Raw genomic sequence first — 71398 nt, forward strand, 5'->3', positions numbered from 1 at the left:
ACCTGCGGTCTGCCTGTGAGGAAGTTGTGGATCCAGGCGCACAGGTGGCTGTGCAGTTCTAGCTCCCGCAGCTTAGTAAACAGTCTGTGAGGGACTATGGTGTTGAACGCTGAGCTGTAGTCAATGAACAACAGTCTTATATAGTGTCACGGGAACGCTCGCGATCGCGGGCAGAGCGGCGATCATGCGAGGCGAACGGGCAGAAAGCAGGCGGAAGTCGGGGTAAACTGTGGTTAATTAAACTGACGGGGAGCAGGAAACATGAAACGCCGACTTACATCAAGAACATCAATGACGGACAAGGGAAACCGGGGAGACCAGGACTTAAATACACAGGACTAATCAAAGTAACTAGACAAAGCTGGAGACGATCAGGGAAATACACGTGGGTAATCAGGGGGCGTGGCACACACGAGGAGCGGACGAGCCGGGTATGACAGAACCCCCCCCCAAAGGCGCGCTTCTCCGGGCGCGCCAAGGAAGGGGGCGACGGACGGGACGAGGCAAAACAGGACCTGAAAAACAAAACCAGAAATCAACGAGGGACAGGGAACAAGACAGACAGGCAAAACTGACAGAGGCAGAAGCCAGGACAAGACATGACACAGGACAGGAAAGGCAGACAGACAGACAAGAAACGGGGACACGGAGGGAACAGGCGGAACAAAAGGGCCAGGAGTGAACAGAGGGAACCCAGAAGGACGAGGAGCAGAGACGGGAGGAACAAAGCAAGGGGGAGCAAAAAACGAAGGGGCAGAGACAGGCGGGACAAAGGCAGGGGCGTAGGGAGACAAGGAGGAGGAACAAAGGGGAGCCCGAGGGAGACCCAGCGGGCGACGGGCGGCAGCCGGAGGGGCCGCAGACGGCCGGGAGGCCGGAGCCGGAGGGGACCTCGGAGGGGCCGAGGAGGCAGGGCGAGGGACCCGCGGAGGGGCCAGGGAGGAAGCAGGAGGGAGCACCGGGGAAGGGGACGAGGGAGCAGGAGGGGCCCACGGCGAAGGCCCGGAGGAGGGGGGAGCCGCAGCAGGCGGCGACGTCCGGTGGAGGGCCGGAGGTAGGGGCCCCGCAGGCAACCGAGGAGCCGCCGTCGGGGAGCCCGCAGGCGACCGACCAGGCTCTGGAGAGGGGAGCGAGGCGGGGCGACGAGGCACTGGAGGGGGACCCGCAGGCGACAGCCGACCCGGAGGGCCAGGACCCGCAGGCGCCAACCGAGCCAGAGCGCAGGCGAGGGAGGGCGAGCCAGGGGGCAGGGCGGGCGGGACCCCAGCCCTGCGTCTGTGTCCCCTTCCCCTGCGGGACACAGACAGGCCGACCCTAGTTCGGGGTCGATGTCGCCGGGGCGAGGGATAAGGGGTTGCAAGTTCTGTCCCCGAGGGGTCCCATTCCAGCTCCTCCACCTCCGAAGAGGGAGGAGCCAAGATGGAGTTGTCCGGGACCACCTCGGGGACTAGGACAGGGACTGGAGCTGCTGCAGGCGGAGGGGGCGCCTCTGGAGCTGCTGCAGGCGGAGGGGGCGCCTCTGGAGCTGCTGCAGCAGGGCGGTCAGGGACAGGAGCGCAGTCAGGGACAGGAGCGCAGTCAGGGACAGGAGCGCAGTCAGGGACAGGAGCTGCAGGTGGCTGCAGTGGGGGCGCCTGCCCGGGAGCTGCAGCAGGCGGCTGCAGTGGGGGTGCCTTTGCAGGAACTGGAGTGTGGTAAGGAACTGGAGGCAGTGGGGGCGCCTGCCCGGAAGCTGCAGGCTGCTGCAGTGGGGGCGCCTGCCCTGGAGCTGCAGCAGGCGGCTGCAGTGGGGGCGCCTGCCCTGGAGCTGCAGCAGGCGGCTGCAGTGGGGGCGCCTGCCCTGGAGCTGCAGCAGGCGGCTGCAGTGGGGGCGCCTGCCCTGGAGCTGCAGGCGGCTGCAGTGGGGGCGCCTGCCCTGGAGCTGCAGCAGGCGGCTGCAGTGGGGGCGCCTGCCCTGGAGCTGCAGGCTGCTGCAGTGGGGGTACCTGCCCTGGAGCTGCAGGTTGCTGCAGTGGGGGCGCCTGCCCTGGAGCTGCAGGTTGCTGCAGTGGGGGCGCCTGCCCTGGAGCTGCAGGCAGGGGGAGCTGCGCAGGCGATAGCTGCGCAGGCGGCTGCGAAGGCGGCTGCAGTGGGGGCACCTGCCCGGGTGCTGCAGGCGTTCTCCGGAGTTGGATTAGCCTCCGGAGGTCCTCAGCCATTCTCTCCAGGTCGGAATACGGGGAGTCTGGAGAGAAGGCGGCGAAGTCCTGCCCCAGCTGTGCAGCAAGCCTTTCCCCCTCCGGGGGGCCCTGTGGGGCCGGTTCTCCCATCACCCTCCAATACAGTCCCTGGAGGGTGAAGTACCTGTCAGCGAGGGCCGCGGGCGAAACGGGCGTGGCCCCTTTAAGAGGGCGGGGAACCCGCGGGATGGCGTCCCTCACTGCTCTGGCCCCCCCATTGGCCAGCCGCTCGGGCCGGTTATCGCACCGCTTGGGGGGCGGTAGCTGTTCTGCAGGGAGGGGCTCTGGGTCCGGGAAGACGAAGGGCTCGTCCTCTTCATCCTCGCTCGGAGCCCAGAGCCTCGCCAGGGAGCAGGGTCCCAGACCGTACGGTCCCAGGTCGGGACCCAGGACGAGCTCCTCCTCCTGAGGGAGCCAGGGGCTGGAGAGCGAGCAGGCGCCCAGACTGATCGGCTCTTCTGGGAGCTTCTTCCTCCTTCTCCGCTTCTTCTTTTGGTCCGTCATTCTGTCACGGGAACGCTCGCGATCGCGGGCAGAGCGGCGATCATGCGAGGCGAACGGGCAGAAAGCAGGCGGAAGTCGGGGTAAACTGGGGTTTATTAAACTGACGGGGAGCAGGAAACATGAAACGCCGACTTACATCAAGAACATCAATGACGGACAAGGGAAACCGGGGAGACCAGGACTTAAATACACAGGACTAATCAAAGTAACTAGACAAAGCTGGAGACGATCAGGGAAATACACGTGGGTAATCAGGGGGCGTGGCACACACGAGGAGCGGACGAGCCGGGTATGACATATAGTTCCCTTGCTTCTTGTCCACGTGGCTGAGGGTGGTGTGCAGGAGGTGAGAGATGGCATCGTCTGTGGATCGATTGGGGCGATAGGCAAACTGGAGTGGGTCTGTGGAGAGTGGGAGGGAGGCAATAATAAAGTCTCTCAAAAACCTTCATGACCACTGATGTAAGTGCACTGGCCGGTAATCATTTAGGCATGAGGACTTGCTGTTCTTGGGGACTGGAACAATGGTGGATCCTTTAAAGCAGGTTGGGACCATAGTGTCCCAACTCATTGTGTCAGAGACTCATTGAAGATGGAGGTAAAGACTCTGGTCAGCTGGTCGACACAGCAGCACAGCAGGAGTCCAGAGATGCCGTCCGGTCCCGGTGCTTTCCTGATGTTGATGCACTGCCACGCCCTCTGCACGTCGAGCTCCGCTATCGCTAGCATGATTAGCCTCGAACTGGTTGTAGAACGCGCTATGTTCGTTGGCAAAAGCAGAGATGACGCTTGGAGCCGTGGTGGTTTTGCCTTTAAAATCCATGACTGTTCGCAGTCCATGTCACAGAATGCGCATGTTGCCCTGATAAAAGTGTTTATGAATGCGTTCGCTGTAGTGTTGTTTTGCTAATCTCACTGCGTGCCATACTCCATACGATGCCACTTTGTAAGCGCTCATACCACCGGTGGTGAGTCCTGCGTTGTACGTAGTGGTACGGACGTTCACAGCCTCGGGATGGTTGCATCTACCTACGGTTTCTGGTTAGCGAACGTCTTTACTGTTGCCGTGGGGACGATGTGGTTAGCAAGCGTGCTAATAAAGCTTAATGCTACGCCCGCAAACTTGTCGACGTCAGCTGCAGCGTGGCTTCTGATTGGGTGGACCAGCGCTTTACCTCCCTCAAGGCCGCGGCTTACTGGAGGAGTTTTTGTTTACATTCCATTATGAGAAAAATGGCAGAGTGATCGGATTTACCGAATGTGAGCTGTAACACGGCTTTATAAGCTAGTTTAAACGGAGTGTAGCAGTGGTTTAGAAAGTTAGCACCCCTAGTCGGACACGCGACATGTTGGTAAAAGTTCCGCATGACTTGTCTGAGTTGTGCTTTATTAAAGTCCCCCACTACAATGAGGACTGCATCCCGGTGTTTGTTTTGAGTCACACTAAGCACATCATGTAGTTGAGACAAAGCCATGTCTGTTTGACGTGGGATGTACACTGCCATTGTAATGACCGAGCTGAACTCTCAGGGGAGATAAAATGAACGACATTTGATGGTCAAATATTCCAGATGCGGCGAGCAGGAGCGCGATAGAATGGAGACACCACGTAGTGTTCACCATGAAACAGACTCCTCCACCCTTACATTTGTTTGCCTCCACCGTTCTGTCCATGCGAAACACAGAGGAGTCCGACGGAGTAGCCGCTAGGTCCAGTACCAGGGGGGTCAGCCACGTTGTGGTGAAACATAAAATGTTGCAGTGCCTTGAGTCGCCCTGGAACTTCAACCTCGCTCTGGCATCATCTAGTTTATTTCCCAGAAATTGGACGTTGGCAAGCAAGACACTGGGCAGTGGAGGGCGATGTGCATGTTTCCTCAGTCAGTTCTGGACGTCGCTGTGTGACCTGTGGTGTTTCTTTGTTCTGCATCTCAGGGGGTTGTGTATCTGACTATTGTTTTCTTTCGTACCTTGCAGGGTTTCAGTCGGGCACGACAGATCGAGTTTAAAAACTTCTAAAATAAACTTTGGAACCTGATTTCCGATGTCAACTAAACTAGTTATTTCAATTGCGTGAAAAACGATAAAAAAACTAGGTAAAACACTAAATAAAAGTACAGTCTAAGCGAAGCAATCAGTAAGGCATCTGGACATGGCCGCGCCATGGTGGACAGACTATTTGATAGATATTTGAAAGGATATCATTGTAGTCAAGCGATCCCTGTAGTCACAGGATCTGTGTAATACAGTGATTTTCAGATACTGCAGTCTAAATAGTCTGTCTCTGCATGGTGGATATTATCAATAGAAGCCATGGAGTCAGTTTGCTAGGCAATAATATAACAACAATTCAAACATACATCCCCAGTTTATTTATAAGTATTTTTACACTCAGATACACTGAACCTGTATGAGAAATGGTGAATGTAAATTAATACGTTATATATTTGTTACTTACACAGCAAAAGCCATGGATTTTATCATCTGGATGAAGGGATCCAGTCCTCTCCTGCTGCCCCTTCTTCTGATATCTTTAGTGGGCAGCATTCATGCCGAGCTCCCCTATCCTCCTACCGCCACCCCCGCTGTTTGAGGGATACCCTTACGGCGTCATATGGAACATGCCAACTCCTGTTTGCAAGCAGAACAACATCCCGCTGGACACCTCGCCATTCCAGGCCGTTACCACCCCAGAGGCTGTTCCTGACCAGTTCCTCTTCCTGTTCTACACCAACCGCCTAGGCTTGTACCCATTTGTGGACGAAGCCACCAATAAGGAGATCAATGGAGGCATCCCACAGAAGGGCAACCTGACAGCCAGCTTGGATATCGCCCAGTGGGACGTTGCCCACTATATGCCTTCAGAAACTTCTCCTGGTCTGGCTGTCATTGACTGGGAGGCCTGGCGCCCCCTGTGGGACAGAAACTGGAACTCTAAGACTATCTACCGCACGTTGTCTATTGACTATGCCCATCAGCTTGACCCCTCACTTTCCCCATCTCAAGCTGAGCCTGTGGCCAAGGAGCAATTCCAGACAGCTGCTAGAAACTTCATGGAGGACACAATGAGTCTAGGGATCAGTATGAGGCCCAATTACCTCTGGGGCTTCTATCTCTTCCCTGAATGTTACAATGATGTGTGGGAAGAGGCTGAATACACAGGTATGTGCCCAACATGGGCACAGGCAGAGAACGACCAGCTCCTGTGGCTGTGGCAGACGAGCACGGCCCTCTACCCATCCGTCTACCTAGCGACCAGTCTGGCCAACACCCACAAGGCCGCTCTGTACGTCCGCAACCAAGTTCATGAGGCCATGAGGGTGGCCAGCCTGCCTAAGCACCCCTTCAATGTCCCCATCTACGTCTACACCCGTCCTGTCTTTACCAATCAAGCTAGCAAATTCTTGAGTGTGGTGAGTACATCACATCCTGGATCATCGTATAAACTGGATATAATTAAGCTCCCGTGTGCTACCTTTCCTCTCCTTCTATTTCCACCTTATCGTAGTGGAGGGCTTTGAGTGCCTTTGCATGCCTAGCTATTGTGGGGGCTAGGTTGTCGGGGGCAACTGTGCCTGGTAGGGTCTCCCAAGGCAAAAAGGTCCCAGGTAAGGGGCCAGATGAAGAGCAATCCAAAACACCCCTGAAGAAAGAGAATTATAGCTCTCACAATTATAGTCTCGTTACCCTAGCCTGGACTAGGATCACTGGGGCCCCACCCTGGAGCTAGGCCTGGGGGAAGGGCCCGTTGGAGAATGCCTGGTGGCCGGGCTTTGGCCTATGGGACCTGGCCGGGTCCAGCCCGAAGGAGTCACACAGGACCATCCCCAGGTGGGCCCACCACCCGCAAGGGGAATGTCAGGGGTTCAGTGCTTTGTGGATTGGGTGGCACCCAAGGGAGGCCCTGGCGAACTGCTCCCCAGCTGACAAAACTGGCTTTTGGGACATGGAACGTCACCTCTCTGGTGGGGAAGGAACCTCAGCTTGTGCTGAGATACTGCCTAGATGCGCAGCAGATGCGTGACACTGGGCTGCGGTAGGGCTACTGGTGGCCCCACAGCTTGGTGCATTAACATCGGAGTTTACCCCAGTGAACGAGAGGGCTGCCTCCCTGCGCCTTCAGGTCGGGGAGAAGTCTCTGACTGTCATCTGCGCCTATGCATCAAATGATAGTTTGAAGTACCGAGCCTTCTTGGACCACAGATTTCATCGTTTTCTTGGGGGACTTCAACACTCACATGGGCAATGACAGTGTAGCCTGGAGGGGGGCGATTGGGAGGAATGTACTCCTTGATCGGAACCCAAGTGGTGTTCTGTGCCATGCATAGTTTGTCAATAACGAACACCATGTTCAAGCATAAGGTTTATATAAGGTGACATGTACAAACATACCCAGGTCTGCAGGTCAATGATCGATTTTATATTCGTATCAGCTGATCGGTGGCCTTCTGTCTTGGACACTCTGGTGAAGAGGGGGCAGAGCTGTCAACTGATCACCACCTGGTAGTGAGCTGGTTAAGATGGCAGGGGAGGAAGCCGGTCAGACCTGGCAGCGCCAAGTGCATAGTGAGGGTCTGCTGGGAACATCTAGTAGAGGCTCCAGTTCACCACATCTTCAACTCACACCTCCGGGAGAACTCCAACTGCACACCGGGGTAGGTTGGGGACATTTAGTCTAAATGGACATTGTTGCAGACCTCCAATGTGAAATGTATGGAGCTGTGGCTGCAGGGTGGTCGGTACCAGTCGTGGAGGTAACCCCTGCACCTGATAGTGGACACCAGAGGTGAGGGGGCTGTCAAGCTGAATAAGGAGGCCTACGGGGAATTATTAGCCTAGGGGTCTCCAGAGGCAGCTAGCAGGTACAGGCAAGCCAGGTGGAATGCAGCTCAGGCAGCTACGGAAGCAAAAACCCGGCATGGGAGGAGTTTAGTGAGACCATGGAAAGTGCTTTCAGTCGGCCTCAAAAAGGTTCTGGCAAACCGTCTGGAGTATTAGGAAGGGGAAGCAGCTCCTGGCTCCTACTGTTTACGATGGGGGGGTGCTGTTGACCTCATCCGAAGGTGGAAGGAATACTTTGAGGACCTTCTGAACCCTGCTTCAGATACATCTATGCATATTGCCTGCGAGACACGGGGCCCGAGAGGGCTGGGGTGGACTTGCCCATCACTGAAGCTGAGGTTGCTAGGGTGGTTAAAGAGTGGCCGGGCCCCAGGAGCGGATGAGATTCGTCCGGACTACCTGAAGGCTCTGGATGTTGTGGGGCTGTCATGGCTGACATGCCATCTCAACAGGGCGTGGAGGTCAGGGACAGTACCGGTGGATTAGCAGACTGGGGTAGTGGTCCCCTTATTTAAAAAAGGGGACTGGAAAATGTGTTCCAACTACAGGGGAATCACACTTCTCAGCCTTCCTGGGAAAGTCTATTCCGGGGTACTGGAGAGGAGGGTGAGATTGATAGTAGAATCTTGGATTCAGGAGGAACAATGTGGTTTTCGTCCTGACCGTGGAACACTGGACCAGCTTTATACCTTTGTGAGGGTACTGGAGGGAGCCTGGGAGGTTGCTCATCCAGTCTACATGTTTTTTGTGGACTTGGAGAAGATTTATGACCGGGTTCCCCAAAGTGCTCTGTGGGGGATGCTTTGGGAGTATGGGGTTTGGGCCCGCAACTCCGGGTGATTCGGTCCCTATATGACCGGAGCAGAAGCTTGATCTGCATTGTCGGTAGTAAGTTGTTCCCAGTGCGTGTTGGGCTCTGCCAGGGCGGCCCTTTGTCACCGGTCCTGTTTATAATATTTATGGACAGGATTTCTAGGTGCAGCCAGGGTGTTGCGGGTGTCCAGTTTGGTGGCATCAGGATTGCTTTGTTGCTTTTTGCGGATGACATGGTCCTGTTGGCTTCATCTGCTGGGGACCTCCAGAGTGCTCTAGGGCAGTTCGCAGCCGAGTGCAAAGTGGTGGGATGAGGATTAGCATCTCCAAGTCTGAGACCACGGTTCTCAGCTAGAAATGGGTGGATTGCCCTCTTCAGGTCAGGGAGGAGGTACTGCCTCAAGTGGAGGAGTTTAAGTATCTCAGGGTCTCATTCACAAGTGAGGGTAGAAGACATCAAGAGCTGGACAGATGGATCGGTGTGGTGTCTGCAGTTTTGCAAGCGCTTAACTGGTTCATCATGGCCAAAAACAAACTGAGCCTGAAAGCAAGGCTCTCGATCTATTGGTCCATCTTCATTCCTACCCTCGCCTATGGTCATGAGCTGTGGGTAGTGACCGAAAGAATCACGGATACAGGCAGCCAAAATGAGGTTTCTCCGCAGGATATCTGGGCTCTCCCTTAGAGATAGGATGGGAAGTTCAGATATCCGGGAGAGTGTAGAACAGCTGAGGTATTCCGTGAATGTACTCCAGAGTGTTATGAACTGCGGGTAAGGACGGGTAGACAGGCGGGCAGGATGCAGGGAAGGACGAGGCAGGCAGGAAAAATACGGGGAAAACTGGGGATTTATTAAAGGGGAGACGGCTACGGGTATAACAAGACATCACAATGTTAATGACAGACACTCGACTGAGGAAGACGCGGCCTGATATACACAAGACAGGGCGAAATAATAGGAAACAGCTGGGCATGATCGGGGAGGCACACGTGGATAATCAGGGGGCCGGGCATGACACAGAGAGAAGGCCCTGGGGCAGACCCAGGACGCGCTGGAGGGATTATATCTCTCGGCTGGCCTGGGAACGCCGCGGCATCCCCCCTGAAGAGCTGCTAGAGGCAGCTGGGGAGAGGGAGGTCTGGGTATCAAGGCACAGGGATTTCAGGTGCTGTCTTACTCCCCTGTCTGTGTCACCATCTCCAGGAGGACCTGGTCCACACCCTGGGGGAGAATGCAGCTGTAGGGGCCTCGGGTTCAGTGCTCTGGGGGGGCACTACGGACTTTGAAGACAAGGTATATTGCCATGCAACACATGTCATCTGCATGTTTGCGGCAGGGACACACTAAATGATTAAGGTTAAAAAATTGACTGCTATGCACAAAATGTGCAACTGACATTTTAAATTCCGTCTTTCCTACGAAATGAGAAATCTGTAGTAAAACAGTAATGAGAATGAAGCGTCTGCCATAACAGTGCTTAAAGGTGCCATAGAATGAAAATGTGGCTTAACCTCAGCATAGCTAAAAAAGAGTTCGGTACAAGGAAATGACATACCATGAATCTCAAACATAGTCATTCACTCTTTCAAATATAATTCCTGAACATGTAAAAGACAGGATTGAAATGGGCTATTTTAAAATTCCTAATCTGTTACGTAACACCCCCAAACGTAACATATGCCAGCCCCTTTTTAAGCTCAATGTACATGCGCGTTCGGACTCCAGCAGTTGTGCAGGTATCCTGGTGGATGAAGCGAGCAACAACAAAAATGTCAGGCTGTATGTATAAGTGTGCTGTTTGAGGCTATGATGGGGATGTCGGCAATAGCCCTTCCCAAGGAATCAAACTGTCATCAGGCATGGCTGATGTTCATCTTTAACAGCTCAGGGGTACCATTCCCAGAAGCTCCCCTTAGCAACTTACATAGCTGGAACCGTTCACTTACATGGTTCTAACTATGGAAGTTGCTAATGCTGCTAGCAACTATGGCTTTGGGAAAATGTACCCTGGTTTAGTAGGGGAATATTAAACAACATTATGAAGTCTATGATACTGACATTGAACAGACACTTCTGTGCTTCTCGTAGCCTACGTTTGATTAGCTAAACAAATATCTAACCAATAGTGCAGTAAAAGAAAAGCAGAATTCCAAATTCATTACACATAACACATTTACAAGCTGATTATCTTGCTGTTTAGAGTATTTGATGAAACTTGCATGTATAAAGCTAGCATTATATAATCATTTGCTGCGTCAAATACAAAAAAAAAAAAAAAACAATATTCTTGTTACAACATTGAAAACAAAGTTATGATTATGCTAAAATTCTACCAAGTCTGAAGCGGCGCTATTACAGTTACACACAGTAAATTGTTCCAGGAAACATTAATGACAAAACATACCACTCAGAAGTGTTCATTTGCTACCTCTGGGCAACTGGCTGTTCATCGGCATCTGATTCCTCCTCCATTACAAGCCCAAACATATACGCTTAGATGCATAAGTGCTCCATGTTTCACCTCACCATTAGCAATGGTGAATCTGTGTGAAGCGTCGCAATGCCACTCTATAAACCAGCCAGAGCAGAGCTCAATAATCTATTAATGAGCCCACAAAATAAGGTAAAACAGCTTGTTTTATTCTAGGGCCAGGGATGTACATGGGCATGTAAAATCACTTTTGGACATTTTTCAACCATTTTTCTGCTGTGGGTAGCTGCCCTTCACAGCCAGTAGTTTGTGGGAGGCATGAAGAGAATTTCCTCTCAGGGATAAATATAGTATTAATTATTATTTGGAAAAAAACATTCTATGGCCCCTTTAAGCCCTCCTTCATATCTGAGATCTTCACACTCAGTCACAGATCATTTGTCTATATCACACAAGCACGTTCCATCCTTGTAGGCGTCATGTGAGGCCTTATCCTCCTACCTGACCTCCACCCTGAACCCCTACATCGCCAATGTGACGGCAGCTTCCAGGCTCTGCAGCGAGTCACTCTGCCAGGGTAATGGGCGCTGCATCCGGAAGGACTACAACTCTGACGTCTACTTGCACCTGAATCCTGCCAGCTTCTCTGTCCGAAAATCCAACGGGAAGTACGTGGCGGTGGGCATTCCCACCCTCTCTGACCTCACCTACTTCTCCGATCACTTCACCTGCCAGTGCTACGCTGGGCTGAGCTGCTCGCCCCGGATAGCGAGTGAGCTCCCCAACACACCCGTGGTCATTCCTGTGTAACACAGCCCTTCAGTATGCTGTAGGCTGACTACCCTTTAAAAATCTTTGATCATTTTTCTGATTTATTTGCTATTCTCTGATGCATTTATTTCCAATTTGCAAATGAAGTACAGTCAGTTCAGCTTTCACTTCCAACTTCATCATTCAGCATCAAGGAATTTCAAAATCTTTAGCCTGGAGGACCAATGTTCAATAATGCTCATTAAAAGTATAGTTTCATCTGGTCTAAGTTTGCTGAGTAATTCAGCCATGTGGTTTTAAATCTATTTTAAAAAGTTTGTTTTATATGTCAGCTGGAAGATCCATTAAACCATTTTTTTCAGTACTTGTAAACAGATCTCTTTTGAGATCTCCTTGAAACTCTTGAGGCACACGTCAGAGGAAAGTCACTGTAGACCTGCCTTTGACTAACTATGCTTATACTTAGGAGATAAAGCTGTTGGCCACTCATTTGGATTCTCGTTGAATAATTATGTAACTCATTTAGTCAACCGCACATCGCCCTTCCCTATATCTCCTGTGCTCATGTTCTGCACAATAATTCCACATGTTCAGATGTTCTTTGGCACACTAGTTCTGCTATGCAAGAACCATTCTCTCTCCCAGGGTGACCCACCACAAATGTAGCATCTACAGTCATTGTGAAGCATAATATCAACTTCAAAACCTGAGTACTGTAAGACATGCAAAACTGTGAGAAGCTGTTTCCAGAAGCAGCTCCAAGGTATAATGGAGAATTCTTCCACTAGATCTTGAAAAGCATAATTACCGTCATGATTAAATGGAGATGTTGTCAAGAACAACTGGGTGCAGCTGTCATTGTCATTGAGTCTGATCTTAATTTCAAATTTCAATTCCTCTATAGTGAGTTTCTACCCTTTCTAAACACACTCTGCCATAGCCAAGGGTTTGCGATGAATTCAGAAGTCATCAGAGAATTGCTGATCAATTTTTGCATAATTCTTCATTCACTAAGAAGACTAGATTTCAGACTGCAGGAAGACAGTCAAATCCATAGGGATCCTCATGCGTCGCATTACCTGCACCCGAGCAGTGAGAGCCACAGTACTGCATCAATAGAACCGGTGATGGGAGGCTCCCCGTCATGGGATGGCCCACTGATCAGGAACTCCAGCAGCTCTCGGAGCGGTTCTGCTCTCACTTTTACCAAGATAATTTTCTGTCACAAGCTATACATATTATCAGTTACTTATGTTGAATAAATGAATGAATGAATGAATGAATGAATGAATGAATGAATGAATGTTGCATTTATACAGTACTATGCAAAAGTCTTAGGCAGTCCAAAGAAATTTTTAAAGCTGGGTAGCAAGTGTACTTTAGTTTAGAACAAAAAACACAATTTAACATTAGAACATGTGCAAATTTAGAGTAATACAATAAAAACTAGTAATAATTTCTAAAAAGTTACTGAAACCTAGTTGGATGGCTAGATGATCACTGCTTCAGTTCCCAAACTTCTCCTCAGGGGCACCTCAACCGTTCCATAATTTGTTAAATTTCACCAACAGCTCAATTAAATAATTAAATATATTGGTTCAAAAAGTCTGCGATGGGCTGGCCCCCCATCCTGGGTTGTTGCCTGCCTCGTGCCCATTGCTTCCAGGATAGGCTCCGGACCCCCCGCGACCCAGTAGGATAAGCGGTTTGGAAAATGGATGGATGGATGGATGGTTCAAAAAGTCTGCGATGGGCTGGCCCCCCATCCTGGGTTGTTGCCTGCCTCGTGCCCATTGCTTCCGGGATAGGCTCCGGACCCCCCGCGACCCAGTAGGATAAGCGGTTTGGAAAATGGATAGTTCAAAAAGTCAGTGAGAGATTGACTAGCTCTATGAGGTGTGCTAGTGGCCAAGTCAAAAAATATATGGCTGCAGTGGACGGTCGCTGCAAATACTAGGATGATTTTAGCAGAGGTTCTGAAATGGCTAAACTGACACACTTTGACAGGCATAAAATCATAGTTTTACACCAACACGAGGATAATCCAAACATAATTTTCTTTGCCTGCCTAAGACTGACTAAGACATGTGCACAAGCCTTGCAAACGCTGTGTGATGATATTGTAATAGGGTAGCTGCCATACACTGCAAATTGATGTCTTTTCTTTCACTGTAACTTGCAACACTGGGTCATACAGGTTGCAGTGCTAAACCCAGACCAACCTCCAGGACAGGGGCCAAAAAAGAGGACGTATCAGGAGAAACCCAGATGCATGGTAACTCTATCCAGGGATCATTCATGATCTCCAAAAGTCGGGACCTCAGTTTCACATCACACCTAAACTGTGGCACCAGTGTCCCCATCACTGCACTGGGACCCACACAGACCACAGGATGGGCTAACCTGCCATCCACACCAACACCTCCGCCAGCAACAACCCAGCTATCTTACTTGGTCTCCTATCCAAGTTCTAGCCTGGCCTAAAGCTACGTAGCTGCAGATGGATTACCATGGAGTTTAAACAGAAGGTGGGTATGGCCGCTTTGCATGGTATTACGTTAATCTAGTATAATACCACCCTTTGTATGTTAGGCTTTGTATACTTCTACAGTAATCTAGTATAATAGCACTTACTAGGGGTGTGGTCTAGTGATGCCCTGTATGACACTTGTTGTGATACCATTGGCTCTGCAGCAGGAGTGTGGATTCTTATAAAACTGGAAATGCACGTTGTCAATAGTACACTGAAACGAGTCTGTGTGGAGACATTGAGTAATAAAACTGCATTAGGCAAAGTGCAACCTCTTCTTTTGTTACTTGAGTTATTCTTTTTACGGTCCAGCACTCTGATAAAATCATTAGGAGTGAGGCCCATTCTTCTTTATTTCATTTATACAGGAGCTGCCATGGATTTGACCATCTGGATGAAGGGATCCAGTCCTCTCCTGCTGCCCCTTCTTCTCTTATCTTTAGTGGGCAGCATTCATGCCGCGCTCCCCTATCCTCCTACCGCCACCCCGCTGTTTGAGGGATACCCTTACGGCGTCATATGGAACATGCCAACTCCTGTTTGCAAGAAGAACAACATCCCGCTGGACACCTCGCCATTCCAGGCCGTTACCACCCCAGAGGCTGTTCCTGACCAGTTCCTCTTCCTGTTCTACACCAGCCGCCTGGGGTTGTACCCATTTGTGGATGAGGCCACCAAGAAGGAGATCAATGGAGGCATCCCACAGAAGGGCAACCTGAAGGCCAGCTTGGAAGTTGCCAATTGGAACATCACTCAAAATATACATTCAAGAACCTCCACTGGTCTGGCTGTCATTGACTGGGAGGCCTGGCGCCCCATCTGGGACACAAACTGGGACTCTAAGAGTATCTACCGCACATTGTCCATTGACTATGCCCGACAACTTGACCCCTCACTTTCCCCATCTCAAGCTGAGTCTGTGGCCAAGGAGCAGTTCCAGACGGCTGCTAGAAACTTCATGAAGGACACAATGAGTCTAGGAATCAGTATGAGGCCCAGTTACCTCTGGGGCTTCTATCTCTTCCCTGAATGCTATAACTATGGTTGGGATGGCCCTAACTACACAGGAGAGTGTCCCACAAATGCACAGACTAGAAACGACCAGCTCCTGTGGCTGTGGCAGACGAGCACGGCCCTCTACCCATCCGTCTACCTAGCGACCAGTCAGGCCAACACCCACAAGGCCGCTCTGTACGTCCGCAACCAAGTTCATGAGGCCATGAGGGTGGCCAGCCAGCCTAAGCACCCCTTCAATGTCCCCATCTACGTCTACACCCGTCCTGTCTTTACTGACCAAACCAGCAAATTCTTAAGTGTGGTGAGTACATCAGGCTAGGGATGAAACGGTTACTGGCTTCACAGTAAACCACGCTTTCAATTCTTAATTATCCTTTAGACAGTGCTTGATTAGTACACTTTGAAAAACTCACGTTAAATACTGTCCAGCATCAACCAAAGCCAGTGACAGTCTCTCAGACGCAGGCACGCACACACAACATGCAGTGTGGGTTTGTTTGTGTCAGTGAAAACATGGCAGAATGAGTTACCGTGTTCTGGAGATTTTTAATGCACATTGAATATGGTTTTCATATGTTTACATGAGGCAACATCTACGATTTGACTTGTTTATGCAAGCAAAAAAGTGCATTGTGCTGCTCATTTTGTCACTTTAAATATAAAACTTAGTGATATGATTTCAGTTTGTGTCTCGGTAATTTTTTAAATAAAAACGATAATAAATTATAATGTATACTTTATGAATCGCTGTGGGGAAATTCTCTTTAGTCCTCCCCCAACCTGCTCTCTGAAGGTGAGAGCTGGCTGTAAAAGTGACTGTAATGTCCGATGCGAGAGCGAACGAGCAGGGAAGTAAAATCCATCCAAAAGTGCATAGTACTGCTCATTTTGTCTGTCGCTTTAAATATAAAACTTAGTGATAGGACTTCAGTTTGTGTCTTGCTTAGGCATGTAACGATGAATCGATGTAAATGTATGACGATTTAAACCGTCTGATGTGGAAAATGAATCGCTTTTTAGGAATACTTGACAGTACTTTAACAAAAAATCTGGTGTAATATTTAATTTGATTTCACAACATCAGTTCGACCTCGATGTCACTGCGTATTCAGGTCGACATCGTGCGTCAGTTTTTTGTTTTGACCTAACGTGAGATGGCGAGCGAATTTGAAATTGAGGATACATGGCCGGGCGGCGCGGTGGCGCAGTGGTTAGCGCTGCTGCCTCACAGCAAGAAGATCCTGCCTTCTGTCCGAGGTCCTTCCTCGCGGAGTTCGCACGCTCTCCGCCTTTTCGACGGGGGCTCCGGTTTCCTCCCACAGTCCAAAAGCATGCAGGATAGGTTGATCGGTGAGTCTAAATCGGCTCTGTAGTTGTGTGAGTGTGTGCGGCCTGTGGTGTAGGCAACTGCCCGGGGTTGGTTCCTGTCTGCCCCCTTTGTTCCCGTGATAAACTCTGGTCCCCCCTACAACCCCAGCTGGGATTAAGCGGGTTCAGAAAATGGACGGACGCACTGCGCAATCTTAAATCGATGGTGTGCCAGTATTTTCGCTTTCTGGTAATCACAAACAAAAATGACGAGAAAAGCACAGACAAAACAAAAACTGCGTGCAAACACTGTAAAAGACTGAAAACATACACAAATAGCACAACGAATATGGTTCAGCATGTCCACTGGCACCACAGTGAGCTCAATTCACCACCGCCAGAGCGAAGATTATTAAAGAGGCAAACCACGCTAAAAAGCTGCACAAGCAAGCCTTACTTTATTTATTTGAAGATTTTTATGTACTTATTTTGATTTGGGATTTTTTAAAACAGTATTTTATTCAATTTGAGTTGCACTGTTAAGAAGAGGACATGTTTGCATTTTAGAAATATTTTTTTTATAATAATATTTGTAATAGGGGCGGCATGGTGGTGCAGTGGTTAGCACTGTTGCCTCACACCACTGGGAACCGGGTTCGAGTCTCCGCCTGGGTCACATGTGTGTGGAGTTTGCATGTTCTCCCCATGTCATCGTGGGGTTTCCTCCGGGTACTCCGGTTTCCCCCCACAGTCCAAAAACATGCTGAGGCTAATTGGAGTCGCTAAATTGCCCGTAGGTGTGCATGTGTGAGTGAATGGTGTGTGAGTGTGCCCTGCGATGGGCTGGCCCCCCATCCTGGGTTGTTCCCTGCCTCATGCCCATTGCATCCGGCTACTAATAGTACTTGTGATGATAATGGATACTTTATGAATCGCTGTGGGGAAATTCTCTTTGCTCCTCCCCCAACCTGCTCTCTGAAGGTGAAGCTGGCAGTAAAGGTGGCACCCATAGCAGTACCCAGGGTTTTACTCAAGGACCTGCTAATGTGCTGAGGCTGGGCTTGAACCGGCGACCTTCTGACCACAAGCCCACTGAGCCACATGCTCTTTCATCTCTAATCAGACTCTGGATCATCTCACTCTTATATAGAGGATATGATCAAGCTCCACTGTGCTGGCTTTGCTTCAGACCTTCATATTCTCATTTAAGTCATCAAGGTACGGAGCCCAGAGCTTCTGTCTCACTGCTCTGTGTCTGTTCTCGTCTCCAGGAGGACCTGGTCCACACTCTGGGTGAGAATGCAGCTGTGGGGGCCTCGGGTTCGGTGCTCTGGGGGGCCAGTGCAGATTTTCATGACAAGGTATGAAACACAAACACTCTTGGTCACATGCTGCAGGCTGAAACAGAGCACGGCTGAAAGAGATCACTATGTTGACAATGTTCATAACGACTGCAATTCTGTGACAATCAAGTAACACAAAACTGCAGTAAAACAGTGAAGGAAATGAAGTATCTGTGTTATAATAATGCCAAAGTCGTCCTTCATGTCTCAGGAGATAATTTCTTCACACTCAGTCACAGATTAGCCGTCTATATTACCTGTCACCATGCACTTTATTGGAGCTATGAGACACATATTTGGTCTTCTCTTATTACCAGGATAACCTTACCGTTCCTTATTTAATACATATTAATTATAATTTAACTTTGTCTAACTGCCTTCAGTACTCTTATGGCGGAGCTGACCGCCTTGCATTTCTTACAGTTGGACTGTATACCTTGCATGTGATAAATAATACCCTTGGATCCTTGAAGGAACCCTATATGTCACACAAACATGTTCCATCCTTTTAGGCGTCATGTGAGGCCTTATCCTCCTACCTGACCTCCACCCTGAACCCCTACATCGCCAATGTGACGGCAGCTTCCAGGCTCTGCAGCGAGTCACTCTGCCAGGGTAATGGGCGCTGCATCCGGAAGGACTACAACTCTGACGTCTACCTGCACCTGAATCCTGCCGGCTTCTCTGTCCGAAAATCCAACGGGAAGTACGTGGCGGTGGGCATTCCCACCCTCTCTGACCTCACCTACTTCTCCGATCACTTCACCTGCCAGTGCTACGCTGGGCTGAGCTGCTCGCCCCGGATAGCGAGCAAGCTCCCCAACACACCCGTGGTCATTCCTGTGTAACACAGCCCTTCAACATGCTGTAGACTCACCATGCTTTAATAATGTTTCATCATCTTGCTGATTCATTTGCTGTTTTCTGATGCATTTATTTCTCCTTTGCAAATAAATTTCAGTCGTGCTTTGTTGAGTTTAAACATCATCACTCTGCATCATGGAAATTCAAGGAAGTACTATTCTACCCGGCACAGTGATAGCAATAAGCCTTCTATGATTAAAACCAATTTTATCTTTAATATCGCAAAGAATTTGGGTGTCTGAAATCGCATACTTGTTTGCTATGTAGCAAAAAGACATGCATATGAAAAACTACGTTAATGACCTTACTGGGGAAACAGATTTGAATGCGGAGTAAATACACAAGACTGAAGGCAGGAAACGTAGAACAGCTGGTGAACGTAGGGATTCCACACAGGGTTAATGAGGGGGCGTGGCACACAGGAGGATCGTACGAGCAGGTCATGACACAAACAACCCGCCTCTATCTTAGCTCCAAATAGAAAAATAACTAAATCCGAACCTCAGAATTGGCAGGTGAAACCTTCTATATTTGTGTTGATGCAAATTAGCATGACAGAGTGCTCCTTCTTCAACACGATTGGTTACCATATAGTATGTCCAAATTTGACCTCCAATCTTCTTACTGAGTACATTCAAACATTACATGATTGATTTATCACCTACTGTTCTATTGTTACATGCTGTTTCTTCTGACAGTGGCTATGCAGTTGTACCTGTGATTTCCTATAATGACAGTAAGTGTCAGTAAACTATCACAGACCAGATGATAGCAGGAATCTCCCCTCCCAGCTGCTCATCTGCTGTTCACCATTATCATGACATCCTTCCCTCACAAGCCTGACAGATGCACCCCCTCTTCCCAATTAGGACAGTTCCTCGATTGAAAAGGAATCCCACAATGCAACATCCTCTTCTTGCCTAAGGCCGAAGACAAAACAACATTCCCACAATCCGCCCATCCCACATAACCTTTCATTATTCTCACGCATAATCAACATCTCTAGTCATGTGTCACATAACATTTTGGTTAACAATGTGCCGCATTTACAACAGCGGTGAAAAATTCCTACAGTATCTCCTATTGACATCATCCTGCAAACGCATTATTCAGGTTTGTGGCGTAAACAAGCCTACTGCACTGCCAGTCGTGTAAACGTTTAGTGCATACAATTATGTATAGTACATAATACTTGATAATGATTAAACAACCAAGTTACTGGTTTATGTATATACTACAGTATATGCTGTACTTTTTATCGTTATGTTAGTGTACTCTTTCTACTTTACCACATGTAGCTGTAATACTCCCACTCCTACGTAGGCACAATATTAGCTAAGTCATAACTTTCTTTTTAGCATTGGAACAACAACACCGTAATTTTTTGCATCTCAGTCAACATGCAATTTTTATCATGAACTACAGTATAAACAGCAAGCTGAGGAACTTAGAGATGTCTTGTTTGCAAATAATTTGGACTTTTGGTTTTCTTTGTATTTAATTAGATAGGACTATATATTTGTTTAGCTAACCAAAAGCAGACGACAGTAAGAAGCCTCATCTCACTGTCAGTATCACAGTAACTGTTCTTTACTACTCCTGTGTTAAACTGGGGTACTTTTTGAAAAGCATAGTTGCAAGGTTCCAGGTATGTAAGTTGCTAAAAGGACTTACCTTCTTAGTGTACTGGTCATAAATAACCTTACATCAATGGCTGTCAGTATATATATTTTTCCTTGCCTGGTGCACTTGTGGAAACTGTACACATGTCTCTCTAGAGTGATAATATACGTTGCAGGTGTGCAGGTTCATTGAGCTTGAAAGTGCTGGTGTATGTTAAATTTGAGGGGGTAGTTAAGACTGTTCTGTAACAGCGCAGGATTTTTGAATCAGCCTGTTTTACCACCTTCTTTGTCAAATATGGGATTTATATTTGAAAGAGGGAACATCAGTGTTTGAGAATGACGTATCAGTTCCATGTACAAAACTCTCCTCATTCAGCTGTATCTGAGGTAAAGTCACCTTTAAGGAAACTTAAAGTATAAAATAATCAGTTACATGAGGAGACTCCAACATGTATTTTTTTGATAGTTTTTAACAGTAACTTTCCTGGGGTTCAAGCTACAGTATGTCATTTGTACACATCCAGGTCAGGTAACGCGTGAGATGGTGACCGCAGCATGTCCAAGTGCATTCATGTTGTTCTCATGCTTACATACTGTAAAGTGCATACAACATTAACGGCCGAGTAGTAGGCTTCTAACAATATTTAGTATGTACTATGCGATATCTAATTTTGGAAACACGCAAAGACTTTCACACACTATAGTGACAAAAATCATGATTGGGAATTACATTAGAGAATAAAGACAAATCACTAACAGATGGGCAAAGTCCGTAACTGCACAGTTCCAAACTTCCTCTGACTTTAACTCGAGCACAAAAACTAGCTTCATGGAATGGGGTTTCATGGCGAGTGGCTGCATACAAGCCTCACATCACCAAGCATGATGCCAAGTGTTGGTTGGAGTGGTGTAAAGCATGCCACCACTAGACTCTGGAGCTTTGGAAACATATTCTGTCGCATGACAAATCACGCTTCTCTGTCTGGCAGTCTGATGCATGAGCCTGGGTTTGGTTGATGCCAGGAGAACGTTACCTGCCTGACTGCACTGTGCCAACTGTAAAGTTTGCTGGAGCAGGGATAATAGTCTCAGGTTGTTTTTCAGGAGTTAGGCTAGGCCCCTTAGTTCCAGTGAAGGAAATCTCTAATGCTTCAACATACCAAGACATTTTGGATAAGTCTATGCTTCCAACTGCCTGGGAGCAGTTTGGGGAAGGCCCTTTCCTGTTCCAGCATGTCCGTGGCCAAGTGCACAAAGCAAGACCCATAAAGACATGGTTTGGTCTGGAAAAACTAGTCTTGCCCACACAGAGCCCTGACCTCAACCCCATTGAACAACTTTGGGGTAAACTAGAATGGAGGCTGTGAGCCAGGCCTTCACATCCAACATCAGTGTCTGACCTCACAAATGCTCTTCTGGATGAATTGGCAAAAATTCCCGCAAACACACTCCAAAATCCTGTGGACAGCCTTCCCAGGAGACTGATAGCTGTTATAGCTGCAAAAGGGAAACCAACAATATATTGATGTCTATGGATTTAGGGACGTCATAACAGATGGGCGTAATGGTCAGGTGTCCCAAAACGTTCATCCATTTTTTCTCGGTCTGCGTGAGTACTTGTCCGTCCTTGTTAATAGACAGCACGAGTGTCATCGATAGCTGTGGGTGTCGCGTGAGCAACGTTTCTCTCCGCGTACCTTTGCTAAAACACCCGCGAGGTAATATTATCCATAACTTTGGTAATATTAACTCGGAAAAGGACAGTTGTTCCTGAGCTTTGCTTGGTCACCAGGCGGGGCTGGGAGGACATTTTCCACTTTTTTTCCAGTAACCTGCTTTGAGGGTCTTTTTGTGGTTTTTCAGCCTCCCTAGAGCAACTTCGCTTTAATTTAGTTAAACGTGGTTCAGCAGGAAGTTAGGGTTAGGATTAGGTAATTTCTCATTTGGTTATTTCTAAGAAAGCTCATTTCTAAGGTTGTTATCTCTGACCCTATCGGATACTTTAAAAATTTCCGTTTTAACGCAAGTTTTTAGTGTTTTATTGTACAGTACTTGGCACTTTACTATATTAACGTTAATTACATATATATACGTTAATTAAATCAAGTCAAAGTTAAGTACGCTATATAAATCTACTTGTCTGGGAGTAAAAGACGGGGTCATACTGAGCTAGTTAATTATGGGGCCAGTGTTGTGTTTGCAAGATGTTTGCCCTTCTGGATGTTTGCGTCCAGTCGGACTTCTTCTGTGAGTGTTATAAGTTAGTGGACTCACTCATGGTCAAGGTTCGGGACCTCGAGGAGCAACTGGCTCTCATCCAGCACAACAATGAGTTAAAGAAGAGAGATAATACGCCGTTTAGGGAGACGGTGTGTACGTCACAAGGGGGGAGGGGGGAGAATGAAGAACAGGTAGCTTGAGAGAGCTGGGTGAACGTAGGTCGTAGACGTAGAACAGGGTGTACACAGTTCACAGAGACGGTATCACCTGATTTAGAGGCTTTAATATCATCAGACACTTATGATATTACAGGAATAACTGAAACATGGATGAGTGACAATAATGGTGAAGAATATAATATGGATGGTTATTCGTTGTTCCACAGAGAGCAGATAGGCAAGAAGGAAGGTGGTGTTGCAGTGTATGTAAAAGTGAACTTGCAGGCAAGTGAGCTCACTGATAAAAATAAAAGCACAGAAGCTGAGTAAAACTATATGCTAAAAGCTCAAATGGCCTAATTGTCGGTGTTTCTTATAGATCACCTAATGCCTAATGTAGCCGCAGAAGAAATCAGAATGTTATATGACGATATCAGGATTATGAGTCATAAAAATGATGTGGTGGTTATGGATGATTTTAATTTACCTGGGATACAGTGGGACACAGTCTCTGGCTCTTCTGTAAATGAACTTGAGATGGTGGAATTAGTACAGGATTGTTTTTTTACTCAGTTTGTTAATAGCCCTACGAGGGGAGAATAACCAGGATAGGATTGGAAAATTAGAGGTTTTAGAAACACTGGATGGTAGTGATCATAGGATGGTTAAATTCGAGGTTAATTTTAACGTCCGATGAGCAAAGTCCAAAACAAAAATTATACAATGTTAGGAAGGCTTACTTTAATTGTATGAGATTGAAACTAGAAACTGTAAACTGCATGGAGTTAAATAGCATGGGATTTTTTTAAAAGCTCAATGTTGCAAGTGCAAGAGGAATTCATACCTGTTTCCAGCAAAACTAATTCAAGGAAACTACAACCAAGGTGGTTTACTAAGGAAATTAAGAATAAAGTCAGGTGGAAAAGGGCTCTCTTCCACAAATAGAAATTAACTAATGATTTAAAAGCTAAGCAGGAGTACCTAAGTCTACAGGTTGAGTAGACAACAGTAGACTCTCTAAGAGGAATGTCGAAAGAAAAATAGCATTGGAGGCTAAGGATGACAATACAAGTTTCTTCCAATATTTTAACTCCAAAAAAGCTTTGAAAGCTGAAATCACTAATCTGCAGGATAGTAAGGGCCTGATAATTGAAAATGAAATTGATATAGTAAATGAGTTTAATGATTATTTTACACGGGCGTTCACAGTAGAGAACATGAGTAACTTGCCACCTTTTAGTAGGAATACAGCGTCGTCTTTGACCAATATATGTATAACTGAGGCCGATGTGGTACAAAGCCTAGCTAAGCTCAAAATAAATAAATCACAGGGCCCTGATGGCATCTTACCTACAGTTTTAAAACAGATGAGCGATATTCTTAGCCAACCTTTAACTTTAATATTCCAGAAATCGTTATCTGCAGGTGTGGTACCTTCTGATTGGAAGCATGCTAATATAATGCCCATATTCAAAAAAGGGGATAGAAGCAACCCAGCAAACTATAGGCCAATCAGTTTAACTAGCATAACTGGAAAGGTAATGGAAAGTATAATCCAAGTGAAAATCGTAGATTACCTGGATGCAAATAACATTCTGAGGGATACACAGCATAGATTTAGGAGAGGTAGATCCTGTTTAACTAATTTACGGGAAGCTACAAGAGATATTAGTCACAAAAAGGCCTACGACGTGATCTACTTAGATTTCCAGAAGGCCTTTGATGTTGTCCCCCACAAATGGCTCTTGCTTAAGCTCAAAGCTGGAGGGATTTTAGGAACTGTAGCAGCTTGGATCAAAAACTAGTTAAGAGACAGGAAGCAGCAAGTAGTTATTAGAGGCACAATGTCACAGGGGGGCTGCGTTCATAGTGGGGTACTGCAGGGTTCAATTTTAGGACCACTATTGTTCCTAATTTACATTAATGATATTGACACCAATACATACAGTAAACTAGTTAAATTTGCAGATGACACCAGTGGGTGGTGTAGCAAATACTGATCTAGCAGCGGAGAGGTTACAATGGGATCTGGATTTAATTAGCCACTGGGCTGATACCTGGCAGATGAAATTTAACATAGATAAATGTAAGGTAATCCATACAGGGAGCAGAAATCTAAAGTACAGATATTTTATGGGTTCCACTGAAATAAAGGTAGCTGATTACGAGAAAGATCTCGGTGTGTATGTTGATGCTTCCATGTCCCACTCTCACCAGTGTGGGGAAGCAAGAAAATAGGTCAATAGAATGTTGGGTTACATCTCTAGGTGTGTGGAGTTTAAGGCAAGGGAAGTGATGCTACGATTATACAATTCCTTGGTAAGACCCCACCTAGACAATTGTGTGCAGGTTTGGTCATCATACCTTAAGAAGGACATTGTTGCCTTGGAAAAGGTGCAACGTACAGTGGGGCTACGAGAATGATTCCTGGTCTTAGAGGCATGTCTTATGAGGAAAGGTTAGCTGAGCTGAATCTGTTCAACCTTGAGCAAAGGAGATTAAGGGGGGACATGATCCAGGTATATAAGATTCTAACAGGTCTGGATACTGTTCAGCCAAATGGCTATTTCAGTATTAGTTTAAATACTAGAACTCGTGGCCATAAGTGGAAATTAGCAGGAGAACATTGTAAACTGAATTTAAGCACAGCATGCAGTTAGAGTATGGAATCGTCTTCCTGCTAGTGTAGCACAAGCTAAAACCCTGGGTTCCTTTAAATCTGAGCTAGATAAGATTTTAACAACTCTATTAGTTAAGTTCTCCCCAAACAAGCTTGATGGGGTGAATGGCCTCCTTTTGTTTGTAAATTACTTATGTTCAGACATAGTAACTAATATAGTAACATAGAGTAACTGCAACTTAATGATGAATTAATATGACATTAGTATGTAACCAAGACTTAGTTTGTGGTTAGTTAATAAATAATAGTGTAATACTATATTATTTATGCCCGGTCAAGTAAAGTGTTGCAAAAAAATTTGAGCCAATCACAGGGAACACACAATGAAATGCTACGGGGAATTGGAGGCACCAAATCATTTTTGGACTATGGGAAGTAAGTTGCAGAAAGACATATCCCTGGTTCTGACTGTACAAGACAGAACCATTACACATGCAGAAAGACACACGCTTTGTAAACATCACCACAGGGGGCTTTACAGGACATAATATAGCTGAGCTTGCACCTTTGCATTGTATTTGCATAACGATGGGCTTCTCGAAAAAGGCCTGGCATGACTTTAAATGAAACACGTCACATTAGCTCTGCATTACCAGACAGTTGACTTCCTCTCAATTTGAAATCTGTTTCTGCATGGTGGATGTTATCAATACAAGCAGTAGACTCAGTTTGCTAGGCAATAATATGAACAACAATTCAAACATACTTGCCTAGTTTATTTCTAAGTATTTTTACACTCAGATACACTGAACCTGTATGAGAAATGGTGTATGTAAATTAATACAGTAAAACCTCGTATATCAAAGCGAATTTTCCCATTAGAAATAATGGAAACACAGATGATTCGTTCCACAACCCAAAAACATTCATATAAAAATGATTAATGCAAAATATAAAGTAAAAATACATAAAACAAATTAACCTGCACTTTATCTTTGAAAAGACTCGTGGATGGTGTGTGGGAGATGAGAGAGTGGAGAAGAGGAGGGTAATTTTGTATAACTAACAGAATCACTGCTATCTGTTGGCTCACTGGAATCTTTTTCTTTTTGTGCGACTTTAACAAGGAACCTATCCAATGACAGCTGGTTTTGCCTCCTGTACGACTTCGCGGAAATGAGGGCATTGCATTGTCATTAAACAGATTCATCGTTTGCACTGCTACGCCCTTATTCGGGTGGTGCTTTTTTAGTATACTTTGACTTTTTTTAGTAAACGTTGAACAGAAGGGCAGCCTGATGGCCAGCTTGGAAGTCGCCCAGTGGGACATCACTCAATATATGCTTTCAGAAACCTCCACTGGCCTGGCTGTCATTGACTGGAAAGCTTTGCGCCCCCTGTGGGACAGAAATTGGGACTCTAAAATTCTACCGCAAATTGTCCATTGACTATGCCCGTCAGCTTGACCCGACACTTTAACCATCTCAAGCTGAGCCTGTAGCCAAGGAGCAGTTCCAGACAGCTGTTAGAAACTTCATGGAGTACACAATGAGTCTAGGGATTGATATGAGGCCCAATTACCTCTGGGGCTTCTATCTCTTCCCTGAGAGAACTGGTGGCCCCACATCTTGGTGCATTAACATCGGAGTTTACCGCAGGCGGAATGCGGCTCAGGCAGTTACAGAATCAAATACCCGGGAATGCAAGGAGTTTAGTGAGGCCATGGAAAGTGCTTTCGGTCAACCTCAAAAAGGTTCTGGCAAACCGTCCAGAATATCAGGAATGGGAAGCAGCTCCTGTTTCCCACTGTTTACAGTAGGGAGGGGGTGCTGTTTATCTCACCTGGGGACATCACCCGGAGGTGGAAGGAATACTTTGAGGACCTCCTGAACCCTGCCTCAGATACATCTACAGTACGTGTACCACCTGCGAGACATCTGAGGGCACGGGGCTGAGGTTGCTAGGGTGGTTAAAGAGCTCCTTGACGGCCGGGCCCCAGGAATGGATGAGATTCATCCAGAGTACCTGAAGGCTCTGGATGTTGTGGGGCTGTCATGGCTGGCACGCCGTCTCAACAGGGCGTGGAGGTCAGGGACAGTACCGGTGGATTGGCAGGCCGGGGTAGTGGTCCCCTTATTTAAGAAAGGGGACCAGAGAGTGTGTTCCAACTACAGGGGAATCACACTTCTCAGCCTTCTTGGGAAAGTCTATTCCGGGGTACTGGAGAGGAGGGTGAGATGAATAGTCAAATCTAGGATTCAGGAGGAACAATGTGGTTTTCGTGGAACACTGGGACAGCTTTACACCTTTGTGAGGGTACCGGAGGGAGCCTGGGAATTTGATCATCCAGTATACATGTTTTTTATGGACTTGGAGAAGGTTTATGACCGAATTCCCCAAGGTGCTCTGTGGGGGGTGTTTCAGGAGAATGGGGTTCAGGGCCCACTTCTATGGGTAATTCGGTCCTTATATCAACGGAGCAGAAGCCTGGGCCCGTATTCACAAAACTTCTTAAGCCTAAAAGTTGCTCCTAGTGATGAAATTCTAAGAAAAATCTTAGAATTATGGCATTTTCCTAGAATTTCCCCTTAAATTTAGGATTAAATCTTAGTAAAGATAAAAATGATTCACAAAACATCTTAGCCCTAAAAACAGCTCCTAAGGTAAAATTTGTTAAGAGTAGAGAGGAGGACTTTTAAGATGCTTAAGAGTTTCTATAGCAGAGGACAAAATGGCCGACAGAAGAAATATTCTCCAAACACTGAATGATCATGAGTTAATTAAACGTTACAGATTGGATCATGATGGGATAATGTTTGTGGTCGAACTTATTAGAGATGCGCTCACATCTCCCACTCAACGTAGTAATGCCATAACGCCAGAAATGAAAGTGATTACAACACTGAGGTATTTGGCAACTGGAAAAATGCAACAGTGCAGTAGTGATGACTTGTGTCTGTCACAACCTTCCATCAGCAGAGTGATCAGACAAACTATTGAAGCGCTTTCACAGTCTCATATACTGAAACAGTTCATTTCATTTCCACTGGATGTTCGCACTCTGCAGGCTCACAAAAGGGCATTCATGGACATAGCGGGGTTTCCCGGTGTTGTCGGTGTAATTGATGGGACACACATCTGCATAATCACACCATCGGAAAGTGAAGATGTTTTTGTCAACAGAAAGAGGTTCCACAGCATCAACACGCAACTTGTTTTTAGTGCAGATTACAAGATTTTAGACATTGTTGCAAAGTGGCCAGGCTCAACACATGATGCCAGGATACTGTCCAAGAGTGGCCTGAAACAGCTTTTTGAAGGACATTGGCTATCCATGCAAACCATGGCTCCTCACACCGTACCTCCGCCCAGACCCAGGACCACAGCTAAACTACAACAGGTACTAAACAGTAGACTAACAGTGAATCATTGTGCATGAAAATAAAGTGTAGTTACAAATGTGCTCGAATATTCCACAAACAAGAGAAGGCTCTTTAATCAAACATATCCACATTATTGTTGAGTACATTAGGCCACCTTAACTTATATCTTTTGATATTTTCTCTTTTAGAGCCCACAAGAAAACACGTTCAGTAGTTGAGCGGGGTATTGGCCAGCTGAAGAGGAGGTTTCATGTGTTGCATGGAGAAGTGCGCCTGTCACCAGCTAAGGTCTGCAAAGTCATTACAGCCTGAGCAGTGCTTCACAACATCTGCAAAGTACGACAAATCCCGGAACCTCTCGAAAGCAGCCATGGTAACAGTGATGAAGGTGATTGTAATGAATATGATGAAGACATTCAGTTTACCCAGGGGAGAGACATGTCCCAGAGTGGGCTTCGTCACAGAGCTCAATTTACAAATTTGCATTTTAGGTAAGTGACAGTAACTGCTGTCTGTAGCCCATTGAACAAATATTCCATACAACTATAGTTGAACTCAAATGCTGTTATAAAGACCACATGACCATGATACACTTTTTATTTTTCATTCTTTTTACATTTTAGCAGCTCAATTTTTAGCTTATAATACTCCTCCTGTAAACAGAGAACTTTCTTGTGCTGTGTGAGAGTATCAATTTCGATCTCCAATTTTCTGTCCAGCAGGGATGGTGTTGAGGTGGCTGCAGCAGGCTGGCTTATCTGATACACTGGCCGAGGGTCACACACCTGCGACGTTGACGGTCGCGGTTCCTCTGATGGTTCCATGCTGCAAAAAATGCAGAAAACAATTCTTTTGTTTATTGTTTTGTTTGTTGTTCACATGCGAGTGCACAAAAGATGGCACATTGTCTATATATTAAACAGCACTTGTTCTTGACAAATAAAATTTGACTTGATTTTGAAATGTCACATACACAGTCATACACAGTCATACACTGTACGATATGCAGTGAAATGGTTATACGACCGTGACCTTAAAAATAAAAGCTTATTAATAGGAAATAAATATGAATAAAAAGAAATACAATAGAAAATACATTTAGCTAGGATAAAAATATTCTGTACAATATAGAAAATATTGAAATTTTAGTATAAAAAAAAATTTAAATATCTATTTATTTGCCTATTGTACACTTTAAAAATTTTGTCCTACCTTTGTTGTATTCCCATTAGCTGGATCATTGAGCTGTCTGTGCCTTCCTTCAGCCCAGTGACAGATATTTCTGAGTGTCCAAGTACATTAAATACAGTTTCCGCTACCTGAGACAGTTGTTTAGCGGGTGGTCCTCCACCTAAAAACACAGTAGCTTAGGTGTACAGTCCTGTAGGCATATTCAATCAAGCCAGATATAGTAACAAACTGCAATAATCACTCACCTGTGCTTGAAGAATCCCTTTTGTGTGCTGCAATCTCCCTCCTGGCTTGAGACTGCAACACATACCACCGCTTTTCACATTCCTCACTGGTGCGCACAACCAGAGGGAAAGAGGAGTTTATCTGCTGAGATATTTTCTCCCAGGTCTGCCTCTTTCCTTGAGCTGTGACACCGGAGCCAAATTTACCTTTTAAAATTGCTTTCTTTTCTTCAACTAACTGAGCTAAAAGTAAACACTGCTCTTCTGTCCAATTTGGTTTTCGTGGTCTTTTACTTCCTTCCATCTCTCTTGGATTGTTGGCTACATACCATCCAAAAGTGCATCTTCAATAGACTGGCCTGCAATCATGTACATTGGTAAAAGCTGAGCCATTTTGCTCCAATCAATCTGAAATGGATTACAAGTAATAAAATCAGTATGGTAAATAAATGTAAGAACGTAAATATAGTAACTGCTGCGTGGAAATTGGTTGCTTTAAAAGTAGACACATTTTCAACATTTGGCTATTTTAATTACCTTTAATATATTTTGCCTATAACAGAAACTTTGCATAAAGTATCCTGTAGTCATGATTATACAATTTCTTTACATACAAACATTATGATTTCACTGTCTATTCTATTATCATATATTCTATTTTTACCAAAAGTTCATTTTAAGACCTTTACAGATTTTTTTTTGTTATCAACCAATCACAGTCCTTGAATTGCTGCATCATCCCTAGCAACGGAGTCGACCACACCTCCTCACTAAGATAAAGGTTTTTGTACTTTCCTTACTCAGAGTTGCTCTAAGAAGTTTTCTAAATCACTTTTAGTCTAAGACTCCCAGCTAGGACTTTTTAGGCTAAGATAGGAGCTCTCTGAGAGCATTCTAAGAAGCTTTGTGAATACGGGCCCTGGTCTGCATTGCCGCTAATAAGTCGGACGTGTTCCCAGTGCGTGTTGGGCTCTGCTAGGGCTGCCCTTTGTCACCGCTCCTGTTTGTAATATTTATGGACAGGATTTCTAGGCATAGCCAGGGTTTTGCGGGTGTCCAGTTTGGTGGCATCAGGATTGCTTTGCTGCTTTTTGTGGATGACATGGTCCTGTTGGCTTCATCTGCTGGGGACCTCCAGAGTGCTCTAGGGCAGTTCTCAGCTGAGTGCAAAGTGGCGGGGATGAGGATTAGCATCTCCAAGTCTGAGACCACAGTTCTCAGCTAGAAATGGGTGGATTGCCCTCTTAAGGTCAGGGAGGAGGTACTGCCTCAAGTGAAGGAGTTTAAGTATCTTGGGGTCTTGTTCACGAGTGAGGGTAGAAGAGATCGATTAATGATCTCCAAAAGTCGGGACCTCAGTTTCACATCTCACCTAAACTGTGGCACCAGTGTCCCCATCACTGCACTGGGACCCACAGAGACATTTACATTTACATTTACATTTACAGGATTTGGCAGACGCCCTTAGCCAGAGCGACTTACATAAGTGCTTTGAGACTCTGCAATGAATTTCCAATGCTAGCTCAATAAGGACCCAAGCTATGAATACTATCTCTGAGAACTCCATTGAGTAGTGTAGATTTTTCTTTTTTTTTTTTTTTTTTTTTTTTTTTTTTTAAACACACACCAGAATAAGAGTCGAGAAAGAATATAGAAGTTCTACGTCAGGTATTTCTGAAAAAGAAAAGTTTTGAGTCGTTGCTTGAAGACAGTCAAGGATTCTGCTGTTCGGACATCTAGGGGGAGTTCATTCCACCAACTAGGTGCCAGGACAGAGAAGAGCCGAGATGCGTGTCTTCCTTGTGCCTTGAGGGGAGGAGGGACCAGTCGAGCAGTGCTGGAGGATCGGAGAGATCGTGGTGCAGAGCGGGGTGTGATGAGGTCCTTTAGGTAGGATGGTGCCAGAGAATTTTTGGCTTTGTATGCGAGCATCAGTGTTTTGAATCTGATGCGTGCAGCTACAGGAAGCCAGTGGAGGGAGCGCAGCAAAGGAGTGGTGTGGGAGAACTTGGGAAGGTTGAAAACAAGACGAGCAGCTGCATTCTGAATCAGTTGGAGGGGACGGATGGCGCTCAGTGGTAAACCCGCTAGAAGCGAGTTACAGTAGTCAAGGCGTGAGATGACGAGGGACTGGACGAGTATCTGGGTAGCCTGAGTGGAAAGAAATGGACGTATCCTCCTGATGTTAAAGAGGAGAAACCGACAAGAGCGAGAAAGACTGGCGATATGTGAGGAAAATGACAACCGATCATCTATGGTAACTCCAAGGTTTCTAGCAGAAACCGAAGGACGGATTATGGAGTTGTCGAAAGAGATCGCAAGGTCCTGGAGGGGGGATGAGTCAGCCGGGATGTAAAGCAGCTCAGTTTTACTAGTGTTGAGTTTTAGCTGGTGAGTGGTCATCCAAGATGAGATGTCTGCCAAGCATGTAGAGATCTTAGTGGAGACATGAGTGTCTGAGGGAGGGAAGGAGAGGATGAGTTGAGTGTCATCGGCATAGCAGTGGTAGGAGAAGCCATGTGAGGATATAACTTCGCCAAGAGATTTAGTGTAGAGGGAGAATAGAAGAGGACCAAGAACCGAGCCCTGAGGGACACCGGTGGAAAGACAACGTGGAGTAGATGTGGATCCATTCCATGTCACTTGGTATGTTCGGCCTTCTAGGTAGGAAGCCAGCCAGCGCCAGGCCAGGCCACCAATGCCAAGACTCCTAAGGATGGATAGGAGAGTTTTGTGGTTGACCGTGTCAAATGCTGCTGATAGGTCAAGAAGGATGAGGACAGATGACAGTTTGGCCGATCTGGCAGCATGTAGCTTCTCAGTGACTGCTAAGAGGGCAGTCTCTGTAGAGTGAGCTGCTTTAAAGCCAGACTGATTAGGATCCTGGAGGTTGTTCTGAGAGAGATAGAGAGAAAGCTGGTTGTAGACTGTACGTTCGAGGATTTTTGAAAGGAAGGAAAGAAGCGATACTGGTCGGTAGCTGCAAGTGTCTGAGGGATTTAGAGTGGGTTTTTTTAGGATGGGAATGACCCTGGCTATTTTGAATGCTGTTGGTACATGACCGGAGGTTATGGAGCCATTAATGATAGTCGTGATGAAGGGAAGAAGGTCTAGACAGATTGTCTGAAACAATGCAGAAGGGATTGGATCAAGTGGGCAGGTGGTAGGGTTGGAAGATGAGATGACTTTCATGATCTCATCTGCCGTAAGACCGGAAAACTGGGCCAGTGAGGGGGGAGGGAAATCCTTAGTGTGTAGTGCAGTGGATGAGGGAGAGAATGTCTGACAGATTCTGTCAATCTTCTCGGCAAAGAAGTTGGCAAAATCTTCAGCAGTCAGGAAGGAAGGAGCAGGAGGAGGGGGAGGGTTGAGAAGAGATGAAAAGATGTTATGGAGTTTGCGAGGATCTCGTGAGGATAATTCAAGTTTGTCTTTGTAAAAGGCAGTTTTAGCTGCAGTCACGTCCATAGAGAATTTGGATAACAGAGTACGGTAGGAAGACAGATCTGCATCAAGCTTAGATTTCTTCCACGTCCTCTCTGCTACCCGCAATTCTCTTCGGTTAGTACGTAATGCAGCTGAAAGCCAAGGAGTAGGCCGAGTTTTCCTTGGTTTGGAAGACAGCGGGCAGAGGTTGTCCAAGGATGTGTGAAGTGAGGAGATGAGAGTATCAGTTGCAGACTCCAGTGCCAAGGAGGAAAAGGAGTCAGGGTCAGGAAGGTAAGACAGGGTGCAGGAAGCAACAGAAGAAGCGGAGACAGAGTGGAGGTTTGGTCGAGTGGGGAGGAAACGTTGAAAACTGGGATTGGCCAAGACGGGTAGGGCAATGGTAAAGGATACAAAGTGGTGATCAGAAATGTGTAGAGGAGTAGAAGAGATGTCAGTAGCCGGAGAGGGGCGGCTGAAAACCAGGTCGAGGACGTTACCTCCTTTGTGTGTCGGAGAGGAGCTGTTGGATGTTAGAGAGAAGGAATCGAGAAAAGGGAGGAGACCAGAAGAAGGGAGCTTGTCATGGGGGAGGTTGAAGTCACCAAGGAGAATGAGAGAGGAGCTGTCAGTGGGGAAGAGACTGAGGAGAGTATCAAGCTCCTCTAGAAAGCAGCCTAGGGGGCCAGGAGGGCGGTAGACAACAATGATCCGAATATCGAGTGGAGAGGTAACAGCAATTCCATGGAATTCAAAGGATGAAATGTTGAGATGGGGCAGAGAGAGGGGCGTGTAGCACCAGTTCCGAGTTACCAATAGACCTGTGCCACCGCCCCTGCCAGTCTGGCGAGGAGAGTGAGAGAAAGCATAAGCAGAGGAGAGAGCTGCCGGGGTAGCCGAGTTCTCAGGCGATATCCAGGTCTCCGTCAGAACCAGAAAGTCAAGAGAGTGGTGTGAAGCAAGGGCGGAAATGAAATCAGCCTTCTTTACAGCAGACTGGCAATTCCAGAGGCCACCCAGCACGCTTCGCTGGGACTGGGGTGTTATGGGAGGGTAGACAAGATTACTGAGAGTGCGGCACCTGGATGTTGGATGAGATATTCTAGGTCTCAAAGATAAGTGTACTGGTATACGTCTAAGGCACATGTCTGTAGTGATGGTGTGAGAGATTGCGAAGTAGAGGATAGGATAGAGTAGGAGAGAAAGGTTAGAAGCAGTAGTAACAACTAGACCATTTACCTTTATCCGCCACAGACACAGGTGTCTGTGGCGGTGTCACCTTCAATTTAAACTCAGTAAGCCCTGCCCCCTAATTAACACCTTCAGGGAGACCGAAACTACGCTTGATTGCCAGGAACTACACACAACAACAGTTTCAACAGACAGTAAACAGAAAGCAAACAGAGTCCTACCTTACTAGCAGAGAAGTAATCCACAAACAGAGCTTGAAGCACACTGAGTATTGAGCTGGAGTCACCTTCAATTTAAACTCAGTAAGCCCTGCCCCCTAATTAACACCTTCAGGGAGACCGAAACTACGCTTGATTGCCAGGAACTACACACAACAACAGTTTCAACAGACAGTAAACAGAAAGCAAACAGAGTCCTACCTTACTAGCAGAGAAGTAATCCACAAACAGAGCTTGAAGCACACTGAGTATTGAGCTGGAGTCACCTTCAATTTAAACTCAGTAAGCCCTGCCCCCTAATTAACACCTTCAGGGAGACCGAAACTACGCTTGATTGCCAGGAACTACACACAACAACAGTTTCAACAGACAGTAAACAGAAAGCAAACAGAGTCCTACCTTACTAGCAGAGAAGTAATCCACAAACAGAGCTTGAAGCACACTGAGTATTGAGCTGGAGTCACCTTCAATTTAAACTCAGTAAGCCCTGCCCCCTAATTAACACCTTCAGGGAGACCGAAACTACGCTTGATTGCCAGGAACTACACACAACAACAGTTTCAACAGACAGTAAACAGAAAGCAAACAGAGTCCTACCTTACTAGCAGAGAAGTAATCCACAAACAGAGCTTGAAGCACACTGAGTATTGAGCTGGAGTCACCTTCAATTTAAACTCAGTAAGCCCTGCCCCCTAATTAACACCTTCAGGGAGACCGAAACTACGCTTGATTGCCAGGAACTACAAACAACAACAGTTTCAACAGACAGTAAACAGAAAGCAAACAGAGTCCTACCTTACTAGCAGAGAAGTAATCCACAAACAGAGCTTGAAGCACACTGAGTATTGAGCTGGAGTCACCTTCAATTTAAACTCAGTAAGCCCTGCCCCCTAATTAACACCTTCAGGGAGACCGAAACTACGCTTGATTGCCAGGAACTACAAACAACAACAGTTTCAACAGACAGTAAACAGAAAGCAAACAGAGTCCTACCTTACTAGCAGAGAAGTAATCCACAAACAGAGCTTGAAGCACACTGAGTATTGAGCTGGAGTCACCTTCAATTTAAACTCAGTAAGCCCTGCCCCCTAATTAACACCTTCAGGGAGACCGAAACTACGCTTGATTGCCAGGAACTACAAACAACAACAGTTTCAACAGACAGTAAACAGAAAGCAAACAGAGTCCTACCTTACTAGCAGAGAAGTAATCCACAAACAGAGCTTGAAGCACACTGAGTATTGAGCTGGAGTCACCTTCAATTTAAACTCAGTAAGCCCTGCCCCCTAATTAACACCTTCAGGGAGACCGAAACTACACACAACAACAGTTCAGGGAGACCGAAACTACGCTAGAGACCACAGGATGGGCTAACCTGCCATCCACACCAACACCTCTGCCAGTAGCAACCCAGCTATCTTACTTGGTCTCCCATCCAAGTTCTAGCCTGGCCTAAAGCTACGTAGCTGCAGATGGATTACCAAGTTTGAACAGAAGGTGGGTATGGCCGCTTTGCATGGTGTTACGGTAATCTAGTATAATACCACCCTTTGTATGTTAGGCTTTGTATACTCCTACAGTAATCTAGTATAATAGCACTTATTAGGGGTGTGGTCTAGTGATGCCCTGTATGACACTTGTTGTGATACCATTGGCTCTGCAGCAGGAGTGTGGCTTCTTATAAAACTGCAAATGCACATTGTCAATAGTACACTGAAGGCATTACACTGAAACGAGTCTGTGTGGAGACATTGAGTAATAAAACTGCATTAGTGCAACCTCTTCTTTTGTTACTTGAGTTATTCTTTTTACGGTCCAGCACTCTGATAAAATCATTAGGAGTGAAGCCCGTTCTTCTATATTTTATTTATACAGGACTTGCCATGGATTTGACCATCTGGATGAAGGGATCCAATCCTCTCCTGCTGCCCCTTCTTCTCTTATCTTTAGTGGGCAGCATTCATGCCGAGCTCCCCTATCCTCCTACCGCCACCCCGCTGTTTGAGGGATACCCTTACGGCGTCATATGGAACATGCCAACTCCTGTTTGCAAGCAGAACAACATCCCGCTGGACACCTCGCCATTCCAGGCCGTTACCACCCCAGAGGCTGTTCCTGATCAGTTCCTCTTCCTCTTCTACAACGACCGCCTGGGCTTGTACCCATTTGTGGATGAGGCCACCAATAAGGAGATCAATGGAGGCATCCCACAGAAGGGCAACCTGAAGGCCAGCTTGGAAGTCACCAATGGGAACATCACTCAAAATATACCTTCAGGAACCTCCACTGGTCTGGCTGTCATTGACTGGGAGGCCTGGCGCCCCGTCTGGGACACAAACTGGGACTCTAAGACCGTCTACCAAACATTGTCTATTGACTATGCCCGACAACTTGACCCCTCACTTTCCCCATCTCAAGCTGAGCCTGTGGCCAAGGAGCAGTTCCAGACAGCTGCTAGAAACTTCATGGAGGACACAATGAGTCTAGGGATCAGTATGAGGCCCAGTTACCTCTGGGGCTTCTATCTCTTCCCTGAATGCTATAACTATGGTTGGGATGGTGCTGACTACACAGGAGAGTGTCCCACAGATGCACAGACCAGAAACGACCAGCTCCTGTGGCTGTGGCAGACGAGCACGGCCCTCTACCCATCCGTCTATATATCGACCAGTCTGGGCAACACCCACAATGCCGCTCTGTACGTCCGCAACCAAGTTCATGAGGCCATGAGGGTGGCCAGCCAGCCTAAGCACCCCTTCAATGTCCCCATCTACGTCTACACCCGTCCTGTATTTACTGACCAAACCAACAAATTCTTAAGTGTGGTGAGTACATCAGGCTAGGGATGAAACAGTTACTGGTTTCACAGTAAACCACGCTTTCAATTCTTAATTATCCTTTAGACAGTGCTTGATTAGTACACTTTGAAAAACTCATGTTAAATACTGTCCAGCATTCCAGCATCAACCAAAGCCAGTGACAGTCTCTCAGACGCAGGCACGCACACACAACATGCAGTGTGGGTTTGTTTGTGTCAGTGAAAACATGGCAGAAGCAGTGACCGCGTTCTGGAGATTTTTAATGCACATTGAATATGGTTTTCATATGTTTACATTAGGCAACATCTACGATTTGACTTGTTTATGCAAGCAAAAAGTGCATCGTGCTGCTCATTTTGTCACTTTAAATATAAAACTTAGTAATATGATTTCAGTTTGTGTCTCAGTACTTTTTTAAATAAAAACAATAATAATGATAATGGATACTTTATGAATCGCTGTGGGGAAATTCTCTTTGCTCCTCCCCCAACCTGCTCTCTGAAGGTGACGCTGGCTGTAAAGGTGGCACCCATAGCAGTACCCAGGGTTTTACTCAAGAACCTGCTAATGTGCTGAGGCTGGGCTCGAACCAGCGACCTTCCGACCACAAGCCCACTGAGCCACATGCTCTTTCATCTCTAATCAGACTCTGGATCATCTCACTCTTATATAGAGGATATGATCAAGCTCCACTGTGCTGGCTTTGCTTCAGACCTTCATATTCTCATTGAAGTCATCAAGGTACGGAGCCCAGAGCTTCTGTCTCACTGCTCTGTGTCTGTTCTCGTCTCCAGGAGGACCTGGTCCACACTCTGGGTGAGAATGCAGCTGTGGGGGCCTCGGGCTCGGTGCTCTGGGGGGCCAGTGCAGATTTTTATGACAAGGTATGAAACACAAACACTCTTGGTCACATGCTGCAGGCCGAAACAGAGCACGGCTGAAAGAGATCACTGTGTTCACAATGTTCATAACGACTGCAATTCTGTGACAATCAAGTAACATAAAACTGCAGTAAAACAGTGAAGGAAATGAAGTATCTGTGTTATAATAATGCCGAAGTCGTCCTTCATGTCTCAGGAGATCATTTCTTCACACTCAGTCACAGATTAGCCGTCTATATTACCTGTCACCATGCACTTTATTGGAGCTATGAGACACATATCTGGTCTTCTCTTATTACCAGGATAACCTTACCGTTCCTTATTTAATACATATTAATTATACTTTAACTTTGTCTAACTGCCTTCAGTACTCTTATGGCAGAGCTGACCACCTTGCATTTCTTACAGTTGGACTGTATACCTTGCATGTGATAAATAAAACCCTTGGATCCTTGAATGAACACTATATGTGACACAAACATGTTCCATCCTTGTAGGCGTCATGTGAGGCCTTATCCTCCTACCTGACCTCCACCCTGAACCCCTACATCGCCAATGTGACGGCAGCTTCCAGGCTCTGCAGCGAGTCACTCTGCCAGGGTAACGGGCGCTGCATCCGGAAGGACTACAACTCTGATGTCTACCTGCACCTGAATCCTGCCGGCTTCTCTGTCCGAAAATCCAACGGGAAGTACGTGGCGGTGGGCATTCCCACCCTCTCTGACCTCACCTACTTCTCCGATCACTTTACCTGCCAGTGCTACGCTGGGCTGAGCTGCTCGCCCCGGATAGCGAGTGAGCTCCCCAACACACCCGTGACCATTCCTGTGTAACACAGCCCTTCAGTATGCTGTAGACTCACCATGCTTTAATAATGTTTCATCATCTTGCTGATTCATTTGCTGTTTTCTGATGCATTTATTTCTCCTTTGCAAATAAATTTCAGTCGTGCTTTGTTGAGTTCAAACATCATCACTCTGCATCATGGAATTTCGAGGAAGTACTATTCTACCCAGCACAGTGATAGCAATAAGCCTTCTATGATTAAAACCAATTTTGTCTTTAATATTGCAAAGAATTTGGGTGTCTGAAATCGCATACTTGTTTGCTATGTAGCAAAAAGTCATGCATATGAAAAACTACGTTAATGACTGTACTGGGGAAACAGATTTTAATGCGGAGTAAATACACAAGACTGAAGGCAGGAAACGTAGAACAGCTGGTGAACGTAGGGATTCCACACGGGGTTAATGAGGGGGCGTGGCACACATGAGGATCGTACGAGCAGGTCATGACACAAACAACCCGCCTATATCTTAGCTCCAAACAGAAAAATAACTAAATCCGAACCTCAGAATTGGCAGGTGAAACCTTCTATATTTCTGTTGATGCAAATTAGCATGACAGAGTGCTCCTTCTTCAACACGATTGGTTACCATATAATATGTCCAAATTTGACCTCCAATCTTCTTACTGAGTACATTCAAACATTACATGATTAATCACCTACTGTTCTATTGTTACATGCTGTTTCTTCTGACAGTGGCTATGCAGTTGTACCTGAGATTTCCTATAATGACAGTAAGTGTCAGTAAACTATCACAGAACAGATGATAGCAGGAATCTCCCCTCCCAGCTGCTCATCTGCTGTTCACCGTTTTCATGACTTCCTTCCCTCACAAGCCTAACAGATGCACCCACTCTTCCCAATTAGGACCATTCCTCGATAGAAAAGGAATCCCACAATGCAACATCCTCTTCTTGCCTAAGGCCGAAGACAAAACAACATTCTCACAATCCGCCCAACCCCATAACCTTTCATTATTCTCACGCATAATCAACATCTATAGTCATGTGCCACATAACATTTTGGTTAACAATGGGCCGCATTTACAACAGCGGTGAAAAATTCCTACAGTATCTCCTATTGACATCATCCTGCAAACGCATTATTCAGGTTTGTGGCGTAAACAAGCCTACTGCACTGCCAGTCGTGTAAAAGTTTAGTGCATACAATTATGTATAGTACATAATACTAATTAAACAAGTAAGTTACTGGTTTATGTATATACTATATGCAGTACTTTTTATCGTTATGTTAGTGTACTCTTTCTACTTTACCACATGTAGCTGCAATACTCCCACTCCTACTTAGGCACAATATTAGCTAAGTCATAACTTTCTTTTTAGCATTGGAACAACAACACCATAATTTTTTGCATCTCAGTCAACATGCAATTTTTATCATGAACTACAGTATAAACAGCAAGCTGAGGAACTTAGAGATGTCTTGTTTGCAAATAATTTGGACTTTTGGTTTTCTTTGTTCTTAATTAGATAGGACTACATATTTGTTTAGCTTACCAAAAGCAGACGACAGTAAGAAGCCTCATCTCACTGTCAGTATCACAGTAAATGTTCTTTACTACTCCTGTGTTAAACTGAGGTACTTTTTGAAAAGCATAGTTGCAAGGTTCCAGGTATGTAAGTTGCTAAAAGGACTTACCTTCTTAGTGTACTGGTCATAAATAACCTTACATCAATGGCTGTCAGTATATATATTTTTCCTTGCCTGGTGCACTTGTGGAAACTGTACACATGTCTCTCTAGAGTGATAATATACGTTGCAGGTGTGCAGGTTCATTGAGCTTGAAAGTGCTGGTGTATGTTAAATTTGAGGGGGTAGTTAAGACTTCTGTAACAGCGCAGGATTTTTGAATCAGCCTGTTTTACCACCTTCTTTGTCAAATATGGGATTAATATTTGAAAGAGGGAACATCAGTGTTTGAGAATGACGTATCAGTTCCATTTACAAAACTCTCCTCATTCAGCTGTGTCTGAGGTAAAGTCACCTTTAAGGAACCTTAAAGTATAAAATAATCAGTTAGATGAGGAGACTCCAATATGCATTTTTTTGATAGTTTTTAACAGTAACTTTCCTGGGGTTCAAGCTACAGTATGTCATTTGTACATATCCAGGTCAGGTAACGCGTGAGATGGTGACCGCAGCATGTCCAAGTGCATTCAAGTGCACTTACATAAAGTGCATACAACATTAACGGCCGAGTAGTAGGCTTCTAACAATATTTAGTATGTACTGTGCGATATCTGATTTTGGAAACACGCAAAGACTTTCACACACTATAGTGACAAAAATCATGATTGGGAATTACATTAGAGAATAAAGACAAATCACTAACTTTGGTACGGACCACTAGAAGCACTGTGAATGGCTGAGAAATGTTTACAGGTTTTTACCTAAAATTATATACCATGTGAGTCTGTGACATTCTGTTCTGTCTCAAGCAGGTCTTGATAGCCTCCTTAAACCTGGATGCTTTGTGAAAGCAGGGTGAGAATGAGCTGAGGAACTTGACCTTCACCATGTGCCCTCCCCTTATGTTTGACATTTACACAGAACTGTTAGCATTACGTAACCTTGGCTGGGGCTACAATCTTACATGAGTCTATCAGAGCACTGGGAGGCTCTCCTTGGTCGTGTGGCATTTTTAAGTGATATTAAATCATTATGGGGAGAAAGGGGATCTTAATTAAATAATGATCTACTTATGGGGGAAGTAACTGCACTCTTCATAAATACACTATATGACCAAATGTATAGACTATATGGACTAAAGTTTTGGGACACACCTCTTAATCATTGAATTCAGCTGTGTTTCATTCATATCCATTGCCATGGGTGTATAAAATGAAGCATAATCAGTCAGGTTTACAGACTGTGACAGAATGAGCTGTTCAGAAGAGCTCAGTGAATTCAAGCGTTGTACAATGTGAAGTGGAAGCATTTTGGAAGAACAGAAGCTGAGCCACGAAGTCACAGACCACGTAAAGTAACAGAGTGGGACTGCAAATGCTGAGGCGCGTAAAAGTCATCAATGCCGTGATAAGTCCGTAACTGCAGAGTTCCAAACTTCCTCTGACTTTAACTCGAGCACAAAAACTAGCTTCATGGAATGGGATTTCATGGCAAGTGGCTGCATTCAAGCCTCACGTCACCAAGCATGATGCCAAGTGTTGGTTGGAGTGGTGTGAAGCACGCTGTTAGGGTTATCTTCTTCTAAAGATATGCTGGAAACCAACCAGTCTCTGAACACAGAACAACACGGACAGCTGCAACGACTTTTTACTTGCTGCAAGGGAAGTCCGGTCCTGACTTCGAGGTGTCAGCCTCTCAGTCGAACTCAGCCAACTTCGAAAGAGGAACTCCCCTCGCAGTATCTTTTATTGAGGTACACAAACAAGATATGCAAATGACATTCAACATTAATTATCACCATGTATGGGGTGGAAATATTCAAGCGACAGTTCTTAAGAAGGGTTATTGCTAAATTAAAATCAAGCATGTCACGATCACGCTGGAAGCGGGCGATCGTCGGGCAGGCGAGTGAGCAAGGAGCAGGCAGACCAGCGGGATACGGGGAAAACAGGTCTTTAATTGGGGAAGACGGAGTGGGTAGAGCGGGACGAGACACAGGCATTGACGAACATTAGGTAACATCAATGACAGACAAAGGACTCAGGTAAGACACGGACTGAAATACACAGGACTGATCAAAGTAACTAGACACAGCTGGGTACAATCAGGGAAGAACACGTGGGTAATCAGGGGGGCGTGGCACACACTAGGAGCGGACGAGCTGGGCATGACAAAGCTGCTGCAGGGTGTTATTTCTATGAAATGGCATCTAGCAAAATGACCATAAAAAAAGTACATATTTCTCTAACACACACCACCACTGGACTCTGGAGCTTTGGAAGCGTATTCTGTCGCATGACAAATCACGCTTCTCTGTCTGGCAGTCTGATGCATGAGTCTGGGTTTGGTGGATGCCAGGAGAACGTTACCTGCCTGACTGCACTGTGCCAACTGTAAAGTTTGCTGGAGGAGAGATAATGGTATCAGGTTGTTTTTCAGGAGTTAGGCTAGGCCCCTTAATTCCAGTGAAGGAAATCTCTAATGCTTCAACATACCAAGACATTTTGGACAATTCTATGCTTCCAACTGCCTGGGAGCAGTTTGGGGAAGGCCCTTTCCTGTTCCAGCATGTCTGTGGCCCAGTGCACAAGACCCATAAAGACATGGTTTGGTCTGGAAAAACTAGTCTTGCCCACACAGAGCCCTGACCTCAACCCCATTGAACAACTTTGGGGTAAACTAGAATGGAGGCTGTGAGTCAGGCCTTCACATCCAACATCAGTGTCTGACCTCACAAATGCTCTTCTGGATGAATTGGCAAAAATTCCCGCAAACACACTCCAAAATCTTGTGGACAGCCTTCCCAGGAGACTGATAGCTGTTATAGCTGCAAAGGGGAAACCAACAATATATTGATGCCTATGGATTTAGGGATGTCATAACAGATGGGCGTAATGGTCAGGTGTCCCAAAACATTTCTCCATAGTGTATGTGAAGAAACTACTAAGTAGTTCATGAAGGTTTACACAATTAACAGATATAGGAACAAATATAGTAACTGCTTGGGATGAAAGATGCATCATGATTCACTACAGATGAACAAATATGAGATCAGTATTTAACTTTATTATTCCTCATGTTATGCTGAACTATGCATGTTCATGTTATTCATGACTTCTTCCTTCAGTAGTTCACAAACATTTACAGAACAAACATTAACAAATATAGTAACATATAGTAACTGCTTGAGCTAAAACATGAGTCACACTTCATTAATGATGAATTAACATGAAATCAGTATGTAACTAAGACTTAGTTTGTGGTTAGTTAATAAATAGTAGTGTAGTACTAATTTATGCCTGGTGAAGTAAAGTGTTGCAAAAAAATTTGAGCCAATCACAGGGAACACACAATGAAATGCTACGGGGAATTGGAGGCACCAAATCATTTTTGGACTATGGGAAGCAAGTTGCAGAAAGACATATCCCTGGTTCTGACTGTACAAGACAGAACCATTACACATGCAGAAAGACACACGCTTTGTAAACATCACCACAGGGGGCTTTACAGGACGTAATATAGCTGATCTTGCACCTTTGCATTGTATTTGCATAACGATGGGCTTCTCGATAAAGGCCTGATATGACTTTAAATAAAAGACGTCACCTTAGCTCTGCACTATAAACGCCTCAGCAGGACGCAGTGCTGAAGAAGCCCAGGTGAGAACTACAGAAATTTACAGTATTTCATCTTGCCTCAACATGAAAGCTACCTATACTGTACTTCGTTAATTAGTTTAAAGGTTTTAGTGTTAAAAAGAGCAACTTTAAACCTATGCTTCTTGAAAATCATATCCTGAAATCCTCATACAGGATTCAAAATTCTTTATTCGTCACATACATAGTTATAAGAAGTACAACATGTAATGAAATGAACCCTGAGCGATCGAAAGACTGTGTAAAGAGTAAACAATTTAAAGTTATAATTTACAATAGTTAAAAATATAAAAAGTGCAGACAATATATAAGATGAAAAATATAAGAAAAAGAGGGATCTTAGGTTGCACCATGAAGAACTGGCTGCACGTTGACTGTAAATGTGCATGTAAAAGCAGCATATCTAAGATATGCATGGGTTGCATTAAAAGGCATATTCAGCACACATGTGTAATTCAGCAAGTGGTGACAGATGAAATGATTGTTGTGCAATATACTGTGAACAGAAATAAGTAATGTATTTAAAGTGCAGTGTGCATTGACCTATGAGAGTAGATACACACAGTTGTATATACACAGTTGTGAATGCAGTTGTATGCCTTAATAAGTAGATAGCAGGGTGTAAATAATGGCAGTTTATGCATCAGCTGTATAATTTTTAAGAGGTAGTGGTATCATGTCCTGGTTAAGAAGTCTTATGGCATGAGGATAGAAGCTCCTCCTGAGTCTCTCCATTTTTGCCATAATATTCCTGAAGCTGGATTTTAGCAGCTCGAAAAGACAGTTACTGGGGTGAAACGAGTCTTTGATGATCCTGATCGCTCTGCTCTCGCGTCTCCTAATATACATGTCCTGCAGAAATGGTAGAGCAGATCTGGTGCAGCACTCTGCTGTCCAAATCACCCTCTGCAGTCCCTTTAGGTTAGTGGTTCTCAAACTTGGTCCTCAGGCCCCACTGCCCTGCTTGTTTTTCTGCTATCCCTGCCCCACACACAAGTCCCAGCCGTCCCCACTGCCCTGCTTGTTTTCCTGCTATCCCAGCCCCACACACAAGTCCCAGCTGTCTTTCAGCTTCTGATTGACTGAACACACCTGATCCAGGTAATCAGCAGTGTGTAGGGCAGAGATAGCTGGAAAACAAGCAGGGCAGTGATTCCCGTGGACCGAGTTTGAGATCCACTGCTTTAAGTCCTGGACACGGCTATTTCCATACCAAGACGTGATGTTCTGGGTCAGGATATTTTCCACAGCATCGGAGTAGAACGACTTCAGGATCACAGGAGAGATTAAACCTTCTCAGCTGTCTCAGATGTTAGAGACGCTGCCTCGCCTGGCTGCTCTGGCTCTGGGTGTGTTCTGTCCATGTCTGGTCCTCACTGATGCGAACGCCCAGGTATCTGAAACTGCTCACTCGCTCCACTGCAGCCCTGTTGATGTAGAGGGGGGAGTAGGAGCGCTCCTTCCTCCTGCTGAAGTCCACCACCAGCTCCTTGTAGCCTGCCTCGTCGTCGTTGGAGATGAGGCCCAGCACTACTGTGTCGTCAGCAAATTTGATGATGGAGTTGGAGCTGTGTATGGCCTCGCAGTCTTTGGTGTAGAGCATATAGACCAGTGGGCTCCTTGAGGTGCACCTCTGTTAAGTGTGATGGAGTTGGAGACACAGCCACCTACTCTCAGTACCTGCGGTCTGCCTGTGAGGAAGTTGTGGATCCAGGCGCACAGGTGGCTGTGCAGTTCTAGCTCCCGCAGCTTAGTAAACAGTCTGTGAGGGACTATGGTGTTGAACGCTGAGCTGTAGTCAATGAACAACAGTCTTATATAGTTCCCTTGCTTCTTGTCCACGTGGCTGAGGGTGGTGTGCAGGAGGTGAGAGATGGCATCGTCTGTGGATCGATTGGGGCGATAGGCAAACTGGAGTGGGTCTGTGGAGAGTGGGAGGGAGGCAATAATAAAGTCTCTCAAAAACCTTCATGACCACTGATGTAAGTGCACTGGCCGGTAATCATTTAGGCATGAGGACTTGCTGTTCTTGGGGACTGGAACAATGGTGGATCCTTTAAAGCAGGTTGGGACCACAGGCTGAGTCAGAGACTCATTGAAGATGGAGGTAAAGACTCTGGTCAGCTGGTCGACACAGCAGCACAGCAGGAGTCCAGAGATGCCGTCCGGTCCCGGTGCTTTCCTGATGTAGATGCACTGCCACGCCCTCTGCACGTCGAGCTCCGCTATCGCTAGCATGATTAGCCTCGAACTGGTTGTAGAACGCGCTATGTTCGTTGGCAAAAGCAGAGATGACGCTTGGAGCCGTGATGGTTTTGCCTTTAAAATCCATGACTGTTCGCAGTCCATGTCACAGAATGCGCATGTTGCCCTGATAAAAGTGTTTATGGATGCGTTCGCTGTAGTGTTGTTTTGCTAATCTCACTGCGTGCCATACTCCATACGATGCCACTTTGTAAGCGCTCATACCACCGGTGGTGAGTCCTGCGTTGTACGTAGTGGTACGGACGTTCACAGCCTCGGGATGGTTGCATCTACCTACGGTTTCTGGTTAGCGAACGTCTTTACTGTTGCCGTGGGGACGATGTGGTTAGCAAGCGTGCTAATAAAGCTTAATGCTACGCCCGCAAACTTGTCGACGTCAGCTGCAGCGTGGCTTCTGATTGGGTGGACCAGCGCTTTACCTCCCTCAAGGCCGCGGCTTACTGGAGGAGTTTTTGTTTACATTCCACTATGAGAAAAATGGCAGAGTGATCGGATTTACCGAATGTGAGCTGTAACACGGCTTTATAAGCTAGTTTAAACGGAGTGTAGCAGTGGTTTAGAAAGTTAGCACCCCTAGTCGGACACGCGACATGTTGGTAAAAGTTCTGCATGACTTGTCTGAGTTGTGCTTTATTAAAGTCCCCCACTACAATGAGGACTGCATCCCGGTGTTTGTTTTGAGTCACACTAAGCACATCATGTAGTTGAGACAAAGCCATGTCTGTTTGACGTGGGATGTACACTGCCATTGTAATGACCGAGCTGAACTCTCAGGGGAGATAAAATGAACGACATTTGATGGTCAAATATTCCAGATGCGGCGAGCAGGAGCGCGATAGAATGGAGACACCACGTAGTGTTCACCATGAAACAGACTCCTCCACCCTTACATTTGTTTGCCTCCACCGTTCTGTCCATGCGAAACACAGAGGAGTCCGACGGAGTAGCCGCTAGGTCCAGTACCAGGGGGGTCAGCCACGTTGTGGTGAAACATAAAATGTTGCAGTGCCTTGAGTCGCCCTGGAACTTCAACCTCGCTCTGGCATCATCTAGTTTATTTCCCAGAAATTGGACGTTGGCAAGCAAGACACTGGGCAGTGGAGGGCGATGTGCATGTTTCCTCAGTCAGTTCTGGACGTCGCTGTGTGACCTGTGGTGTTTCTTTGTTCTGCATCTCAGGGGGTTGTGTATCTGACTATTGTTTTCTTTCGTACCTTGCAGGGTTTCAGTCGGGCACGACAGATCGAGTTTAAAAACTTCTAAAATAAACTTTGGAACCTGATTTCCGATGTCAACTAAACTAGTTATTTCACTTGCGTAAAAACCGATAAAAAAACTAGGTAAAACACTAAATAAAAGTACAGTCTAAGCGAAACAATCAGTAAGGCATCTGGACATGGCCGCGCCATGGTAGACAGACTATTTGATAGATATTTGAAAGGATATCATTGTAGTCAAGCGATCCCTGTAGTCACAGGATCTGTGTAATACAGTGATTTTCAGATACTGCAGTCTAAATAGTCTGTCTCTGCATGGTGGATATTATCAATAGAAGCCATGGAGTCAGTTTGCTAGGCAATAATATAACAACAATTCAAACATACATCCCCAGTTTATTTATAAGTATTTTTACACTCAGATACACTGAACCTGTATGAGAAATGGTGAATGTAAATTAATACGTTATATATTTGTTACTTACACAGCAAAAGCCATGGATTTTATCATCTGGATGAAGGGATCCAGTCCTCTCCTGCTGCCCCTTCTTCTGATATCTTTAGTGGGCAGCATTCATGCCGAGCTCCCCTATCCTCCTACCGCCACCCCGCTGTTTGAGGGATACCCTTACGGCGTCATATGGAACATGCCAACTCCTGTTTGCAAGCAGAACAACATCCCGCTGGACACCTCGCCATTCCAGGCCGTTACCACCCCAGAGGCTGTTCCTGACCAGTTCCTCTTCCTGTTCTACACCAACCGCCTAGGCTTGTACCCATTTGTGGACGAAGCCACCAATAAGGAGATCAATGGAGGCATCCCACAGAAGGGCAACCTGACAGCCAGCTTGGATATCGCCCAGTGGGACGTTGCCCACTATATGCCTTCAGAAACTTCTCCTGGTCTGGCTGTCATTGACTGGGAGGCCTGGCGCCCCCTGTGGGACAGAAACTGGAACTCTAAGACTATCTACCGCACGTTGTCTATTGACTATGCCCATCAGCTTGACCCCTCACTTTCCCCATCTCAAGCTGAGCCTGTGGCCAAGGAGCAATTCCAGACAGCTGCTAGAAACTTCATGGAGGACACAATGAGTCTAGGGATCAGTATGAGGCCCAATTACCTCTGGGGCTTCTATCTCTTCCCTGAATGTTACAATGATGTGTGGGAAGAGGCTGAATACACAGGTATGTGCCCAACATGGGCACAGGCAGAGAACGACCAGCTCCTGTGGCTGTGGCAGACGAGCACGGCCCTCTACCCATCCGTCTACCTAGCGACCAGTCTGGCCAACACCCACAAGGCCGCTCTGTACGTCCGCAACCAAGTTCATGAGGCCATGAGGGTGGCCAGCCTGCCTAAGCACCCCTTCAATGTCCCCATCTACGTCTACACCCGTCCTGTCTTTACCAATCAAGCTAGCAAATTCTTGAGTGTGGTGAGTACATCACATCCTGGATCATCGTATAAACTGGATATAATTAAGCTCCCGTGTGCTGCCTTTCCTCTCCTTCTATTTCCACCATATCGTAGTGGAGGGCTTTGAGTGCCTTTGCATGCCTAGCTACCGTGGGGGCTAGGTTGTCGGGGGCAACTGCGCCTGGTAGGGTCTCCGAAGGCAAAAAGGTCCCAGGTAAGGGGCCAGATGAAGAGCAATCCAAAACACCCCTGAAGAAAGAGAATTATAGCTCTCACAATTATAGTCTCGTTACCCTAGCCTGGACTAGGATCACTGGGGCCCCACCCTGGAGCTAGGCCTGGGGGAAGGGCCCGTTGGAGAATGCCTGGTGGCCGGGCTTTGGCCTATGGGACCTGGCCGGGTCCAGCCCGAAGGAGTCACACAGGACCATCCCCAGGTGGGCCCACCACCCGCAAGGGGAATGTCAGGGGTTCAGTGCTTTGTGGATTGGGTGGCACCCAAGGGAGGCCCTGGCGAACTGCTCCCCAGCTGACAAAACTGGCTTTTGGGACATGGAACGTCACCTCTCTGGTGGGGAAGGAACCTCAGCTTGTGCTGAGATACTGCCTAGATGCGCAGCAGATGCGTGACACTGGGCTGCGGTAGGGCTACTGGTGGCCCCACAGCTTGGTGCATTAACATCGGAGTTTACCCCAGTGAACGAGAGGGCTGCCTCCCTGCGCCTTCAGGTCGGGGAGAAGTCTCTGACTGTCATCTGCGCCTATGCATCAAATGATAGTTTGAAGTACCGAGCCTTCTTGGACCACAGATTTCATCGTTTTCTTGGGGGACTTCAACACTCACATGGGCAATGACAGTGTAGCCTGGAGGGGGGCGATTGGGAGGAATGTACTCCTTGATCGGAACCCAAGTGGTGTTCTGTGCCATGCATAGTTTGTCAATAACGAACACCATGTTCAAGCATAAGGTTTATATAAGGTGACATGTACAAACATACCCGGGTCTGCAGGTCAATGATCGATTTTATATTCGTATCAGCTGATCGGTGGCCTTCTGTCTTGGACACTCTGGTGAAGAGGGGGCAGAGCTGTCAACTGATCACCACCTGGTAGTGAGCTGGTTAAGATGGCAGGGGAGGAAGCCGGTCAGACCTGGCAGCCCCAAGTGCATAGTGAGGGTCTGCTGGGAACATCTAGCAGAGGCTCCAGTTCACCACATCTTCAACTCACACCTCCGGGAGAACTCCAACTGCGTACCGGGGTAGGTTGGGGACATTTAGTCTAAATGGACATTGTTGCAGACCTCCAATGTGAAATGTATGGAGCTGTGGCTGCAGGGTGGTCGGTACCAGTCGTGGAGGTAACCCCTGCACCTGATAGTGGACACCAGAGGTGAGGGGGCTGTCAAGCAGAATAAGGAGGCCTACCGGGAATTATTAGCCTAGGGGTCTCCAGAGGCAGCTAGCAGGTACAGGCAAGCCAGGTGGAATGCAGCTCAGGCAGCTACGGAAGCAAAAACCCGGCATGGGAGGAGTTTAGTGAGACCATGGAAAGTGCTTTCAGTCGGCCTCAAAAAGGTTCTGGCAAACCGTCTGGAGTATTAGGAAGGGGAAGCAGCTCCTGGCTCCTACTGTTTACGATGGGGGGGTGCTGTTGACCTCATCCGGAGGTGGAAGGAATACTTTGAGGACCTCCTGAACCCTGCTTCAGATACATCTATGCATATTGCCTGCGAGACACAGGGCCCGAGAGGGATGGGGTGGACTTGCCCATCACTGAGGCTGAGGTTGCTAGGGTGGTTAAAGAGTGGCCGGGCCCCAGGAGCGGATGAGATTCGTCCGGACTACCTGAAGGCTCTGGATGTTGTGGGGCTGTCATGGCTGACATGCCATCTCAACAGGGCGTGGAGGTCAGGGACAGTACCGGTGGATTAGCAGACTGGGGTAGTGGTCCCCTTATTTAAAAAAGGGGACTGGAAAATGTGTTCCAACTACAGGGGAATCACACTTCTCAGCCTTCCTAGGAAAGTCTATTCCGGGGTACTGGAGAGGAGGGTGAGATTGATAGTAGAATCTTGGATTCAGGAGGAACAATGTGGTTTTCGTCCTGACCGTGGAACACTGGACCAGCTTTATACCTTTGCGAGGGTACTGGAGGGAACCTGGGAGGTTGCTCATCCAGTCTACATGTTTTTTGTGGACTTGGAGAAGATTTATGACCGGGTTCCCCAAAGTGCTCTGTGGGGGATGCTTTGGGAGTATGGGGTTTGGGCCCGCAACTCCGGGTGATTCGGTCCCTATATGAACGGAGCAGAAGCTTGATCCGCATTGTCGGTAGTAAGTTGTTCCCAGTGCGTGTTGGGCACTTTGTCACCGGTCCTGTTCATAATATTTATGGACAGGATTTCTAGGTGCAGCCAGGGTGTTGCGGGTGTCCAGTTTGGTGGCATCAGGATTGCTTTGTTGCTTTTTGCGGATGACATGGTCCTGTTGGCTTCATCTGCTGGGGACCTCCAGAGTGCTCAAGGGCAGTTCTCAGCCGAGTGCAAAGTGGTGGGATGAGGATTAGCATCTCCAAGTCTGAGACCACGGTTCTCAGCTAGAAATGGGTGGATTGCCCTCTTCAGGTCAGGGAGGAGGTACTGCCTCAAGTGGAGGAGTTTAAGTATCTTGGGGTCTTGTTCACGAGTGTGGGTAGAAGACATCAAGAGCTGGACAGATGGATCGGTGTGGTGTCTGCAGTTTTGCAAGCGCTTAACTGGTTCATCATGGCCAAAAACAAACTGAGCCTGAAAGCAAGGCTCTCGATCTATTGGTCCATCTTCATTCCTACCCTCGCCTATGGTCATGAGCTGTGGGTAGTGACCGAAAGAATCACGGATACAGGCAGCCAAAATGAGGTTTCTCCGCAGGATATCTGGGCTCTCCCTCAGAGATAGGATGGGAAGTTCAGATATCCGGGAGAGTGTAGAACAGCTGAGGTATTCCAGAGTGTTATGAACTGCGGGTAAGGACGGGTAGACATGCGGGCAGGATGCAGGGAAGGACGAGGCAGGCAGGAAAAATACGGGGAAAACTGGGGATTTATTAAAGGGGAGACGGCTACGGGTATAACAAGACATCACAATGTTAATGACAGACACTCGACTGAGGAAGACGCGGCCTGATATACACAAGACATGGAGAAATAATAGGAAACAGCTGGGCATGATCGGGGAGGCACACGTGGATAATCAGGGGGCCGGGAATGACACAGAGAGAAGGCCCTGGGGCAGACCCAGGACGCGCTGGAGGGATTATATCTCTCGGCTGGCCTGGGAACGCCGCGGCATCCCCCCTGAAGAGCTGCTAGAGGCAGCTGGGGAGAGGGAGGTCTGGGTATCAAGGCAGAGGGATTTCAGGTGCTGTCTTACTCCCCTGTCTGTGTCACCATCTCCAGGAGGACCTGGTCCACACCCTGGGGGAGAATGCAGCTGTAGGGGCCTCGGGTTCAGTGCTCTGGGGGGGCACTACGGACTTTGAAGACAAGGTATATTCCCATGCAACACATGTCATCTGCATGTTTGCGGCAGGGACACACTAAATGATTAAGGTTAAAAAATTGACTGCTATGCACAAAATGTGCTACTGACATTTTAAATTCCGTCTTTCCTACGAAATGAGAAATCTGCAGTAAAACAGTAATGAGAATGAAGCGTCTGCCATAACAGTGCTTAAAGGTGCCATAGAATGGAAATGTGGCTTAACCTCAGCATAGCTAAAAAAGAGTTCGGTACATGGAAATGACATACCATGAATCTCAAACATAGTCATTCACTCTTTCAAATATAATTCCTGAACATATAAAAGACAGGATTGAAATGGGCTATTTTAAAATTCCTAATCTGTTACGTAACACCCCCAAACATAACATATGCCAGCCCCTTTTTAAGCTCAATGTACATGCGCGTTTGGACTCCAGCAGTTGTGCAGGTATCCTGGTGGATGAAGCGAGCAACAACAAAAATGTCAGGCTGCATGTATAAGTCTGCTGTTTGAGGCTATGATGGGGATGTCGGCAATAGCCCTTCCCAAGGAATCAAACTGTCATCAGGCATGGCTGATGTTCATCTTTAACAGCTCAGGGGTACCATTCCCAGAAGCTCCCCTTAGCAACTTACATAGCTGGAACCGTTCACTTACATGGTTCTAACTATGGAAGTTGCTAATGTTGCTAGCAACTATGGCTTTGGGAAAATGTACCCCGGTTTAGTAGGGGAATATTAAACAACATTATGAAGTCTATGATACTGACATTGAACAGACACTTCTGTGCTTCTCGTAGCCTACTTTTGATTAGCTAAACAAATATCTAACCAATAGTGCAGTAAAAGAAAAGCAGAATTCCAAATTCATTACACATAACACATTTACAAGCTGCTTATCTTGCTGTTTAGAGTATTTGATGAAACTTGCATGTATAAAGCTAGCATTATAAAATCATTTGCTGCGTCAAATACAAAAAAAAAAAAAAAACAATATTCTTGTTACAAGTTTGAAAACAAAGTTATGATTATGCTAAAATTCTACCAAGTCTGAAGCAGCGCTATTACAGTTACACACAGTGAATTGTTCCAGGAAACATTAATGACAAAACATACCACTCAGAAGTGTTCATTTGCTACCTCTGGGCAACTGGCTGTTCATCGGCATCTGATTCCTCCACCATTACAGGCTCAAACATATACGGTTGGATGCATAAGTACTCCATGTTTCACCTCACCATTAGCAATGGTGAATCTGTGTGAAGCGTCGCAATGCCACTCTATAAACCAGCCAGAGCAGAGCTCAATAATCTATTAATGAGCCCACGAAATAAGGTAAAACAGCTTGTTTTATTCTAGGGCCAGGGATGTACATGGGCATGTAAAATCACTTTTGGACATTTTTCAACCATTTTTCTGCTGTGGGTAGCTGCCCTTCACAGCCAGTAGTTTGTGGGAGGCATGAAGAGAATTTCCTCTCAGGGATAAATATAGTATTAATTATTATTTGGAAAAAAACATTCTATGGCCCCTTTAAGCCCTCCTTCATATCTGAGATCTTCACACTCAGTCACAGATCATTTGTCTATATCACACAAGCACGTTCCATCCTTGTAGGCGTCATGTGAGGCCTTATCCTCCTACCTGACCTCCACCCTGAACCCCTACATCGCCAATGTGACGGCAGCTTCCAGGCTCTGCAGCGAGTCACTCTGCCAGGGTAACGGGCGCTGCATCCGGAAGGACTACAACTCTGACGTCTACCTGCACCTGAATCCTGCCGGCTTCTCTGTCCGAAAATCCAACGGGAAGTACGTGGCGGTGGGCATTCCCACCCTCTCTGACCTCACCTACTTCTCCGATCACTTCACCTGCCAGTGCTACGCTGGGCTGAGCTGCTCGCCCCGGATAGCGAGTGAGCTCCCCAACACACCCGTGGTCATTCCTGTGTAACACAGCCCTTCAGTATGCTGTAGGCTGACTACCCTTTAAAAATGTTTGATCATTTTGCTGATTTATTTGCTATTCTCTGATGCATTTATTTCAACTTTGCAAATGAAGTACAGTCAGTGCAGCTTTCACTTCCAACATTAAAAGTATAGTTTCATCTGGTCTAAGTTTGCTGAGTAATTCAGCCATGTGGTTTTAAATCTATTTTAAAAAGTTTGTTTTATATGTCAGCTGGAAGATCCATTAAACCATTTTGTTCAGTACTTGTAAACAGAGATCTCTTTTGAGATCTCCTTGAAACTCTTGAGGCACACATCAGAGGAAAGTCACTGTAGACCTGCCCTTGACTAACTATGCTTATACTTAGGAGATAAAGCTGTTGGCCACTCATTTGGATTCTCGTTGAATAATTATGTAACTCATTTAGTCAACCGCACATCGCCCTTCCCTATATCTCCTGTGCTCATGTTCTGCACAATAATTCCACATGTCCAGATGTTCTTTGGCACACTAGTTCTGCTATGCAAGAACCATTCTCTCTCCCAGGGTGACCCACCACAAATGTAGCATCTACAGTCATTGTGAAGCATAATATCAACTTCAAAACCTGAGCACTGCAAGACATGCAAAACTGTGAGAAGCTGTTTCCAGAAGCAACTCCAAGGTATAATGGAGAATTCTTCCACTAGGTCTTGAAAAGCATAATTACCGTCATGATTAAATGGAGATGTTGTCAAGAACAACTGGGTGCAGCTGTAATTGTCATTAAGTCTGATCTTAATTTCAAATTTAAATTCCTCTATAGTGAGTTTCTACCCTTTCTAAACACACTCTGCCATAGCCAAGGGTTTGCGATGAATTCAGAAGTCATCAGAGAATTGCTGATCAATTTTTGCATAATTCTTCATTCACTAAGAAGACTAGATTTCAGACTGCAGGAAGACAGTCAAATCCATAGGGATCCACATGCGTCGCATTACCTGCACCCGAGCAGTGAGAGCCGCAGTACTGCATCGATAGAACCGGTGATGGGAGGCTCCCCGTCATGGGATGGCCCACTGATCAGGAACTCCAGCAGCTCTCGGAGCGGTTCTGCTTTTCTGTCACAAGCTATACATATTATCAGTTACTTATGTTGAATAAATGAATGAATGAATGAATGAATGTTGCATTTATACAGTACTATGCAAAAGTCTTAGGCAGTCCAAAGAAATGTTTAAAGCTGGGTAGCAAGTGTACTTTAGTTTAGAATAAAAAACACAATTTAACATTAGAACATGTGCAAATTAAGAGTAATACAATAAAAACTAGTAATAATTTCTTCTGTTTTATAAAAAGTTACTGATACCTAGTTGGATGGCTAGATGATCACCGCTTCAGTTCCCAAACTTCTCATCAGGGGCACCTCAGCCGTTCCATAATTTGTTAAATTTCACCAACAGCTCAATTAAATAATTAAATATATTGGTTCAAAAAGTCTGCGATGGGCTGGCCCCCCATCCTGGGTTGTTGCCTGCCTCGTGCCCATTGCTTCCGGGATAGGCTCCGGACCCCCCGCGACCCAGTAGGATAAGCGGTTTGGAAAATGGATGGATGGATGGATGGTTCAAAAAGTCAGTGAGAGATTGACTAGCTGTATGAGGTGTGCTAGTGGCCAAGTCAAAAAATACATGGCTGCAGTGGACGGTCGCTGCAAATACTAGGATGATTTTAGCAGAGGTTCTGAAATGGCTAAACTGACACACTTTGACAGGCATGAAATCATAGTTTTACACCAACACGAGGATAATCCAAACATAATTTTCTTTGCCTACCTAAGACTGACAAAGACATGTGCACAAGCCTTGCAAACGCTGTGTGATGATATTGTAATACAGTAGCTGCCATACACTGCAAATTGATGTCTTTTCTTTCACTGTAACTTGCAACACTGGGTCATACAGGTTGCAGTGCTAAACCCAGATCAACCTCCAGGACAGGGGCCAAAAAAGAGGACGTATCAGGAGAAACCCAGATGCATGGTAAGCCAATGCAGGGGTCATTCGAGATCTCCAAAAGTCGGGACCTCAGTTTCACATCTCACATGAACAGTAGCACCAGTGTTCCCATCACTGCACTGGGACCCACACAGACCACAAGATGGGCTAACCTGCCATCCACACCAACACCTCCGCCAGCAGTAACCCAGCTTTCTTACTTGGTCTCCCATCCAAGTTCTAGCCTGGCCTAAAGCTACGTAGCTGCAGATGGATTACCAAGTTTGAACAAAAGGTGGGTATGGCCGCGTTGCATAGTGTTACATGAATCTAGCATAATACCACCCTTTGTATGTTAGGCTTTGTATACTCCTACAGTAATCTAGTATAATAGCACTTATTAGGGGTGTGGTCTAGTGATGCCCTGTATAATGCTTGTTGTGATACGATTGGCTCTGCAGCAGGAGTGTGGCTTCTTATAAAACTGGAAATGCACATTGTCAATAGTACACTGAAACGAGTCTGTGTGGAGACATTGCGTAATAAAACTGCATTAGGCAAAGTGCAACCTCTTCTTTTGTTACTTGAGTTATTCTTTTTACGGTCCAGCACTCTGATAAAATCATTAGTAGTGAAGCCCGTTCTTCTATATTTCATTCATACAGGAGCTGCCATGGATTTGACCATCTGGATGAAGGGATCCAATCCGCTCCTGCTGCCCCTTCTTCTCTTATCTTTAGTGGGCAGCATTCATGCCGAGCTCCCCTATCCTCCTACCGCCACCCCGCTGTTTGAGGGATACCCTTACGGCGTCATATGGAACATGCCAACTCCTGTTTGCAAGAAGAACAACATCCCGCTGGACACCTCGCCATTCCAGGCTGTTACCACCCCAGAGGCTGTTCCTGACCAGTTCCTCTTCCTCTTCTACAACGACCGCCTGGGCTTGTACCCATTTGTGGATGAGGCCACCAAGAAGGAGATCAATGGAGGCATCCCACAGAAGGGCAACCTGAAGGCCAGCTTGGAAGTCACCAATTGGAACATCACTCAAAATATACCTTCAGGAACCTCCACTGGTCTGGCTGTCATTGACTGGGAGGCCTGGCGCCCTGTCTGGGACACAAACTGGGACTCTAAGACCGTCTACCAAACATTGTCTATTGACTATGCCCGTCAACTTCACCCCTCACTTTGCCCATCTCAAGCCGAGCTTGTGGCCAAGGAGCAGTTCCAGACAGCTGCTAGAAACTTCATGGAGGACACAATGAGTCTAGGGATCAGTATGAGGCCCAGTTACCTCTGGGGCTTCTATCTCTTCCCTGAATGCTATAACTATGGTTGGGATGGTGCTGACTACACAGGAGAGTGTCCCACAGATGCACAGACCAGAAACGACCAGCTCCTGTGGCTGTGGCAGACGAGCACGGCCCTCTACCCATCCGTCTACCTAGCGACCAGTCTGGCCAACACCCACAAGGCCGCTCTGTACGTCCGCAACCAAGTTCATGAGGCCATGAGGGTGGCCAGCCAGCCAAAGCACCCCTTCAATGTCCCCATCTACGTCTACACCCGTCCTGTCTTTACTGACCAAACCAGCAAATTCTTAAGTGTGGTGAGTACATCAGGCTAGGGATGAAACGGTTGTTGGTTTTACAGTAAACCACGCTTTCAATTCTTAATTATCCTTTAGACAGTGTTTGATTAGTACACTTTGAAAAACTCACGTTAAATACTGTCCAGCATCAACCAAAGCCAGTGACAGTCTCTCAGACGCAGGCACGCACACACAACATGCAGTGTGGGTTTGTTTGTGTCAGTGAAAACATGGCAGAAGCAGTGACCGCGTTCTGGAGATTTTTAATGCACATTAAATATGGTTTTCATATGTTTACATGAGGCATTATCTACGATTTGACTTTAATGTTTATGCAAGCAAAAAGTGCATCGTGCTGCTCATTTTGTCATTTTAAATATAAAACTTAGTAATATGATTTCAGTTTGTGTCTCAGTACTTTTTTAAATAAAAACAACAATAATGATAATGGATACTTTATGAATCGCTGTGGGGAAATTCTCTTTGCTCCTCCCCCAACCTGCTCTCTGAAGGTGAAGCTGGCTGTAAAGACGGCACCCATAGCAGTACCCAGGGTTTTACTCAAGAACCTGCTAATGTGCTGAGGCTGGGCTCGAACCGGCGACCTTCCGACCACAAGCCCACTGAGCCACATGCTCTTTCATCTCTAATCAGACTCTGGATCATCTCACTCTTATATAGAGGATATGATCAAGCTCCACTGTGCTGGCTTTGCTTCAGACCTTCATATTCTCATTTAAGTCATCAAGGTACGGAGCCCAGAGCTTCTGTCTCACTGCTCTGTGTCTGTTCTCGTCTCCAGGAGGACCTGGTCCACACTCTGGGTGAGAATGCAGCTGTGGGGGCCTCGGGTTCGGTGCTCTGGGGGGCCAGTGCAGATTTTCATGACAAGGTATGAAACACAAACACTCTTGGTACATGCTATAGGCCGAAAAAGAGCACGGCTGAAAGAGATCACTATGTTCACAATGTTCATAAGGACTGCAATTCTGTGACAATCAAGTAACATAAAACTGCAATAAAACAGTGAAGGAAATGAAGTATCTGTGTTATAATAATGCCGAAGTCGTGCTTCATGTCTCAGGAGATCATTTCTTCATACTCAAACACAGATCACCTGTCTATATGTCACACAAACATGTTCCATCCTTGTAGGCATCATGTGAGGCCTTATCCTCCTACCTGACCTCCACCCTGAACCCCTACATCGCCAATGTGACGGCAGCTTCCAGGCTCTGCAGCAAGTCACTCTGCCAGGGTAACGGCCGCTGCATCCGGAAGGACTACAACTCTGACGTCTACCTGCACCTGAATCCTGCCGGCTTCTCTGTCCGAAAATCCAACGGGAAGTACGTGGCGGTGGGCATTCCCACCCTCTCTGACCTCACCTACTTCTCCGATCACTTCACCTGCCAGTGCTACGCTGGGCTGAGCTGCTCGCCCCGGATAGCGAGCAAGCTCCCCAACACACCCGTGACCATTCCTGTGTAACACAGCCCTTCAGTATGCTGTAGACTCACCATGCTTTAATAATGTTTCATCATCTTGCTGATTCATTTGCTGTTTTCTGATGCATTTGTTTCTCCTTTGCAAATAAATTTCAGTCATTCTTTGTTGAGTTCAAACATCATCACTCTGCATCATGGAATTTCGAGGAAGTGCTATTCTACCCGGCATAGTGATAGCAATAAGCCTTCTATGATTAAAACCAATTTTGTCATTTATATTGCAAAGAATTTTGGTGTCTGAAATCGCATATTTGTTTGCTATGTAGTAGACAAAATATAGTATGCGACGTGAGCAGTATATCTGAATACTCAGTATGGATGAGATGGTATGCGAACGGTACCCGGATGATATACTACATTCTGCAGAATTCCAAAATGTATAATTGATGGATGTCATGTTATCCCGCAAGGTCACTGGAGCTGCAATCAGAGATGAAGAACAGCACTTGCTCAGAAATATTTGTGAAGAAGACAGCCAACTCTGTACAACTTCAAAGATGCCATAGAATGCATCTTTTCAGTATTTTTAGTTGGTTTTGGGGTGGCCTGGTAATGCAGTGGTTAGCACCAATGCATCATAGTTTTGGGACCGGGGTTCCATTATGGCTCTATGCGTGTGTAGTTTGCATCGTTATTGGTTTCCTCCAGGTAGCCCCAATTGCCCCCACACTCCAAAAATATGCTGAGAATTGGCATTGCTAAATTTCCCATAGGTTTGTGTGTGTGTGAGTGACTGGTGTGTGAGTTACTGGTGTGTGACTGTGTCCTGTGATGGTTGGTGCCCCATCCTGGGTTGTTCCCTGCCTTGTGCCCTGTGATGATCCTGGGTTGTTCCCTGCCTTGTGTCCTGTGATGGTTGGTGCCCCACAGAAAATAGATCATTCGTTGTCTACAGAGAAGTTATGTGAACTTGGTTTGGTTGAAAAATGCCCAGAAGTGCTTTTTACATGCCCATTTATTCTCTACAATTCGGCCCTAGAATGAAACAGGCCTTTTTCCCTTTTTTGGTGGACTCATTAATACGTTGATAAGCTGTGCTGTGATTGGCTGGTTTACTTTTACATTTACGAAGTGGAGATATTTGGCCATAATTTACAGCACCATGTCTGGAGAAATCCAAACACCAACTCATACCAACTGTCAAGCATGGTGGTAGAGGGGTGATAATTTGGGCTTGTTCTGGAGCCACAGGAACTGGGCACCTTGCAGTCATTGAGTCAACCATGATCTCCTCTCTATACCATATTGTAGAGTCAGCTAAAGCTTGGCCGAGACAGGGTCATGCAAGAGGACGAGGATCCCAAACACACTAATAAATCTACAGCAGAATGGCTGCAAAAGAAAGAAATCAACGTGTTGCAATGGCCCAGTTGAAGTCCACACCTCAGCCTGATATGAATGCTATGGCGGGACCATAAGAGAGTTGTGCAGAACCAAATGCCTGCAAATCCCAATGAACCGAAGCAACCTTCTAAAGAAGAGTGGGCCCAAATTCCTCCACAGCGATGTGCGAGACTAATAAAATCATACAGAACACAATTAGTTCAAGCTATTACTGCTAAAGGTGGTTCTACCAACTATTGAATCAATTAGTTTCTCGCACATGGCTTTCCCATTTTGGGTTCATTTTTTGTGAAATAAACGACACGGTGGAATTTTTAAATAATTTTACAAACTGATAAGGACCAGGGCCTAGTTCCTCTAAACCTTCTTAATGTTACATCATTCGTAAGTCCTACCTTAAGTCATCTCAATGCTCCAACGTGTTTCCCAAAACATTCTTAGTTAAGTAGTGTAAGATATTCTTTTGTAAGGTTGGTTTGAGTCTCTCTTAGCTGTCTCTTATCATTGTTGTCGGCTCATACAGCTCATTTAAAATAAGACTAACGTTGTAAGGGTACAGTTTCATAACTAAACATCACTTAACTACAAAATAACTGGTTGATATGAGAAAATTATTTTGTCTGATATATGACTACAAACTTCGTATGTAGGTTTTGTCCTTGCGCTAAAAAATCCACAGCGAATTGGCCTCAGTAATGTGCAGATTCATAATGAAAGATAAGGAAAGTGCTGTTGATAATGTATTTATTTATTAAGTGGGAAGGAAGGGGGGGGGGGGTCCCCCAATTTCTGACGCCCCTGGAATGCACACACCTCTGTAAATATGAAAAAGTTGCCATATATCAAAACTTTAGTTCATGAGGTTGATAAGAGTGAACACTGCGGGTTCATTTACGTGGAACTTACAATCATTGTATTTGTGCCATTGCTTGTCTCTGTATGAAGAACAGACACACAGCTGGTGCACGCAGGTGTATTATGGAACAAATAAAATAAAATGGTGATACTACAATCTGGGGAGGAGGGGTCTTCCACCCAGTCGGCGTAAATCATATTTATGGTTAGATTACTCAAGTTGTTAATTTTGTATTTTATTTTTAGGTTCTCCCCAGTTCTGATTCATGCAATATTTTGAAGGATTCCTATAGTGTTATGTTTTGTCTCATGCAGCAGTGTTGTTTTCTCTCATGCAGCAGTGTTATGTTTATAACATGCAGCAGTGTTATGGTTTCTCTCATGCAGCAGTGTTATGTTTATAACATGCAGCAGTGTTATGGTTTCTCTCATGCAGCAGTGTTATGGTTTCTCTCATGCAGCAGTGTTATGTGTTCTCTCATGCAGCAGTGTTGTTTATAACATGCAGCAGTGTTATGGTTTCTCTCATGCAGCAGTGTTATGTTTATAACATGCAGCAGTGTTATGTTTATAACATGCAGCAGTGTTATGGTTTCTCTCATGCAGCAGTGTTATGTTTATAACATGCAGCAGTGTTATGGTTTCTCTCATGCAGCAGAGTTATGGTTTCTCTCATGCAGCAGTGTTATGTGTTCTCTCATGCAGCAGTGTTGTTTATAACATGCAGCAGTGTTATGGTTTCTCTCATGCAGCAGTGTTATGTTTATAACATGCAGCAGTGTTATGTTTTCTCTCATGCAGCAGTCAAGCAATTGCTGCATGGAGGGAACAATCGGTTTTTGAGCCATTGATATCAACCAATCAGGTCTTTTGGCGCCTTTTAAGGTCAAACTTAAGAAGCTCTCCCTTGAGCACCCTCTTAAGACATTGTTTGAGAAACATACATAGAAAAACAAATACCTTTCATAAGATATATCTTTAGAGTCTTCTTAAGATGGTAAGAGTATCCATTTAGGACCTGATACATAAAATCACAGAACTGAAAGAGGGTGTACTTTCTTTTTCACATGACTGTATGTTACTGGGTTTTGTACATACTATACTGTCCTTTTTTATAGTGTACTCTTTCTACTTTGCCACACGTAATTGTCATACTCCCACTAGGCACATTAGCATAGTCATAACTTTGTTTTTAACATTGTAACAACTACATTGTAATTATTTTGCATTTGTCAGCAAATGATTTTTCGATGCTAGCTTCGTCATACAATTTTAATTTTTCGAAGTTAGATGGGATTACATATTTGTTTAGCTAACCGAAAGTAGACGACAGGCAGTAAGAAGCCTCATCTCAGTGTCAGTATCACGGACTTCGTAATGTTGTTTACTACTCCTCTGTTTAACTGGGATACTTTCCGAAAAGTATGGTTGCAAGGTTCCAGGTATGTAAGTTGCTAGCGCTGATCTGAACAGGAATGTTAACAGAGATAAAGCTTAGAATCAAATCAATGTGTCCATTTGCTCATGCCCTGCTGCCATTTTACTATCACAAAAGAAAAATCACATTAAGTCTGGGTAATTTCACCATTTTCATTAGAAGGAGATTTGTGACATTCATACATCAAATGTCCCGACTGGCCGAGCTCAACGGAGTACACAGAATGTTGTAGATCTAGAGTGTCTCTGCAATATGCTATACACACTATGTTATATGGTCGTGTACCCATAAGAGTTATTCAGTACTGTAGTTCTGTAATTTCCCTTGTGGACTTGTAGTCTGTGAGCCATACCAGCCATGGACGCCGAAGGAGGTCTGCGCCGTTTGTTGGGTTGGGAATCTCAGGGTTTTTGCCCTCCTTCCTAGCCTGGATGGACAGGATTGTGTGTGTGTACTGTAGTACAAAAGAGTGTGATGTGTGCATGTACCTATATATTCACTGCTGTGTATGTACCAAAGGTAAGTTTACAGTAAAGTTACTGTAGTACAAAAGAGTGTTGTGTGTGCATGTACCTATATATTCACTGCTGCGTATATAGCAAAGGTAAGCTTAAAATTACTGTAGTACAAAAGAGTGTCATGTGTGCATGTACCTATATATTCACTGCTGAGTATGTACCAAAGGTAAGCTTACAGTAAAGTTACTGTAGTACAAAAGTGTTGTGTGTGCATGTACCTATATATTCACTGCTGCGTATGTACCAAAGGTAAGCTTAAAGTTACTGTAGTACAAAAGAGTGTCATGTGTGCATGTACCTATATATTCACTGCTGAGTATGTACCAAAGGTAAGCTTACAGTAAAGTTACTGTAGTACAAAAGTGTTGTGTGTGCATGTACCTATATATTCACTGCTGCGTATGTACCAAAGGTAAGCTTAAAGTTACTGTAAGTTTTTAAGTCAACTGTAATTCTAAGGTCAGAGAAGCAGCAGAGTTCAAGGAGGGATGTGCAAAGTGCTCAGTGTTCAGTATTTCAGCAGCTCGGTAGCTTGACGGATTGCAGGCAGAAAGTGTCCGGAAACCTGCTGGTGCAGTTCTGAAAGCTCCTGCACCACCTGTCTGACAGCAGGAGCCGTGGAAGACAAATAAAATCAACATCTCCCATAGCTCCCAGTTAAACCACTTTGAATAATGCTCTGGACCATGCAGTTGGTGAGCAAAGTTTTCTCCAAAGTGCTCCATCCATACTCTGCTGCAAGCACACGGCAGCCAAAAAGCAGCAAGTTAATATACTATAACACCAGCTTCCTTAAAAGGACTAAGTCCTGACTGGCCAGACAACACCAGCAAACCCAGCTCAAACTTTCAACAAACATTTTTCCCCACCTCTGTTGGTCTACCTTGACTTCAGGACGTCCACCTCTCAGCCAGCATCCGTCCACTTTGCTCGTTACTCACATGATACACTAGTTTCCCATCCCCCTTTAGCCTCATATCAGTAGTGAATATATAGGTACATGCACACACAACACTCTTTTGTACTACAGTAACTTTACTGTAAGCTTACCTTTGGTACATACACAGCAGTGAATATATAGGTACATGCACACATGACACTCTTTTGTACTACAGTAACTTTAAGCTTACCTTTGGTACATACGCAGCAGTGAATATATAGGTACATGCACACACAACACTCTTTTGTACTACAGTAACTTTACTGTAAGCTTACCTTTGGTACATACACAGCAGTGAATATATAGGTATATGCACACATGACACTCTTTTGTACTACAGTAACTTTACTGTAAGCTTACCTTTGGTACATACACAGCAGTGAATATATAGGTACATGCACACATGACACTCTTTTGTACTACAGTAACTTTAAGCTTACCTTTGGTACATACGCAGCAGTGAATATATAGGTACATGCACACACAACACTCTTTTGTACTACAGTAACTTTACTGTAAGCTTACCTTTGGTACATACGCAGCAGTGAATATATAGGTATATGCACACATGACACTCTTTTGTACTACAGTAACTTTACTGTAAGCTTACCTTTGGTACATACACAGCAGTGAATATATAGGTACATGCACACATGACACTCTTTTGTACTACAGTAACTTTAAGCTTACCTTTGGTACATACGCAGCAGTGAATATATAGGTACATGCACACACAACACTCTTTTGTACTACAGTAACTTTACTGTAAGCTTACCTTTGGTACATACGCAGCAGTGAATATATAGGTATATGCACACATGACACTCTTTTGTACTACAGTAACTTTAAGCTTACCTTTGCTATATACGCAGCAGTGAATATATAGGTACATGCACACACAACACTCTTTTGAACTACAGTAACTTTAAGCTTACCTTTGGTACATACGCAGCAGTGAATATATAGGTATATGCACACATGACACTCTTTTGTACTACAGTAACTTTACTGTAAGCTTACCTTTGGTACATACACAGCAGTGAATATATAGGTACATGCACACATGACACTCTTTTGTACTACAGTAACTTTACTGTAAGCTTACCTTTGGTACATACACAGCAGTGAATATATAGGTACATGCACACATGACACTCTTTTGTACTACAGTAACTTTAAGCTTACCTTTGGTACATACGCAGCAGTGAATATATAGGTACATGCACACATGACACTCTTTTGAACTACAGTAACTTTAAGCTTACCTTTGGTACATACGCAGCAGTGAATATATAGGTATATGCACACATGACACTCTTTTGTACTACAGTAACTTTACTGTAAGCTTACCTTTGGTACATACACAGCAGTGAATATATAGGTACATGCACACATGACACTCTTTTGTACTACAGTAACTTTACTGTAAGCTTACCTTTGGTACATACACAGCAGTGAATATATAGGTACATGCACACATGACACTCTTTTGTACTACAGTAACTTTAAGCTTACCTTTGGTACATACGCAGCAGTAAATATATAGGTACATGCACACACAACACTCTTTTGTACTACAGTAACTTTAAGCTTACCTTTGGTACATACGCAGCAGTAAATATATAGGTACATGCACACACAACACTCTTTTGTACTACAGTAACTTTAAGCTTACCTTTGCTATATACGCAGCAGTGAATATATAGGTACATGCACACATGACACTCTTTTGTACTACAGTAACTTTAAGCTTACCTTTGCTATATACGCAGCAGTGAATATATAGGTACATGCACACACAACACTCTTTTGAACTACAGTAACTTTAAGCTTACCTTTGGTACATACGCAGCAGTGAATACATAGGTACATGCACACATGACACTCTTTTGTACTACAGTAACCTTACTGTAAGCTTACCTTTGGTACATACACAGCAGTGAATATATAGGTACATGCACACATGACACTCTTTTGTACTACAGTAACTTCAAGCTTACCTTTGATACATACGCAGCAGTGAATATATAGGTACATGCACATATGACACTTGTATACCATAGTGTTTTATAAGTGCTTGCAAATCACTGTGTACTATGCACCTTATTATTTTACTATCTCATTTTATTATGTAATACTTGTATTATTTGATACTTTATTTTATTGTGCTTAATTTTATTATTATTTTTTTTTTACTGTTAAGTGTTATTTTAATGTGTATACTTGAAGGGGCTCTGATTCCAACAAATTTCATTACAGGAAATGAAATCTGTATATCACAATAAAGTTGAAACTTGAAACATTCCCCAGAGGACACACGAATTTCAGCCAGTTCACACGCTCACGGGCCGCATCTTGTGTTTCTCTCGCTGAGAAGTTGATAGCTGTCCCGAGTTACGCACAGTTAATGATCCTGCTGCAAGCACCTTATTGCATGGATGCGTACTCCCTGACACTGCAAAATTTGGTATCGATCCGGTACCAAGTAAATACAGGGCCAATATCACCAATACTTTTTACTTATAGAAGCGGCGTATGTACTTTCATGTAGGGGAGAGCAGTGTGTCATGGTGTATGAGGTGAATGCACTGCAGCCTACATGCGTCTGTTAATCGCCGCCAAATTGTGTGACGGCAGGAGAACAAAATACAGCAAAAGAGGGGCATGCAGGACTGGAAAGGAGCGGTGTCTGCACAAACATCTGCTTTTTATGAAACGGGAGCTTCGCACTGAACATAGAGAAACTGAAACAAAAAAATATCGATCCATTCACATTAGTTTCAATGCGATACCAGCACCAACATTGGTATTGATACTATTGATAATTGGATGGACCCGCCCACCCGTAATGCGGAGTGCAGACAAGGTGGAAGCTGAAGATCCGATGAATGCGGTAGGCGAAGCTCTGAAATGTCACACGATGACCGTGAGACACACGATCCGCCCTTAACAGATGTCATTTCACTGCACCGTTTAGAAGAAACTTGAGAGTCTTACCAGTTCGTCTCGTGGCACATTTTGCACGACCTCAGCCTGGGCTGACAGCACCATCAAGAGAACTTCGAGACGCGGGGGGAAACCGGCAAGCAGGTGGGGGCACTTCCAAGGTCATAAACATTTCTTCGAAACAGCTAAGTTGTGTGTATTATCCAGGGGATTGTCGTTTGTTATTGTCGAAATGATCCCTCTACTATGAAAGTTTAATTGTTCAGATTTTTCAGGTCTATCAGACTCAAAGCTTTTTATTCAGAATAGACTCTTAATAGGAACTCAGTCAGTATATCTATCCCAAGTCTTTCTCTTCCTAAAAAAGTTCCCTTTAAATCTAGAAATGTTTTTCTCCCTCTTGTTCAAAACCATTCTGTAGACCTTTGTGCTATAGCTGGTTGTGCTAGCGAGACACCATTGACTGCTTTAATAGTGTAGCGTATTCCATTTATAGATATAAATCTTTCACTTACAGAAAATAAAAAGTGAATTAATTGAATTAATATCTGATGATGTTATTGTCACAAATGCTGTCGGTAAGGGGGGCGCCACTGTGACCCAGGATAAATCCAGATTAAAGACAGCAGGACGTGATGCAGTCATTGACGAGAATGAGTATAACTGTGTTCCAGAAACATCCAGTGAGACCAGTAATTCATAATTTGCCTAAACTTCATAAAAGTTTGCAGGGTCCACCAGGCCGCCTGAGTGTATCTGTGTATCAGTCTTATAACTGGGGCACATTCTCAGTTTGTTGATTATCATATAAAAGACTTGGGCTACTCCGCGCTTAAAATGTGGACGCATAGACGTAACATTACGATATCCGATCGCACTTCGGAAATTAATATAATCTAAATGAACTAATCGATCGCGCACCGGATATCGGTTCAAGATTTCTGTGCTTGTAAGTCACTCCGCCTGTTGGTTATTGTCCCGTGTTTTTGCTGTATGGTTACCTGTCTTGTGCTCCGCACTTGTTTGTCGTTTGTCTGGTTTTCTGTATGTATGTAAGTTCCTGCCCTTATTATTTTGAGGATTTAGTCAATGAATGTGTTTACATGTGTGCCGATGTTTGAGCCTTGTGCTTGTCACGGCATGATGTGGCGTTCATTGTTTTTTCTACTCCTGTTCCCTGTTTTGCCCGGTTTCCTTAGTGTGTTTATTTATGGTTCCATTTAGTTGCTATTTCTCCAGTTTACTTTTGACCCCTTGAAATACTTTTATTTTGTGGTTTTTTTCCAGTGTGTTCAGTTTCATTAAAAACACCTTTGTCTTGGAGCCGCGTCGTCTTCATGAACTTTTTCTACCTGCGCCTACCAAAATGAATGCATAAGTTTGACTTTACTTGACCACGGTCCACTAAAAAGTGACGAAATACTGCCTGGAAATAGTTCTGGACCTTCTCTTAGAAGGCATAAGACTTGTTTGTACATTATTGGAAAATTCTCAGAAATTGGTTGTCAAACTTGGCTCATATAACCATACAATGCAATTACATTGTATTTTAGTACATCCTTTATTTCATATATATGACAGTAAGTAAAATGCTCTATTGCTTTGAGAGTGTATTTTCCTACCGCGATGATACCGTAATGTTATGTCTATGCGTGCACCGCAGATGTTAAGCGCGGATGATATGAGCGTGTTTCGGCGGATGGCTAACCGCAGTATTTTTTCTAGTCTCGGTCAACCCTACTCAAAGCGCACAATACGTTAAACAATAAACTCAAAATATGTATGAAAAAGTGGTGTCCTACAATTGAGGTCTAGACAAAAAAGGGAAAAGATCGCGCCAAATACATTTTGTAAGGAGTGTTTTGACTTACGGTAATATATATTTGCTGTAAGATTTCTTTCGTGAGGGTGAGACGTGAGAGTCTGAAAGCGTGAGTGTCTCGAAGCAAGTCCTATAAATTGTTGGCTTGCCTGTCTGTGCCGCTGCTTGTATTAAATCCATAATGGCTGTTAGTAAAGATTCATTTGAACGTTTTAAAGACCTGTTATGTCATTTATTAATATGGTTCAGCCTTCCAGTACGTTTTTGACCATCTTCATGGGGGTCTGCTGCATTGAAAACATTCTGCGCTCCCAAGGGTTGTGGGGTTTGTAATATTCATTTTGGACCCCCCCCCCCCAATAATACATTTGTTTTTGGAATGTTTGCCGTTTAATACACTTAATGTAATCTGCATGATTACCTGTGCTTGCTTTTTCAGCTGTGGTTGTTGGTTAACTTATTTGCGCATGTCAAATAAAATTATTTTGCTTTATAGAGGTAAGTTTGGTATTCCAAAAGCTTTTTTTCTTTGAAAAATAGTTGCCGAAAACTTCGGGGGTCGTCTTATAATCTGGGTCGTCTTATATTTGGTCCAATACGGTAATTGGTTATAATGTACCGTATTATATAAAACGATGCAGATAAGCAGTGGAGTAACCTTCGTTTTAGCAGTGATTGTTTTGAAATACAGGAATCATAATAAGCAAAATAATTTAACTCAAAGTGATGACTAAGACAGGTGAGGCTATTTTGAGAGCCTAAATGGGACATATCTATGGCTAACCTCACTTTTTTGGGTTATATGTCAAACCTGAATGTCTTTTAAGATGTATTTGCATTGCAGTCATGCTGTGGTGATATTTAAGATCTGTTTTTCAATACTGACAGAAAACTTAATTCTCATTCACTGTTACTGTGAAGTGCTTCCACATAAATGATGTTTTTCCTCTTTATCTGCACCCTCATCCTGCATGCTTTGTCTTTCTTAAGCCATATTGCCAAGTAATCGAGAAGGACATTTTTAAACAATGCTTTTTAATAATGGAGTAATCAAGTTTTATTGTGCAGTCATGAGAGATCTGCTATTTTTGCACTCAGACGCACTGAAGCTGTATGATAAATGGTGAATGTAGGTTAATGGATTATAGATGTTTTACTTACACAGGAGAAGCCATGGACTTGATAATCTGGTTGAAGGGATCCAATCCTCTCCTGCTGCCCCTTCTGCTCTTATCTTTAGTGGGCAGCATTCATGCCGAGCTCCCCTATCCTCCTACCGCCACCCCGCTGTTTGAGGGATACCCTTACGGCGTCATATGGAACATGC

General features: G+C 45.3%; 5 protein-coding genes, 1 long non-coding RNA gene and 1 pseudogene across 8 annotated transcripts in view; 6 read left to right on the plus strand and 1 right to left on the minus strand.

Moving 5' to 3' along the window:
- The first annotated feature begins 5193 nt into the window (after positions 1-5193).
- Positions 5194-11641, plus strand: LOC125747413 (hyaluronidase-5-like). Its single transcript, XM_049022648.1, is given in 4 exon segments — positions 5194-5304; positions 5306-6136; positions 9583-9672; positions 11285-11641. Coding segments are annotated over 4 exon segments (1368 nt in total). The 3' UTR covers positions 11621-11641.
- A 2846-nt stretch (positions 11642-14487) lies between these two features.
- LOC125747458 (hyaluronidase-5-like) lies at positions 14488-18627 on the plus strand. Its single transcript, XM_049022701.1, has 3 exons — positions 14488-15429; positions 17708-17797; positions 18292-18627. Exons 1-3 carry the CDS (start codon positions 14488-14490, stop codon positions 18625-18627), a joined length of 1368 nt encoding a protein of 455 aa, XP_048878658.1.
- A 9724-nt stretch (positions 18628-28351) lies between these two features.
- LOC125745396 (putative nuclease HARBI1) lies at positions 28352-29287 on the plus strand (annotated as a pseudogene).
- A 7-nt stretch (positions 29288-29294) lies between these two features.
- On the minus strand, positions 29295-30170 carry LOC125747466 (uncharacterized). The gene is made up of 3 exons (XR_007399315.1): positions 30086-30170; positions 29862-30000; positions 29295-29474 (listed from the first exon to the last, which is right to left on the minus strand). It is a non-coding gene; the product is annotated as an uncharacterized LOC125747466 (long non-coding RNA).
- A 6532-nt stretch (positions 30171-36702) lies between these two features.
- Positions 36703-39452, plus strand: LOC125747459 (hyaluronidase-5-like). The gene is made up of 3 exons (XM_049022718.1): positions 36703-37724; positions 38513-38602; positions 39097-39452. Exons 1-3 carry the CDS (start codon positions 36783-36785, stop codon positions 39430-39432), a joined length of 1368 nt encoding a protein of 455 aa, XP_048878675.1. The 5' UTR covers positions 36703-36782; the 3' UTR covers positions 39433-39452.
- A 9279-nt stretch (positions 39453-48731) lies between these two features.
- On the plus strand, positions 48732-55151 carry LOC125747419 (hyaluronidase-5-like). Its single transcript, XM_049022659.1, has 3 exons — positions 48732-49673; positions 53093-53182; positions 54795-55151. Exons 1-3 carry the CDS (start codon positions 48732-48734, stop codon positions 55128-55130), a joined length of 1368 nt encoding a protein of 455 aa, XP_048878616.1. The 3' UTR covers positions 55131-55151.
- A 12801-nt stretch (positions 55152-67952) lies between these two features.
- LOC125747403 (hyaluronidase-5-like) overlaps positions 67953-71398 on the plus strand; it is a 7228-nt gene continuing 3782 nt past the window's right edge. The window contains exons 1-3 of one of the 3 annotated variants that reach the window (XM_049022623.1): positions 67953-68196; positions 68281-68393; positions 71312-71398. The exon at positions 71312-71398 is cut by the window's right edge and continues 788 nt beyond it. In XM_049022623.1, the coding sequence (XP_048878580.1) occupies positions 68192-68196; positions 68281-68393; positions 71312-71398 (205 nt within the window). In that variant the 5' untranslated portion in view covers positions 67953-68191. Of the gene's footprint in view, positions 68394-71236 lie in introns of all 3 variants that reach the window. The other 2 variants (XM_049022613.1, XM_049022633.1) reach the window with 2 other exon arrangements.

This window comes from Brienomyrus brachyistius, chromosome 1 (assembly GCF_023856365.1).
Source record: "Brienomyrus brachyistius isolate T26 chromosome 1, BBRACH_0.4, whole genome shotgun sequence".
Lineage (NCBI taxonomy): Eukaryota > Metazoa > Chordata > Actinopteri > Osteoglossiformes > Mormyridae > Brienomyrus > Brienomyrus brachyistius.

Bases quoted from the DNA above. Each gene is read 5' to 3' on its own strand.
- LOC125747458 (XM_049022701.1), top strand. From the start codon at position 14,488: ATGGATTTGACCATCTGGATGAAGGGATCCAGTCCTCTCCTGCTGCCC. The intron at 15,430-17,707 runs GTGAGTACATCA...TCTCGTCTCCAG, and splicing joins CCAGCAAATTCTTAAGTGTG to GAGGACCTGGTCCACACTCT. The intron at 17,798-18,291 runs GTATGAAACACA...CCATCCTTTTAG, and splicing joins GTGCAGATTTTCATGACAAG to GCGTCATGTGAGGCCTTATC.
- LOC125747459 (XM_049022718.1), top strand. From the start codon at position 36,783: ATGGATTTGACCATCTGGATGAAGGGATCCAATCCTCTCCTGCTGCCC. The intron at 37,725-38,512 runs GTGAGTACATCA...TCTCGTCTCCAG, and splicing joins CCAACAAATTCTTAAGTGTG to GAGGACCTGGTCCACACTCT. The intron at 38,603-39,096 runs GTATGAAACACA...CCATCCTTGTAG, and splicing joins GTGCAGATTTTTATGACAAG to GCGTCATGTGAGGCCTTATC.
- LOC125747419 (XM_049022659.1), top strand. From the start codon at position 48,732: ATGGATTTTATCATCTGGATGAAGGGATCCAGTCCTCTCCTGCTGCCC. The intron at 49,674-53,092 runs GTGAGTACATCA...CACCATCTCCAG, and splicing joins CTAGCAAATTCTTGAGTGTG to GAGGACCTGGTCCACACCCT. The intron at 53,183-54,794 runs GTATATTCCCAT...CCATCCTTGTAG, and splicing joins CTACGGACTTTGAAGACAAG to GCGTCATGTGAGGCCTTATC.